The sequence below is a fragment of the Saccostrea echinata genome, unplaced genomic scaffold (assembly GCF_033153115.1).
Source record: "Saccostrea echinata isolate AGI-Se365-2 ecotype Australia unplaced genomic scaffold, CSIRO_AGI_Sech_v1 ptg000010l, whole genome shotgun sequence".
NCBI lineage: Eukaryota > Metazoa > Mollusca > Bivalvia > Ostreida > Ostreidae > Saccostrea > Saccostrea echinata.
In genome coordinates, this window is record NW_026889759.1 from 2,836,112 (window position 1) to 2,892,245 (window position 56,134).

Sequence of the window (56,134 nt, forward strand, 5' to 3'; positions counted from 1 at the left end):
AACTTTGGTGTTACTCTAACTAATATGCGTCGTATGCCTAATTTTTCAGCATTCTCAACCTCGGGAAAATGTAGTCAGAGTTTGTCAATACTTTCTAGCAAACATTCACATTTGCCAAAACCTCAGTAATTTTTTTATTTTTCTCTGATCGGAATGTGGGACAAACTAGAGGGTAGAGGGTCTGAAGGCGATCGAATGCCCGAGCTACTCTCGACCAACTAAAGGCTATCCTGTCGGAAGGGTTGAATAATATCCCTATGATAAAGATGAATGCACTGATGAAATCCATGCAGAGAAGAATCAATTTAAGGCTGTGGCAGATGCGCGAGAGAAATAATGATAATTTTTATTTTCACTTTTGGGGGGTACCGTCATATGATTTCAATAATTCAAGAATTATCAGTCAAAGTCAAAATCAAATGGGATTTTGGTAACTTGTTGATTAAAGATAAGTTTTAATCTTAGATAACAATACTGTAAAATACTTTCGAATTAATAGCATTAATTCACTTCAAAAGTTTATCCTGCGCTTTTTTTTCCCTTTCAGTATATGTTCACATTGCTTGATACTTTGAGATTGGCAGCTTTTTTTATTCAGGATATAAATATGGTTATGTATTGACAAATATTGTTTTTAAGATTCTTGTCTTTTACTCTAAAAAAAAGAATTATACAATAGATTTTTGGATAAAAGTTTTGTCATAATTATTTAAATTGTATCAATTTTCAGGCAAGCAAACCTTGGTGTAATTGGTCATGTCCTTAGGGACGGAGTTTTGACTTTGTATATAGAAAACAAATCTACCAATTGGAATTCACTATTAAAGGATATCAAAGACAATTTCGATGGCAAGATAGAGACAATTTTTATTGACAAAAGGTCTTTAAGATGTTATTCTAATGTTACGTCCGGTGAGGAAATTTTATCTCCAAAAGGAAGTGGAACACTCGGAATGTTTGGTCAATTGGATGGTTCTTCAGTTGCGGTAACTGGTGGGCACGTAATTGAGAAGGGCCAGCTCGCTCAGGTTCATATCAATGGCAAAGTTATTAGCTTTGGAACATGCATTTGGCCTGTTGTTACAGAATGCCAAACAAATATTCCAGATATTGCTATCATTAAAATGGATAGAAATATTTTGGATAGAATTTCCTACCGAATTGGAGATAACGTTACAATTTATACAAGAAGGCTTTTAGAATTGAAAAATCGAAAGGTTTTCAAATTTGGTGCAACAACTCATTTAACACATGGTTATGTAGATGATATTAACAGTATGTCTTTATTTGATTCGACCGATGTAGCCCTAGTAGCACACGAAGATGACCATGAAAATTTTGCCAGGGAAGGGGATAGCGGTGCCATTGTGCTTACAAAATTTAACGACCAATATTTCGCAGTTGGTGTTGTGTATACGGTGGAGACTTAGATCCATGGGATAGCTCCGAGAGAATTTCGCCAAAAACAACTGTTATTGTAAGCCTTAATCATGCAATTCAGCGTTTCGAAAACCACGAGGTTCTTAAGCTAGACTCCTTGTAATGAGCAATTTATTTTTGTCAAGGAATATATTTCTTAAACATTTCTATGCAAATTTGAGCAGAGCAAACACGGACCCCTGAAGCAGAACGTGGGATCAGGTGCCATGGAGGACTGAACATTCCTGTCGTCCAGTCGCACCTGTCGTGTGCCCTTGTCAGAAGTGGATAAACCGGCAAATTCGTAGACAATTAAGTGTGAAAATAATGACATAACAATCATACGATCTCCGTAATGATGCAAGATTATTATTCTACCCCAGGTGATTCCATGCAAAATAGATGGTCTTTTCAATTAATAGGATTTTTTAAATGTTATGATCACTATCTATCCACTAAAAGAAAGTAAAACATAAAAGCAGTCATCGTTTTCAGCAGCCATGATGACATGTTTCTCAAAATAAATCTATCAAGGTCAATAAACAAGGCGGCCAAATTCAAGTTTTGATGTTGACCTACACGAACCATAACCGAAATGTGGATGATTCATCCTTCGTTCTGATTATTTTATGTCTATGTATTATTCAGTAAGGATGCATATGGACGAATTTATACGATAACCCATACTTAAAAAAAGTTTATTCTTTTTTTTAAAATGCGCAGAAAAAGTAAATGTCTTTGTAATATATCAATATTTTGTCGTGTAACGATTTCTTTCTTTAACTTACCTACGGCAAAAAAAATCCTCCAACATGATGTCCAGGCAAGGAAAGTATTTTGCACATCTTGTATTAAGCAGTGGCGTAGCTTGGGGTCGATCAATGGAAGCATAAAACCGCAGGGGATTTGGGGCGTCAATCAGCATAAGGGTCCGATGGGACCGAGGCGAAGTCCTGGTGGGACTCAGGGTGCGAAGCCCCTGGAAGTAGTGCATTTTAGACAATTGACGATGGACAATTTCAAAACCCCTAATACATATTATCCTTAAATTTTAAATAGATTTATAACATTTAATATGAACCATTAAAAGTTAATTGCTATTCAGTATTTTTAAAATACTTTTTGTAGTTATTATTCGTAAGATATTGTCATCTTCGCTAGCCAAGGGTTTCTGATCCACTACTCTCCTAACAAATTGATCAATCAACTCCAATCACAACTCGAGAAAAAAAAACCCCAACTTTTTTAACACTGTAGCCCAAGGGTTTGTGAGGAGAGTAGCGGATCAGAAACCCTTGGCTAGCGAAGATGAAGATATTGTCAGAAATGCATTTTTAAGCGAGGACAAGAGGCCCAAGGCCCTAATGGTCACCTGAGTATAATACAACAATTTAGAGGATCCATAGAGTATAAAATAAACTGATAGATGAAGCTTTGTTGCCCAAAAGCAAGAGAAATAGGATGTTCAGGTTCAGTGAAATAATAAGTCTAGTTTTCAGTAACAACTCATACATTACATTCTAATCTATCCCCCATTTAGCACTATCACCACGCAGAATATAAACAAACTATTAGTTCTTCTGTACTACTTTTAACCCCATATTGTGACCTCTCACATTGGCCTCTCTTGGTCTTTGAGAAACATTTAATGTTATTGCTGTCTCACTTTCATTATTTATTATTTACAAGTCTACCTGATCATTAAAACTATGAAAGTACTTTTTGTATTATACAATAAATTTTTTTTGCATAATTCTCTATTCTATTAACTTTCAAATACATTATTTAGTGATTAATTTTCAAAAGTGAATGGCGAAGGGGAATAACTTCTCTCAATTGTTAACAAATTGATAGAGCCCTGGCTAGGATCAGAACACTTGACCAGATGGTCCTGATGTTCAAAAACCTGGTAAAAATACCCTTGCTTATTAAAACTTTTATTCTGTTTGCCTTCGATATGCCGAGGAGCAGAAAATATTTTCAAAGAAATAATGCATTTTCACTACAGATTCAACACAGCCCTACCCTAACACTAAAACCCATGTCCCAGGATTATGAAATTCAGATTTGGTAGAGGTACCCTCTTCATCATAACTATGCACTTAGATGAAGATTTTCAAAGAATTAACACATTTTCAATTTATTATCAATATAAAATATCAGAATAAACAGAACAGAGTAACATACCCCCGGCCCCGAGAAACAACAAAACCTGGGGACCACAAGTTTTAAAAATTTTGTAAGAAGCACAATAATATTGTTCATCATAACTATGTGTTTTATTCATCTGCTAAAAACTAAGGAACAGGATTATTTAACAGAATTAATGCACTATATAATGCGCTATATAATCAATAGAGCCCCGCCCTAACACCAGAACATCTGACTTAGGGGCCATGAAACTCACAATTCTGGAAGAAGCACTCTTGTTCATCATAACAATACACTTAGTTTCTTTGCTTAATAACCAAGAGCAGAAAAGAATATTTCCAAAGTAATTATGCTTTTTCACTATATAATCAATTATAGAGCCCCCCCCCCCCCCCAACCCTGGGGCCAGGAATTTCATAATATTGGAAAAAGCATCATAACCATGCACTTAGTTTGTTTAAATAATACTCAGGAGCAGAGGAGAAGATTTTCAAAGAATTAATGCATTTTCACTATATAATCAATAGAGCCATGCCCTTACACCAGAACCCCTGACCAAGGGTCATGAATTTCCCAATTTTGGAAAAAAAAAACATCCTTGTGCATCCTTACCATGCATTTAGTTTGTTTAAATAATACCCAGGAGAAGAGAAGAAGATTTTCAAAGAATTAATGCATTTTCACTATATAATCAATAAAGCCCTGCCCTTACACCAGAACCCCTGACCCAGGGGTCATGAATTTCCCAATTTTGGAAAAAAAACATCCTTGTGCATCCTTACCATGCATTTAGTTTGTTTAAATAATACCCAGGAGAAGAGAAGATTTTCAAAGAATTAATGCATTTTCACTATATAATCAATAGAGCCCCGCCCTAACACCAGAACCAATGACCCAGGGGCTATGAAATTCACAATTTTGGAAAAGGCATCAATGCTTATCATAACCATGCACTTATTTTTTTTTAAATAATACCCAGAAGAAGAGAAGAAGATTTTCAAAGAAATAATGCACTTTCACTATATGATCTATATAGCCCCACCCTAGCACCAGAACCCCTGACCCTGGGGCCATGAATTTCACAATTTTGGTAGAGGGCCCAATGCTTATTACAATCATGCCAACATTTTGACTGCTTGATGACCAGGAGTAAAGAAGAAGATTTTTACAGATTGCATCAATTTTGGTGGTTTTAGCCCCACTCCTGGAGCTCCAGGGGGACAGGGACCATGAAATTCACAGTTTTTGTTCCCCTTCACCCAAAGATGCTATATGCCAAAATTGGTTGAAATTGGTTAAGCGGTTCTAGAGAAGTTAAATTTGTTCAAAAGTTAACGCACGACGGACGACGCACGACGATGGACAAAAACGGATAGCAATAGGTCACCTGAGTGACTCAGGTGACCTGAAAAAATCTTACGAAACGATAGCAGCCTATCTCCAAGATGTCCTTATAGGCAATTTACAGAAAATACATATATGTACATGTATTATCTTTATAAAGTGCTTTAATCGGAAGTTTTAATTAATACATGTTTTCAGGAACTGGAGTCATTTATATATAGCAATAATATTCATAAATCAATTGAAATTAATAAATTAAAACATTAAATATTGCACAATTTTGCTACAATTCAGTACTTTCTTCGGAGGTGTTTTAAATTACTAGTAATATTCAAAGCATTTTAACTTTTTATGAATTCATTTTTTTATCCACCAAACAATGTGGAAGCACATGCTTTCCGTGCTTCAATGGACTACGCCTCTGAACTTTTACCCCTTTGTCTGAATTGTATCCAATGCTTTGCTTCTGAACGAAAATTTCCCACATTTTGCTTATATCAAATATTCCTCTTCATTAAAATATATACACATTTCAACCATAAAACACATTAAGTTCTTTTAACCTATTTAATTTTTGTTTACACAATACTGAATAGATCATGATAAAAACAAAATACATACATAATCATATTGTATAATAGTTTAACTCTGTACAGTTTTACAATATTGCATGTACTTGTACATATCGAAATAACTGAAAGCTCAACGATACATTTTAAAATCATCCATTCATTCACAACGCTAAACCTTAAGAAATTTGTTAAATTCAAGAAGTTGATTTTATGAAGCCCATTGTTACAGTTTTATAGTTTACTGCCCAACAACAGCATATGAAGATATATATCTAAGAAATACATAACTGTTTGGTAAATAGATTACTTTAAAGAGTAATTATCGCACAAACTCGTTCAGCGAGTAAAGTTCATGTAAATTAGCCATATATATAATGCTGATAGTCTGCAAAATGCTTTCAGGTAATTTTATTCACTTATACTGTAATTGAAACCATTCTCTTTACAATAGTCAGTTTTTTATTTACAAATTTATTCTGTCATGTGGTAATATATTGCACATTTTCTCGACTAGATTTGATGAGTTAAATACATTTTCTGTCAAAATATATCACAGATATTGAACGATGATACAAAGCTTTCATTAAAATACAGCAGTTACCAATGTAATGATATAATATCATGAACATTTTCTAATTTGTTCTAAGGATGAGAGATATGTAGTTCCTCACATTAAAAACTCCACTGTCGTTATTTCTCGATCCAACACAGAAGAGAAACACTTAAACAACATTCACTATGATTTTAATGATGAAGTATTCGCTATAAGTCACCAGACTCTTATTTTTAGAAAAATAGGAACCAAATTAGGTTGTTTTTCTTTGACACTTAGCACCATATATTCCGAGTATGCGACTCAGAAATCTTTAATTTCTTGGTAATGATGTCGCAAGCACCACTTTGTAAACTTTGACGCAGCAGAAATCTCCTTACGTCAGAAATGACGTCATGATGCTGATGATGACTGTAAGTATTCCATGGCCAACTCGTGACAAAATCGGTATTGTTCCTGCAAATCATTATTAAGAAAATGAAATATTTGAAATTTACAGTAAACAACCTAGCGGACTGGATAAAAACATTTGTTTGGTTGTTTTGTTGATATCGTCTAATTGGTTTTGTTTGGTTTATTTTTCTTTATAGGGATGATTTTTTTACATGTATTTACAGTCTTTACAGTCTTTATTCTCACCTAAATTGCATTCCATTACCCTTGACTTTGCATCAAGATTGTTAAATGTCTCAGGGTATTGACAATAGAAGACTAAAATTTAGTTTACTGTGATCGAGTGTAATATTAGGACATCTCTTGTAAAATCGGTTCTCCAACCTTGACCTTGGAGACTGACCTTCAAATAGGAGCACAACAAGACCTGTGACAAGCTAAGAAGCTTTGAACTCGTACCCTTCAAGCATATATCCAACTGGCTAGGATTCTAGCCATGATATTAGCATAACCATGGCCTTTTAAAGTTACCTTGCATGTGTCATTATCAGTTTATAATAATAAACAAGATGCTGCGATAAGAAAGCAATATGCACACTAAACGTGTTTGCCTCTAAATTCACCATCCTTCATAACTTGGTAATTAGTGAAGAAGCCACAACATTTATTCTATATTTACATAAATGTAAATGATAGCAAATTCAGTATAACAAAATGTTCAGGTGGGCATGTCGCCCATGAGCCTCTAATTCAATATCAGTGTGAAATTAAGGAATTTTAATGAAGAATAAATTATATTTTTAAGAGTTTTGAAATGGAGAGTTTTTGTAAAAAGAAAATGAAAGAAAAAAGAAATTTTCTCCTCAAATGGACCCCCCTAAGAAAATGAAAAGCATGGGGTCTTGATGTATATCTAATGGACATCATCAATCAAACTCCAAAAGATGGTTTGACTTCTGCATAAAATGCAATAACAGAGGTTCTAGGAACCGTGTTTTAATAGAAAACGTTGTTTTTGACCCCCAAAATGGGCCCCTTTGAATGTGAATTTGAACATTCCAAAATCTGATGCACATTAACAGAATATTACTAATCATAAATTAAATGATGATCTGGATACTGTGGGGATGAACACAGTTTTTGTAAGCAAAACGTCGTTTTTCGACACCCAAGGTTAAAAAGAATCTTCCAAAACCTTATTGCACACCTACAGGACACCATCAATCATACACCAAAAGACGATTTGGTTACTACTTAAAACGTAAGGGGAGTTTCGGGAAGAAGATAGTGTAAAAGAAAGACAGATGAAAAGACCGACCATGGCAGCAACAATACCTGAACCTTCTTTAGAAAGTGGTGCAAGTAACATAATTACCAAGTATTACTGAATGGTAAAAGAGAGATAACCATTACGGGAAATCGTTTCCCAAATCTGTTGGTGAGAAAGTATTCTCTATGTGTGACATTTACAATGCATTTACAGCTATATTTATAGAGTTAGAAAAAAAATTGTCCATTATTATACACGCACTTTCTGCAGAAAGTTAAGCCTTAGGTATATTGTTATCCTGGACTGTCTATTCATCTGCCTATTTTTCTTCCTCAAACTCTTCATATATTTTAAGCAGTTACCAACTCATCTGTTTAAATATGATTTGTGGTGTCCTGCAAATGTGCAATAAGGTTTAGGTGTTTTCATCTTCAACCTAGGGCCAACTCGGGTAAAAAAAAAAAGACGTTTTCCTACAAAAACATAGTTCCCAGAACTCCTCTTACAATTTTCGCCAAATCATCTTTTGGAATATGATTATGTTATTCTGTGGATGTGGAAAAAGTCTTAAAATTTTAAGGTTTAAAAACTTTTTTTACAAAAACTTTGTCCTAGAATTATCCGTACGTTTTACGCCAAATCATTTTTGGAATATGACTGGTGATGTCCAGTTTCAGAATTTTTTTCTCCCGGGTGACCAACTAGGGATTAAAAAAAACAACAGTTTTCTACAAAAACGATGTTCACAGAACTCCATTAACACTTTACGCAGTAGCCGAATCATCTTTTTAAATATGACTGGTTGTGTCCTGTAGAAGTGCAATAATGTTTTAAAAATTTCAACAAGGATTCAAATTGAGAGCAGAAAACTAAAACATCCTTATTTTTTCCAAAACTCCTAGTTAAAACAGAATTTACGCTTCATCAAATGCTTTCATTTCAAACTTGTATTGAATTAATTACATGAAATACTTATTCATGAGATCACATGACCCACAAGCTCACCTGAGAATTTTTATGTTCAATTTGACAAATGTGTATTTATGTTAATTACAGAATACAACTGTATCTTTTGAATCTTCACAATTTACCCAGATACACCGAATACGTTAGAGGCAAACATTCCTCTCTTGTGACAGCATCCAGTTAATTGACTGAAACTATGACGCTTACCATATTACAAATAAGTTGAGATCGATTTAGTCGCATCTGTTTGACAGACTGGAATACGTCCACCTCTCTGTCCGTTTTGATCCGCTCCACAATACAACTGGCCGCCACAAACAAGCCACTCCTGTCAACTCCATTCCTATTTATCCATATTTTACAGAAATATGTTTTAGCTGAATATATTATATTTGTTTCTATGAATAATTTAATTCTTACTATCAAAATTATATAACCAACGTAAAAAGAAATCTCAAATATTGGTAGAAGCTCATGTTTGCGCATTTCAAATGAGTTTTAAGAAGAGATTTAACATATAAACAAACTCTAACAATTATCTGATGAAAATAAAACACATTCTTTGATACTTGTTAAAATAACTACAATTAATGATGTAATATATATGTGGCATGTGAATACATGTACGGTACATCTATTTTTTTTATCGAAAAAACAGTAGAAAAGTTTACTTTCTGTAAACTGGAAATAACTGCTTAGGAAATCTTACATGCAATGGACAGTAACGGGGGTGTTTTTGAACTGTTTCTGCCACGTCTCCACGTTCTCTAGCAGATCCAGTAACGAAGCCTTGGTGTTAGGGACGGGGGAACCCTCAGGCCAGCGATGGAAGTGAAACTGACGGACCACACGTGGAACTTCCTGTGGCTAGTAAGAAAGGCAATGGTTAACTAGTGTTCAAGATTCTGTATCGATATTAAAGGATATCGTTGATGATAATCAAATGTCTCACAAGTTACTTTTCTTTCTTTTAATTTTTTTTCCATTAACATTTACAATAAAGGCATTTTCAAAATAATGTTTAAATTTAATAAATATTCATAATTTAAAAAATGTTAAATTTTCATGCAACATTTCCTTAGTTATTTTTATTTGTTCAAACATTTCAGAATCTGAAATCACAAATTTTCGTGGGTTTTAATTTTCGTTGTTTTCGTGGGGTGAAGAGACCAACGATTTCATGACCTCCACTTATTGTAAATTTTTAGCATATTTCATGGCCGTAGGAACCGGGGGAGGGGGCACGGGGGCTGTGCCCCCCCCTTAATTTTGCCGATATATAGATTACTATAGAAAACATAGCTACTATATGCTTGTGCCCCCTCAATAAAACAGACTGATGACTTTTTTTTTGCTTGTCAAGGAATTTTAGGTAGTTGATAGTGCCCCTCCCCCAAACTGAAATTGCTTCCTACAGGCCTGTATTTCACATCGTAGCACTTCTTCAACCGCAAAATCAGATCCCCCTTGAACCAACATTTTTTCATAAAACCACGAAAATTTGACCCCAGGAAAATATGTGATTTTACAATATTCATTTCTAGGTGTGCTGATAGAAAATCTAGAGATTTCCATACTATACTCAGTATATGCATTATTATCACTTTATCATGTAAATGTTGAATTTACTGGAAAGATGTAAATGCAAAATTTACAACATGTGTACATTTTGCAATAAGATCCAACAGTAAATTCAGAATTTTCATCATAGCTTACATTTAGAGTATTTGTGATGGTGAAATCTCTCACGGTAATGCTAGGATCAGATTTGATTTCGGCTGTCGTTTCCACAATGAAAGGTCCGAACTTTTCACCACAGGTTTCTAGAGTCCAATACTGTTGACACATCTAAGAAAGCATACATTTATAAACAACAAAAGAATTGACATTATAAGAAATACGGATTTGTGTCTTTATCCTAATCAATAATTTTTCAATTATTTAAGGCCCTTTCTTAGATCGAATGTGGGCTTAAAGTTTATATGTAATTAATTTATCATTCAAGAAAACCACATGATATTTAGTTCAATGCCTATACGCAGATGAAAAGAGTGTCATTTTCAGTTCATTCTTCATTATTTCCCCAAAAATTTCAAAGATCGACTGTATTGTTCCTAAAATTGATTCATAAAGGGCGAATTTAACTTCACCTTCATTTCTAGCAATGCATACGGCCACACACATTAAAAAGTCAGTCAATTGGCGAGTTCACTGGTAACATCTTAGAGGTGTATAAATGTAGGCTCAAAGCCAGCAGGCAATGCAATATAAAAGAATCTGACCAATTGTGATCACAGAACAACAAAAGAGACGGTCAGAAACATATAAAGCATCTCTGGCGGCCACTTATTTTAGGCAATGACATACAGATTGAATTTTGTTTTGGTTGAGTGTAAGGTACATAGAGTTAATTCGCTTTCTCTAAAGCTTGCATAACCATGTTTTGCTACATACACTGTATTATGTTGTGCGCCTTTCATACTCATTTGTGAAAATTGTATGCAAGATCAGGTATTTTCGAAAACCAAACGTTTTATGTGTATTGGGGTTGACAGGTCTTTGCTTTGGCAAAAAGGGTTACTTTAAATAGAATGTGCTAAGTTTGATATGCTTAAATTTTTTGTTCTTCATGTTCTATTCTAAGAAAGTAGACAAAACACGGAATGAAAGCGATTTGAGTTTGCTTTTCTTTTTCTCCATGCGCTTGTTTTCTTATCTTGTTTTTGTTTCTTCCTTCAATTGAACTTTTTGGGAAGTGTTTGAATTATCTTTGTTATTCTTCCTGCTCCGTAACTATTTATCATTTCTTAAAGCCAAGACGTACTTCATCGCTCTCCTCAATTTCATTCAACATGACGATACAGTAAGAATTCTGGTCGTAAATCATTCGCCAAAAATCCACGGCAGTGTTTGGCAAGGGCATCTGAGTTACAATGAAGGAATCCTTCCGGCGATAACTCTGAAGAAGAAAAAAAAGACAAACGAAAATTCATAACATTGTTATCTTGATCAGAGGTTCAGTACCGCGAGAATGAGAAAGAGCAACAGGTGCGCGCGACTTACGTTCAGGAAGACAGCATTAATGTAGTTATTGTAATCCTCCACCGGTGTAACTAGGTAGGGGCGACATCTGTTGGCTAATTCACAACAAAAACACAGTTATATCACTGCATAAAAACAATTGTTCTTCCATGAAAAATAAATCAAAAACTTAAAATACTTGAGCACTTTGCAGCAGCAATTATTTCATGAAATACAATACCTGGTACAACGTTTTTGTCCCTATTTTTGAATATATTTTCTGGTTTTAAGGCAGCAGATGTGTCTTCTTTCTCCATTGTAGATGATATCAGATTTAACACCTACCGAAATTCAGGGAGTTGTTACGCAACAGATTTTATCAGATTATGCCAATATTTTATCAACGTTACGATATATGATTTCTGAATCTGCATTTTTTGGTAAATACACAGCAAACCAAATACAATTTCTAATATGCCAGTATTTTAACAACATTTCAGTAATTGCTATGTATGATACCTGAACTGAGTCTTCGATAAACATGCGGCAAAACCAAAAACAATTTCTAAGAAAAGGTGCCAAAAGTTTTGAACCTCATATTGCTCCTCAAGTTTAGATTTGCCGATGCTTTGATCATATTCCAGCATTTCTGACAGGGCCTCTGGATAAGTGGCCGTGGAGATGGTCGTATCCCCACATATTAAGGCTTCCAGCAAAACGTCATACACAAAGATGTATTGTTCCTACAAAAAACGAAACATCCAAGTCACGGTTGAGCGAGAGATAAACGCGTTTATCATCTAAATGTCAGAAAAAAACAAGTGATTGGAACCAAAGCAATTAGCATTTCCCTGATAATTAAATAGTGCTAATTTTAGGGGTTTTTTTAAGTAATGCAATCTTTCACAAACGGAAAAATCTTATGGGAAAACTGAATGCCTGCTGAATTTTTTTTCCATAGATGTGACATTAACTGATAGCATGTTGGCAATTCTCATGCATTCTGCCAAATTCATGACATATCATATTCCGTTTGTTCCCCTAAGAACATCACGCTATCAAATGCTCCCCAGAATAAAGGTTACTTTTTCAGAACTCGGAGACAGTTTCAAAGTAAGTTATGCAATCACTGATAGCATATGAAAGTTTGGCACATTGCACATGGTCTGACATGGATCAACATGGTGAACTGATGACTAATAACAGAAAGCTTTCCTATTTTCCTTATTTTAAAACCATTGCCTTTCTTTATCAAATTTAATTAATTTTCTTTTCAGTGGGATTTTATTAAAGCTTACCAGTGTTTGAACCATGTTGACTCGTTGAGTTCTCATCAATTGCACAAAATTGTGAACGTCTATGATCCCCTCGTGTTTGGCTTCCTCCAGGTTCACGTCCACAGCAATATAGGTTCCTGTTCTCCCCACCCCCGCACTGGCAACACGGAAGTAAAATAGGTCAACACGGAAGTAAAATAGGTCAATCATATACCTGGTCCCTATAAATGGATGTATACTTATTTCTCAAATAAAAAAAAGTTTTACCTGCAGTGGACAATTGGTGGTCCATTATTCAATGGATCATACGCGCGGATCTTTTGTCTCATCAGCAGAAGGGAGTGCCCAAACCTCGGAACTCCATGATCTGGCCAAGTGGTATAATGGAACTGTTTAATGGTTCGATTTTCACCATCCTAGTAAAGCAAGATGATAAATGATGGTGTAACAGGGCTGAAAACTATCGCTTCAGATTTAAGTCTGTAAGGTAAACATATTCCTATTTCCTTGTAAAATCAAATATCTTTTAAGCAACAGAGTCTAGATAAAAAAACAACAACAATTAAAGCCTCTTCTTTCAAAATTTAAATTGACATATGAATATTTACGCACTCCTTTTAAGATAAACACCCATCATGTGCATAGTTGCGTATTCTAAGAGTATAAAAGGTGGTAACTGATTTATTGTGCTTAATTAATTTCATTAGTTTATTATATACTTACTTTTTGTATATGGAATGTTCTTATTGAGAAATCTGGTAGACTCTCGATTGAGACTTGTTTGACCTTAATACCGGCGTACTCTTTTGTCTCGCTAGCATCTGGCCAATATTGCTCACATTTTTTCTGTTGGCAAAATAAGCATTTAACTAAATTATACACAAAGTATCAAATCTGTGAAATGGAGATAAATCTTGGAGGAGAGAAAAAATTTGCATTGATAGAATACAGCAAACAAAAGCCTACCTTCCCCGTTTCCGTTGGGTTGGTCAACATAATAATTGTTTTTGACTTTTCTTCCCAAACCATTCTCCAAATATCATTCATTGTAGATTTTGTTGGCCCTTAAAATATCATGAAAGTATAAGCAATATCTATAAAGAGAAGATTGCTATAAAAAATAAATAGAAGAAATTGGAGAGGAGAACCTTACCCTGTGCTGCAATGTAAGCTTTCGGTTTTTTATAACCCTGAAATTCAAACAAAACGGTTTAAAATCAAAATTGATTTAACTCCCATTTAGACGATTTTAATTTTATACATACTAGTGTTTTAAAATAGGAGAGATTTATCATACTAGAAAGTTTGACTTTTTTAATTACCTCGATGAAATTGGCATTTGTATAATCGTCATGGATATCGCCATTTACAGGTCTCAGTATCACACGGGAATGGTCATCTGAAACATAGAGTTGAACGAATTTCAACGGAGTCTTGAATAAATTTCAACAGTGTAGAATGAATTTCAATTAATAATGGGATCACTTTCAGAAAGACCTTCAACAGAGATCTTAAAATAAACACGTTCCGTTATAGATTTTAAGGGTTAAATATGTACCACATACAAGCAATGATATTTCCATAACGATTTTTGTCCTTGTTCTCCGTTTTCTTGGCAATTTCACAGCTTGCCGTCAAACCAGCAGGAATCAGCTAAAATAAGAAACCGGAAACACTTTATTAATTTACTTCCGTAGAATCGAGACTGATTGTATTTGCAAAGGTCTTTCATCGACTACTCACTCTGTATTCGCGTTTGAGGCCCTCTGCTTCGTTAATCTTGTTGGCCTTGACATAATCCCAGAGATCTTCGACCTTGACCGGAACAATGGTACAGAGACCTACATTGCCATAAACTGGTTCTGAGTCCCCGTCCGTACCGGAACTGGGCTCAATTAATGGTTCTATCTCTATATCATCTGCAACATATGGGTAATATCAGATATGTTTCTGGTCAAATATATACTGTTCAACGAAAAGCATATCTTCCAAGATGCATGTAAGTACAAATGAATGAGAAAAGAAATAGTAATAAATGTATTACTTATGTAGCAACTTAACCTACATTCATGACTTTGTGTCAAGCAATCTATTCGAGAGCATTTTACATATAAGTCTGGGTGCATCATTCGCATACATTTTAAACTGAAATTCAAAGTAAACTATAAAAATATTTTCGTAATAATTAAAACTTTAATCTTCAGTATTAGTAGTACAATAAGATTCTACAAGAAACAAAGATGAAGTCATTCCAATACAAATTAATAAATCATTCATAAATACAATCTAATCTTTATTTCTTTAAAATAAAAACAAATTTCAATAATAATCAAACATTTTCTTTTAAAATGCCGTTCAAGCGTGCCAACACAACATCGATCTCGGGAAGTACACAATGGGATTTGTCCGTTAAAACTGATGAGCTATCTCCATGCTTTGTGATCGCAGGCGACATTGCTTGCCACTACTCCCGTGTGATCCCATTTATTTCTCCCTTGCCCGCTGCAAAACCACATGCAAAATAAACGGGAAATGTACACAGAACTGAACACCACGCATGCCTCTCATTTCTCAAACATTTGTTCGTTTTCTGTAGCTGATTTTCGTTTTTTGACCTTTGTTTTGTATATCTTGAACTCGTTATGCTCTCCGTGTTACGAAATGACACGAAGGAAATAGGAAATATGAAAGCAATTAGACGCTCATCAAAAACATACTGGTGCAAATTTTTTTTCTCGATATTTTTATGTTTATATAGTAAATTAATGATTCTTAATGCTAAATCATCATTTCTTTTTAAAAGGTTGCACAAGAGTCGGACTAAAAACTTTTTAACGATTAAATGTACGACCATGGTTGAAATGTAATCAGTCTTTTTTTTTCCTGGATTCACAGATGCCGAGTAATAGTTTTTCTCCCAGATAATTACTTAATGTTCTACAATAGGTGCATATAGATCGGAAGTTTCTTCTAAGCTTATTTTATCTGCATGGAAGTAGAAGTTCACGCTCTGTTTGTATTTCCCATTGTAACGATAAATTTTTTTTAATTAACTTGTATTTTATCAACATGCCCTAATTTTTTCTGAATAAATAAATGAATTAAACCTGAAAACATGTTTGCGACATTAAACAGCTTAAGACGAGAGCAAAAACAACATCCTTTAAAGTGAAAATACAACAACCTATTCCCTCACCTCAAGACATTTTTTTTTAAATCAGCATGCATTGAAAAAGAAAAGGAACATATGGGGCATTTTGTTTCATACAGGCATGATAGGATTTCCATAGGACAGAAACCATTTTATTGGGATATTGTTATACACCTTCACAAAAATATATATACTTACTTCTGTACCATTGTGCTAATTCTAAAATTCACAAACACTTTCTTACTTTTTTTTTCTTGAAGTCCCAGTTTGTAAATTAAAAGAAAAAAAGATCAACTTATGACATAATGTAAAAGTTCTCACCAACGGGCGTAGAGGGCGTTGAGGTGTCTGGCTCTGGAATGATGGTGGGACCAAAATTGGGCATCTCTGCCTTTTCTCTCTCGGATGCAATATGCCGTTTCCTTGAAATATTTTGTACATTAAATTACCTCAAAAATCAGGGATAGATGAAATTATATTTATTTTGAAGTTTTTTTTTTTTAAATGTTAAATTTATTTAATTTTACTACTACTTGTACCTTTTCTTTAACAGCCAAAAACAGAAAGGCAATTTTATATTGAGCCCTTGTTAGTCAACTTTTGTTTTTAAAATTGCTTTTTTTGTACTAAATTTTCTATTCGAATTTTTATTTAAAAAAGATAATTCATTATTTCTCTGATTAAAAGTTCTACCTCCACAAGAAAAGGAACAGAGCAAAGACGAGTATGAGTAAGATGAAAACAACGATGACCGCAACAATGACCGGGACGTGGTTGTTCTCAGGGGCCGTTGTGACTCGCCGTGCTGCAAAACACATTCAGGATCTCCGTCATTAGCATGTCCCGCATATTGAGAAAACAGAAGTAATAAATTGACTCAATTTTTATTCCCATTTTTCACCCTCTAAAGACCCTGTGTGCATTTCAAGAACAGCACTAGTCTTTAATGGAACCGATAAAATATTGGGCTTGTTATCGCACCCTGTGGGAAAATAGGATCAGGCCACGCACAGTTTAAGATGACTGGAGTAATTGCTTATTTGTCAAAAATAGCAAAGTTTAAATTTTCTTGCTTGTAGGGGGAAAATCTTTAATTGTTCTAATTTGGTATAACGAGTAGAGAGTAATAACGCTGAGAAAAAGTTGTACTCCAGGTTAAATTACTGTAGACTAAATTGCTTTGGGTCTTGGGACTTCTGATACGTTATATTGTATCTGAGCATTTTGACAGGAAACACCAAATACTTACCCTCTTCACCTAAGGCAAGCGAGAATGACTTTTTTTCCATCTGAAATAGGAAAAACAAAAATGAACAATCGAGTTTTCTTCACATTAGATGATGCTGAGACAACCATGCCAATAGTAATCCAAGCGCATATCGACTAATCCTTACAAATAAGAGCTTAAAGTCGGACAATTTTCACTTTGCATTTGAAAAAGATTTATACGCTGCCGATCCAATTTTTGTCATGGTTTCTGTAATTACACGAAAATTGCATTTGTACCGTCCGAAACATTCCCCAAACGATAATCAGATTTCATTTTATTGATACAACCTTTCCACTCATGGCTTATACATCAGTCTTGCAATCAACATGTCTTTTTAGTGATTTCTAGCAGACGGAAAATATCCATCAGGCGATTTATGTACCAGAACTAGTGACTTTTGTTTTCTGTTGCCAATACAAATCTAAAAGAAAATCTTACCCCATCTAATATGGTGTAGGCGCCATACCAAATGGAATATTCGCGACGAGGCTCCAATGGTGCATTGTAGTAGCCTTCATATGTGTTGTTGTCACCAACAACAAACAACTGGTAAGAATGATCACGTGGTAGTTGGGCAGCAATGTACGCTCTAACATCACGCTCTTTTGCACGTTTGAAATCCAATCTGACGTCACGGATGCCATCTGCAACGCCTCGTTTTGAAATTCGGTAGGATGATGATGCAGAGGATGTTTCTTCTACTATGATGCGGTAAAAACTGCGATATGAAAAAAAATATGTAGGAATATAAATTTATTGAAGTTTTCAAACAAAAAATTCATGTTATGGCTAGAGCAAATCAGACCTTATGTTTTCTTCGTTAAGAGGCTGAAGGGATATAGTCATTGTGGTAGGTGTTCGTTCCAAAATAACTGGAGCAGGTGGTTGAATGGGATCTGTAGATGAATAAATTACACATTATACATATATTGAAAAAAAAACTAAAAGGTCTTAGAAAGTGTTGTTGGAGAGAAAGAACCCATGAAATGACAAAATTACCTATACTCTTAGTCCACACAGTGATTGATTTGGAAGGTCCATTTCCTTGGTTGGTAGCGGCGCTGATGCTACAGTTATACGCAGTGCCACTCCTTAAGCCATTTATAGTAACACGGTTGGCGGTACTCGGGACTTGTTTCTGTTGAGGTTTAGAGTTTCCATATCCACAAGAAATCTGTGAAGAGTTAAAGAAGCAATGACATTGAATAATGAATTCTTAGTACATGGTAAATCAATATACTTTATGAGGTTTTGGCCTCAAAAACGTATATAATTCATCAAAGTTGATAAAATCCCATGATGAAATGATGGATTGCATAAACTTTTCAAACTCACCAAATAGAATTTGATTTTCCCATTACTAAGCCCTGGTTCCTTCCATACAAGAGATATGGAATTATCTGTCCGAGATTCATTTTTGAAGGAAGTAACTTCAGAGGGAACTAGAATGGAAACCAGACATACTAAATAATATCTGAAGCTTTTATGACTGACATCTTACATTTCTGCACAACAAAAAGTTAGCATTGAGGGAGAACATTCAACTGTTGCTTCTATTACCTCCTTCTTTAGTAGTCACGGAAAGAGTGGGGGTGGGATCACCTTCTCCAGCAGAATTAACGGCCATGACCTATGAACAGTGAAATTTTAAATACACTATAACAGCATTCATTTGGGCAGATTAAAAGTTTCGGGAAATATATATTTTTTTCTTTAACAACAAAGAAGTAAATGTACTCTTTTAAGTGTATCCTATCAACTTTTTAAAATTGAACCATACGAAGCTCGTTCCATGCATAGCATGATACCCCCTCCCAAGGAAAAAAATATTATTTCCATTTAAAAGTGACACAAATGCAGCAACATATTTTAAGAAGCGCACCTGTATATTGTATTGTGTGTTTGATTCCAGTTCGTCTATCGTATATTCCATTTTACTAGAGATGGGGCGGACCTCTATCCTCGTATTTTGGGCCATTTCTTTCCAGAATCCCTTCCACAGGACAATCATATAAGCCTTTATTCCTTTGGAACTCCTTAATGGGGCCTCCCAAGTGAATGTTATGGAGGTACTGGTTGGCTTCACTAACTTCAGGTGTCGGGGGGCAGCAGGTGCTATGTAAAAGAATGGCATGGTCACTGACATTGTGAAAGATAAGTTGGCATAACATGATATCCACAGGTGTGATTTTTTTTTAATATAATTTGTGGAATAACAAGTTTAAATGTCTATATTTTAGATAAAAGTGACATACGTTAGCTGCCTATACGCTTTATTGTGTCTAAATTTCTATCCGTTTCATGGCGTGAACATGAAAAAATCTGCAGCATGTCGTTTTTTTTATTTTATAAATAGATAATATTAACGAATTTGCAATTAAAGAATCTTTGCATAAAAAATCACAATGAATAAATAATACTAAAGTTAATTAAAATTTTTTAATCAATAAAAAGCTAGGAAAATGAAATTTTTTCATCTCAAAATTTACAGTGTTACCAATACTGAGAATATGTGTGAAAATAATGTTTTCATAACCGTTTAAAACAATTTAACCATTTCTGAATTCCAGTCCGTTCTGTTCAGCCCTTTTTATTTACTTCTTAATTTATCATAAATTTTGTTACATCTCCACTTTAGTTGAGAACGGAAAATTTTGATTTTTAAAGATTTTTTTATCATTTTCTTGGAGAAATTCAAAAATTCTTTGGCTAAATTTTCTCGCTATTAGAATTTCAAAATTTACAACTGCATATCAAAAACCGTGTAGGTCAAATAAAAATCATAATGACCTACTTGTTTGTAAAGTAACTAGACACTTTTCCTCGGATTTCGGGCTATACATCTCTTGACCGTTAGCAAAGCTCATTGTAACACAGTATGTTGTAGCAGGAATAAGGTCCGGTATGACGGCACTCTTAATGTTTTTGAAATCTCCCGGCGTATCCCCAGAAACCAGGATGGCGTTCCGTTGGCCATAGTCTGTAGATTTACTGTTCAGATGAATGAGGTAGGTGCTGATGTTGTTACAATTCCAGGTCTGTTTTGGAGGGTCCTTTGAAATAAATTGAAAAAAATACTTAAACTTACCATTTTACGATACACACTATGAATATCTTTTGATTTCTGAATGTGACTTAGCGATGACGTCATACACATTAGGCATATTTTTACGCGCTGAATTTATGAAATGTAATTTACTACTGAAGCCTAGAAAAAGACTTCATTTTCTCTACTATGTTTTTATTACACGATATCTCTGTACCAAGAATTCTTGTCAAAGATTATGGATTCTACGTTTTGGTATATTAAATTCTAATTTTCGATTCCTTTGACATATAAAATATGTAAGCAAAGGTTGTTTGTATAAGATATTGGTGAATCCTCAAGCTAAGCTTAGACATATCTTATCAAATATTTAAAATCTTCCTTTCAAATCTGTGAGATAGAAATGAAGAATATATCTGTATAAAGATTATTATCACTTCTTTCAAGTTTAATGAAAACATACCCTCCACATGACTATTAATTGTGTTTCCGGGAATGATGAATTGTATTCAAAGGTACTGGTAACTGATTCTATCAGCGGGGGCTCACTCGGCGCTATAAAACACACAGACAGTAATAGGAGAATTATTTAAACCGAGATAAATCTTCAAAAAGTTATACAAACGTTTGTACAGATATCATTGATAACTCGATATTACTCATCAAATTATCTAAAAAGAGTCAGAAAGTACCTCCACAAAGCGTCCTAAACCGCCTTAAGGGTCCCGGGGCGCCTTCACCTCCCTCTCCGTCCCTGCGTGTTGAAATTCTCACCGCGTACTCCGTATTTGGTTCTAATTCGTCTATGGTAAAGTTGCACTCTTTACCACAATTAAAGTGTGTCACTATACCAACTTTCTCCTCCCGACCCGTGCCGAGTTTTTGGAGCCAAATACTGTACCACATGATAGGCGGTTCTCCCACATCTCCGTTAGCCTTACTCCACGGGAGCCAAGTTATGACAACTTCTCTAACCCCAGGGCCTTCTTTTGCAATTTTGGGGGGTTGGGATAAAACAGGTAATTCTAAGAGGCAAAATAATAAAGTTAGTATTCTAAATGCTAGTTCGTAAAAAGTATTAAAAATTTGGAAAAAGGGGGGGGGGGAGTGAAACAATAGCGAAACAATTATGCTTAATGCTGCGATTTTGCGAACACAAGTTACTTGAAGAACAAAGATCAGCAAATGCATTCATTATACACAGCTAAATGTTAGCAATTTTTATCAGTTTAAGTAATGCTGAATTTGTTGGATCATAGCAAAGTTTGTAACGACATTATCTTAGCGAGTTCAGATAAAGGTTATAACAGATGTATACCATTCTGTGTCTGAACTCATACACTTATCGCGGTACCAGATCTAGAGAGACCTACATAAACTCTAATAAGATGAGGGGTGACGATAAGATACAGACTGTAAACATTGGCCTTGATGGTCAGGGACTTGCTCCCCGCTTTCCCTGACACGGCACAGGTGACCATCTGCTCCTCTTTCACGCTGTCCACCTTCCAGACGTTGAACCGGGTGTACAGATAGGGGTTAAGCTCTTTGGACTGCAAACGTTCCACTTTTCGGTCGGATGAAATCCCTTCTAATCTGATCTCGTCTTTCCCCGGGGTGGGGTAGGCGGTGACAGTGCAGTTAAAAATAGCTGGCTGTCCGGGATTGACCTTGTCGTTGTTAAAGTAAAGGATTTCAGGGGGTGTAACTGTATGAAATCAGATTTTTAAATTCAGAGATTTTCTGATAGTCTTACTGTAACAGATTTTCAAGGGGAATAATGGCATTAAAACTAGGGTTTACATTCCGATTTTAATGATAATGAAAACTTTTACATTAATAAGTTTTGGGTGGAATTCATTTATTCCTTGTTTTGATGTTTTTTAGTGAAGATGTAATCTTCCAATGAAATTTACATCATGTAATAAAGAATTAACGGCAAGGCCTACTACTGATTAAAGATTGATAATGAAATATGCCGGGTTTCAATTATTCATCCGCAAAATTGATAATGATGTCTGCATGAACAGTGGTTTTGTAACCAAACTCAAACTGAATATTTCCTCGTTGGAGGATGTGCTTCAGAATTTTACTGACGAAGTTCAAACAATCTGTTGCTATGTCAATATCGCCGCTATCCTATCTGCGCACAACATTGATAGTTCGCCCTGAACTCTTGCCAAGTATTTCAATTTTTTGTACAAAAAATAATTAAGAGAATTTGATAACGGAAAGCTCGAAGGGGGTTACCTGCTTGGCAGAAGCCATCCCCCTGGTGAAAGTAGCCTTCTTTGCATTCACATTTGTCTGTGGGTCCGGTATAACGATTGCAGTGGAGTGGATTTTTGCAATAGCAGGTTTTGGTGCAATCCCAGCCATACTTGTTAGTTGGACATGCCGTCGCTATAAAAATATCAAATCACAGCCAATTGCTAATAAGCTTCAGCCAATTTGCACACATTAAAATTCTTGTTCTAAAGATCCAAACCAGTTATCGTGAATTTGTTGCGTCTCAAGCAAGTTTCATTTAAACAATCATTAAAAATCTGTCTATTCGATAAATGCTGTTACTTGTATTTGAATTATTCCAAACAATGACAAATTAAACTTAGTAAAATGCAAAAAAGAAAAATCTACGAAATTAGCTCTTGAAGTACTGACTGAACAACAGCATCCAATGGATCAGGTTCTATTAGTTTTCTATTCAAAAGTAAAAAAAAAAGTAAATCTGCAGCAGCAAAGCTACAAATCAAAAAACAGAATTATCATTTTGCCACTTTTAATGCGATTCTTGCGTGCGGTGTGATAAATATGAGCGATATGATGTAATATTTTGATATAAACTTGCTAGATGAGCTTGCCATTTAATGCAATATTGATCTATCATTAAATGTGATGTAATTTATTGCAATGATAAAGATACTTCGAGTTCTTGTATATCTGCCTGCATATCACTCTTTTTTATCTGTCATTTGAAGTTAAAGTTATACTTCTCTAAACATAAAAGTTTCTTGTACTTTTTTTTTCTTTTAACTAGAAACCTTTGAGGAAGACCTATTTGTTGATGTTGTGAACCAATTTTAAGATCTATCATATGATGGATATCTTTCCCATTGTTTACTCACGGTGGTGGCCAAGTGATTCTTTATGCTAGATTCGTGTTGGGGGGTCTTGACCATACAGTTTCTTTCTCAGATAATACATTTGACATTTGTTGGCAAACTCTTTATATCTTTCAAAACAATATGCAAAAATGAGTACGGCTTCCTTGCCAAAAGTCTTGCCCGATTACGTTATGCAATAATAAAACAAATCACGATAAAATAGCATCTCTGATAAGTTTACGCAAAAATAGAATTTCTATAATAGATAAACGCTACAGTTTCCCATAGAAAATATTCTCCTCTTTTGAATATTTCAGAGAATACGTGCTTAACTCTTGCTTATGCAAGAGCGCTGTTGCCTTTAATGACAAGCATGTGGTTTTTGTATTCAAAATTTTCTCCTATCACATCATATTATTTCAGGAAGTTAAGTTCTAAGGAAAATGGCTAATGTTATTAAATTTGACAGACATGAAACTTCTAGACTGTAAGTTGAGTGATGCAGAGGTTACGAAAACGTCCGAAGACTTACGAGTTTGACAGTTATAACCTTCCCAGCCTTGTGCGCAGCCGCTGGAGCAGATACCAAGGATACTGTCACACGCTTCACTGATGTCTGCGCAGTGGCATTCCTTTTCACAGTTTGGTCCAAAGCGCCATGTTGGACAGTCTGAGGAAAAAAGAACAATTAATGGAGACATTGCAAAAAGGGTCTGCATATAGACGATATATTTTTAAAATAATACTCGAAAAGGAAAGAATAACAAAATGAAATACGGATCCATGTGTTTCTATTATTGCGTATAGATGCTATCAAGTACGATGTTAAAGAGTAGATGGGAAGGAACATTACATAGAAAAAATATGTTCGTTTAATTCAGGGATCATAAAATAAAACTATTAAATGCCAGTTATTTCTTTTTCTGAGATAGAAGGATTTTTTATGCCAGACATAAAGAAATGGTTACAGGCACGCATCAGACATGGTTCTAACTTGGTTCCGATGCTGATTATTTAAACTGCTGAAAGATGCCTCGTGACACGCAAGTGCCACCTCCATGTGTTTGTGTTTTTTCCCTGATATTTTTCACTCCTCATTCTTTTATCATTATACATAATCTAGATTTTTGGGGGGATCATTTTAATTATTCAAAATAAGAATCGAAAAGAATATTGCCCTGAAGATTTTTATCAGATATTCAGAATGAAGATTGAACAATCACATATACCTCTGGTTTGTTGCTTTCAAAAGTAATACTGAAATACTTTTTTTTCTTGGAGAGATTGACTATGTTGTATTTTACCAAAAACAATACCAATACATATGTACGTGTAAAATCAGAGTATAAAGAACGTTTAACCCGAAAGCGAAAAATTGCAGCATATTCTGTGCAATCTTAATTCTTTCTCTTCTGACTATATCTCTAGTTTGAAATGCAAATTAAATTACGTCGTTAATGATAAATAGGAAGTTAAAAGCCCTGGATCAAATTAAATGCACTTTGTTTCAACATTCTATAGTCCCCTGGGAAAGTACAATATTTTGGTTTTCATTAAATGGCACGAAACGGGGAGAAAGGGAGAGAGATCTTACACGCCTGTTTTGTTAAAAGAATATATTTCATCCAGCTTTTTAAAACTGTCAAAACACGTAAAAAGAACATATTAAACAATCTATTATAATAAACAATGAATAAATACAAATGCAATGCACCATTTAAAGAAGAAGAACCATCATTACATTCTGTTAGCATCTGCCTGCTTGGTAGCTTGGGGGTTTGAAATTTCATTTCAATCACGCTATGGTACTTAAAGCAAAATCAATCTAGATGATTTGATAAAAACGGAATCACACTATTTTCTATGAAGTGTGTATTAATTTTCACTTTTGAGGCCATATAGCACGACTACTCGCCTTTATGGGATACGAAGTGTCACATACGTCATCCATGTTTTTAAAGCTTAACATTGCCTATATTCCAGAGATCAAATGCTAATATGAAAAAGTACCAAAGTTGATATTGCACAGTTAACTACCAGTTGTTGATGTTTTTATTATACAATAATTGCTACAGTAGTTGTTGTTGTCTTACAAAAATTACTTGCACTGTTATAATCTGTGTACATTCACTTAATAAATGTTGTTGTAATGGTAGCTTTTGTGTTGAATAAGTAAAGTGTATTGCGGTTTTTAACTAACTTGCTTTCGATGTTGTTGTACAACAGTACAATACCTCATTTCAGTTGTGGAACATTGAGATTCTGTTGCATAGTGGTTCACAACACAAATGATGTTATATTTCCTGACAGTTGATGTTATTGTACAGTAATTTAAGGTACTTTTGTGCATATCTCACTACAGCTGATTACATTGTATCTCTCCATTCTCCTATGTTATTATTGTCTGTCATCATGCACTCTCTATAATTATCGATGTTGTTATAGCTTACTTTAGTTTTAACAATCATTTACAAGTTCAATTCATTACTATGCGTCAACACTGATAGACTTGTATTAATTTTGTAAATACTATATATAGTTGTTGTTAATTGTTGGTTGACAAGAATGTAATAACTATATTTAATTTGTTGATGTTGAACACTGGTATAAATCTAAATGTTATTACTATATTTAATTTTTGATGTTGAATACTGGAAGACCTGTATATAATATCTCTATTTAATTGTTGATTACTGTTAGACCTAAATGTATACCTCTTATATTTCATCGTTAATGCTTAATGCTGGTATGGAACTTAATGTTTACCTTCTATATTTCATTGTTTATTTTGAATGCTGGAATAGACCAAAATGTATTCCTACTATATTCAATTGCTGTTGTTGGATACTTGTTACTGAAGAGTACTGCATTTGTTGTTTGTATACAATCACTTAGTGCAGTTGTTTATGTTGTTGTTTCTATGTTGTTACTTACTACAGTTGTTTATATTGTTGTTTCTATGTTGTTACTTACTACAGTTGTTTATGGTGTTTGTTTATAATCACTTACTACAGTTGTTTATGTTGTTGTTTCTATGTTGTTACTTACTACAGTTGTTTATGGTGTTTGTTTATAATCACTTACTACAGTCGTTTATGTTGTCGTTTCTATGTTGTTACTTACTACAGTTGTTTATATTGTTGTTTCTATGTTGTTACTTACTACAGTTGTTTATGTTGTTTGTTTATAATCACTTACTACAGTTGTTTATATTGTTGTTTGTATGTTGTCACTTACTACAGTTGTTTTTGTTGTTGTTTGTATACAATCACTTACTACAGTTGTTAATGTTATTTTTTTCTATGTTGTCACTTACTACAGTTGTTTATGTTGTTGTTTCCATGTTGTCACTTACTATAGTTGTTTATGTTCTTGTTTCTAAGTTGTCACTTACTACAGTTGTTTTTGTTGTTGTTTGTATACAATCACTTACTACAGTTGTTTATGTTGTTGTTTGTATGTTTTTCACTTACTACAATTGCTTATGTTGTTGTTTATATACAATAACTTACTACAGTTGTTTATGTTGTTGTTTGTATACAATAACTTACTAGAGTTGTTTATGTTGTTGTTTGTATGTTGTCACTTAATAGAGTTGTTTATGTTGTTGTTTGTATGTTGTCACTTACTACAGTTGTTTATGTTGTTGTTTGTATACAATCACTTACTACAATTGTTTATGTTGTTGTTTGTATACAATCACTTACTACAGTTGTTTATGTTGTTGTTTGTATACAATAACTTACTAGAGTTGTTTATGTTGTTGTTTATATGTTGTCACTTACTAGAGTTGTTTATGTTCTTGTTTGTATGTTGTCACTTACTACAGTTGTTTATGTTGTTGTTTGTATACAATCACTTACTACAATTGTTTATGTTGTTGTTTGTATACAATCACTTACTACAGTTGTTTACGTTGTTGTTTGTATGTTATCACTTACTACAGTTGTTTATGTTGTTGTTTGTATGTTGTCATTTACTACAGTTGTTTATATTGTTGTTTCTATGTTGTTACTTACTACAGTTGTTTATGGTGTTTGTTTACAATCACTTACTACAGTTGTTTATATTGTTGTTGGTATATAATCACTTACTACAGTTGTTTATATTGTTGTTTGTATATAATCACTTACAACAGTTGTTTTTGTTGTTTTTTGTATACAATCACTTACTACAGTTGTTTATGTTGTTGTTTGTATATAATCACTTACTACAGTTGTTTATGTTGCAATGCTCCCATCGCTTGTTACTGTCTGTTGTGTAACACCAAGGTCTGGCAGCGTCCTTTGTTGTCCGGCAAAATTTGTCCGGAAGTCTGCGGTCCGGAAAATCGTTTCCATTATACGAGTGTCTGTGGGGCACCTGAGAATCCCAACGTTGGCACGTAAACAGGCTGTCTGTGACCGACTTAGTCCCCATGTAACTCCGTGCTCGACCATTGTAAAAGCAGTTGTTGTCTACAAGTTGAAAACAATCTGTTATTATTTGCAATTTAAAATTTCATCTTAATGTTGAATATTTTTTTCAAATAACTTCTAGTTTGGGTATTAAAGAGCAAGGTTCACTAAGAGCCTTTTTTTTTTGGCCATGTGCATTTCTGAAAAATCAAACTGTTCAGTTTTAGTTGACAATACATTAAATTTCACCTGGGCCCTTGTTAAGTTCATATCTATTAAAATTGACAATTTTCGCGCATGTTAATGAATTGCGTCATTATTCCTATATCTTGAAAATTCTTTCGAAAATGGCAAAATAATTCACTGTTGTTCAATATATTGCATAGAGCCCAACCTCTGATCTAAAATGTGCAATTATATAATGAAAGAACTGTTTCTGTAGATTGTTTTATTTTTGGATCGAGGGATGTGCTCATATTTTAATTCTTTGGTGAAGTTACTCAAACACACCTGTTTTCTGCAAAATTCAAGAACATTGCAATTTCACAAAGCTTGTTTTAATACCTGAACTCTCAGAGGAACTTTGTTATAGGGAGTGAAAGCACGAAGTCTCTACTTTATATGGGCCATAGGATCTTGACCAATTAAGATGTGGATAGGGCGATTTTATGCATAAAGTGAACCAGCTCTTTTTCACTCATGTTCATTAAAAACGTTTTTCCCTTAAATATTTCTTTGTTACCCATTTTCTACTTTATTTCTATATCACTGATGGTATATTGACTTTTTAAAATATATATATAATTTGCCTAAGATCATAAAATTCAATTCATCCAAATTTATGTCATTTTTCCAATTATTTACATAGATGGTCTTTTCATTAGAATTTCTTTTGCAATGTTTTATTCTTGTAAATTTGATTGCTAATTTTATTGGGATTTGTAAAATAACAGAATCGGACGAAGCATATACAATCAAGAAAATATCTTCTTTCTGTCACCCTTTGACACACGCCAAATCATGTACCGGGCACCCTTATGCTAAACATAATTCATGAAAAGATACATGATAGTTTTCAATCTAAGATATAAGACATTCCTGACATTGTATCGCAAAACTATATCTAAATTTTTTCATATTTTTTGTTGAGCATCTGGCATTCTTGAATGCATGATTTTTTTCTCTCTATTTTAAAGTAATTTCTATCACGATTCGAAGTCGTAACGAGAATGAGTACTATATTACCATTCATCAGTGTTAGGTGGTATCGGTATCACAGACAATTGGTGACGAGTTTCATGCCTACTCACAAGCCTAAAAATAGCTGGTCGTGTTTTCCCATGTTTACTTACTCTGTTGACAGTGGGATCTTTAGATACAATAAGTAAACAGAGAGGAAGCGAAATTTGTTCGAACACGAGGAGTGTCCTTTCTAACAGATTTATTTTGTCAAATAAATTCAAATAAACTAATATGACTTCTGACAATAAAATCTTTCAGAATGGACAAGATATTATTATTTGGAAATGAATATAATAAGGATTCATTTAATTGGTACAAAACCATTTTGCATATTGAAAATAATGCCATTAATTATTAAAATTTATATTTATCTATGAAAACTCAATATTTGTAAATTTTATTCGAAACTAAAAAAAATATTATGCGTTGATGTATACAGTACCTTTTTTGTGCAGAATTTTTTTGAAGGTTCAGCGATGTTTATTCTTATTATAAACTTAATTATAGCTATGGGCCTTTACCTGTATTTAGAATATTTAGTTTCTTAATTTACCTAACTGACAGCCCTGTCCCCAGAATCCATTGGCGCACTCATCACGTGGGCATCTTCCGGTCTCCTTGTCACATACTCGGTCTCTAAAGCAACGGCAGGTGAACAAACAGCGATATCCAAACGTTCCGTCTTTGCATTGTAATTGTAAAGCCTCTAAATCTACAAAACAAAAGTGTATTTTTGGTATTTACTGGTTAAAAATTAAACACACTCTAGAATTATTCCAAATTGATAACTGTTTACATTGTACGCACAACTCTAAATAAGTAATAATGTTCTTGTGCATTATTCATTCATTGTGCTTTCTACGTAAAGAGTGAAATTGCATTTTAATTATTTATTGAACACAGATAAAAATCTTGATAACATCAACTAACGTTGTAAGTAATAACTGGATTTTGCAGACAAACGACATATCATTTTTCGCTGCAATGCAAAATTCGGTATCGCTGTACCAATTATCGAGTGTTTCTTTTACATTTAACATTGACTTAATTTGTTTCAAGGGACAAAAACTTAATCAAAGAAAATACATCGTCTCCAAAATCCACGTATATCCGGTTAAAATCTCTGGCATAAGATATATAAAAAAAAATTATATGGGAAAAACTTCGCCGATTTAGAAAAAAAAGAAAAGATTTTCCACCTGTTCAACCGAAATTCCAATCAAGTGTCAAAAGCCAGGTGATTAAAATAAAACTGTGTAGGAATTTTCTGAATCGGGTTCTTTGTTAACGCACAGGTCTTCTGCCTTTTCTGTTTATCTTGGAATTTTTCTTATCTTTTTCATGAAGCCATTTCTCTTCGTCTTCGGTGCTCTATTTAAAGGACTTTCTCTTCATTTTTGCCAACGAGCTGTAACGTCCTCCCTTACATATGTTAGGCGGTGTTTTATCATTAGACTCTAATATCTGCATTTTACATATTTCAAGTGTGTGTATCTGTTAATTTCTGTCAATCTAATCATTGACAAACTGCTTTTGCGGCATATTTCTGTTGCGTTATGGCTGAAATGAATTTAAATCGTGCAATACCATCGCAATGATGCCACATAGTAGACTCGATGAGGACCGCTGCACTGGAGTTGCTCTGTGCAATTAATAAATCTTCAAAGTGCACGACTGTATGAAGTTTAAAAGAAACAGACCCAACACGGATTAATCACCAATTTATAGGGGGAAAACCCGAGTCCTGTGGTTCATTGGCGACTGAAGATTCTGCTTTGCCCTACATGTCAACGTTTTTATAAAGAGGAAGGGTAACATATTTGGAAAGTGTTCACAAGCAACTATTGTGAGCAAGTTGCAATAGTTCAGGTGAAAAGGTTATGGAGAGTAGGGAACAAAAGAAAGAATGTATTGCTCTTTCGTTTATGTTTCCTGGTATTTCTTACTCTTAAATTTCTAATTTTTTTTTAGTTTAAATTTCAACTAAAAGTTCATCAAACTATGTAACTCTCATATTCAATTACACTGCACTCGAAACGGTTAAGTGTGATTGCAAGTCCATATGTACTTAAGTTCGCAAAAACTGTTTAAAAAATATATATAACAGGTTCCCTGATGTCTAAAACACAAACATTTCAATTTACCTTTTTTATAGTACGTACACTTATTTTATCTAAAAGGTAAAATCAACGAAAAGTACGTTTGCCAAACGATGCGCAAAGTTCTTTTGGTACTCAAACATGTCTGGAGAAAAAAAAAGTTTGCTATATTTAACTGTCATGAACAGACATGAGCCTTTTTGTTCATAATGTGTATCAAATAGAGGACATTCTCTGGCACTGCGCTTTGGTTCAGAGATACATCAATGTCCTATCTGTCAATAATATGGTCTTAATTCATACTTCCGATCTGCTTCATTTGGCTGTTGACTAACGTCATTGGTCTAATATACTGAAATCGTCATGTTATCGACATATGTCCTGCAGGTTTCTCTCAAATGTGGGTATATTTTCTCTGCCATGGTCAGATGTCATACAAAGTTTATACCTTTGCACATGTTATGTTTCCTTTTTTAAAAGGATTTAATTATGAAAAAATTAAGACATGTACGTTTCGATATCAAACTTTTGTTAGCTATTAACTACTAAAATGATTTTTTTTTCAAAAATTAAAAACAAAGACAAACAAAGCATTAAATGTCCATAAATCAGGTTGAGATTTTAAAAAAATCGCCCATTAAAATTATTGATGCTGTTTTCATTCCGCTTAAATTACACTGTAACTCTTGGGCATATGTGACATTCATATTTGGAATTTACGAAAGTAACACTTGCGGGAAAATTCAGCGCAACCGTTTCATTTTCCGGATGTTCCCTAGACATTTTAAGATTTTATGATCATTAATGTGTTCAGGGAATGAGGTGTTTTTTTAATAGCTTATCTTAGTAAAAGTTCACTATAACCTTGTGTCTTAGTTCATAGACAAAAATATATTGACCTTCAACCATTTTTACAGCAATACCACTTTTTGCATGGTAGTACGTACATCAGGGAAATTATCCATTGTCTTGTCGCTTCATATTGAAAAAAAAACAATTGTTTATATACGCGCGACTTAAGTTACAAAATGTTATGAGGTTTAAATTGAATACATCTTACTGAATAGTGCACAAGGTTTTTTTGAGTTTGGATGAAGAGACTTAAATTACTGAGCACGTTAAGGTTCCAGTTTGTTTGCAGATCAAATGCAGATGCAATTACATTTCTCCTTCTGTTTTCGTGATCTGACAAAATGTCGTCTGAAGTTAATCGCTTCCATTAATTGGAACGTCAAAGATATTGGGTTTTTTCTGCGGCAAAGTGTCGCCACCTAGGGTTTGCAATGCATTTACAGGGAAAAAAAGACAACGTGACAACTTAAGAAAGACCCAATGCGACTGTTAAGGCCTGGCAGAAGCGCAATTAAAGCACGACATCTTGAATCAACACGTAAAGTCACAATTGAGCCGCTCAATCAAGCTGCTTCTACAGTATTATCAACTTAAGGATATGGTTCTCCCATGAGATTTCTGAACCAAACATGTGGCAAGGGGACAAGGCTTTTTGTCAAACCGTATTTGTTTGTTTTATTGACATTAATTGCTTCTTTTGCAAGGAAATGATAAATCTGTAGAGAGATTTTTTTTTATTTAGTATCTTGCGTAATTTGAAACATAGCCCGTAATCATGCGGTCATTTATGTCGTTACTGATTCATAGAAGCCTTAATAGTTTCTAGTGTTTGATCAGTAAATGGTTTCCAATCAGATATTGACAAAAAAATTCTGCTGATTTTCCACGGCAGAATTTCTCCGACTTTAAACGTCAGATATACAAGATTCTTCTCGCTTTATCGATGTCAAACTAAACAATATCGATTTTTAAATTATAGCTTATCATTTTTACTGTGGGTGAAATTACAGTAATACAACAAAAAATGATATGATTACCAAACTGTAACGTCAATAATGCAATGAAAGGGTTGTAACTTCCGGTAAACTCTGGTGTTTTGAAAGGTCAGATGTAACACACTGAGTCATATAGGGTAAAATCAAACCAAAATGACTGTTTCTAATAATTGAGTATTTATTCCACTCAAGAGACGATTTCTGGAAGCATGTTAAATATTTAGTTTCAATGAACATGTATCCGTTTCTCCGTAACAATAGAATACTTGAATATGAAATTTGAACTAGGGTAGAGTGGGGTAATTTCGACCACTTATGCTGATTTGTGGCTTTCAATCCACAAAACACGACTGTTTTCAAATGTACTAGTTTAAAAAAGATTCAAAGTGATTGAGATTGATTTTTTCTTCATATTTTTCTGCTTTAGGAGTTAAAAATGCATAAAGAATAATGAATTGGTTTAAAAACAAGTAAGCATATTGCGTGGGTTAAGTTCGACCGGCCTCGGGGTAATTTCGACCACAACAAACATCAAAAAGAAAGATAACTCTTGCAATGCAAGTAAACTTTACCTGTCGCACTTTATTCAAAATTTATGGTCCCGTCCGAGAAACTATATTGCCTTATTTAGAAAATACGTGTATCTATCTCTATCCCTCTCAATAAAAAGATTAAAATGGATAAGTACTAGTATCCATACAGTAAAGAAATGGGTTGGGTTACTTAAGCTTTTTAATGCTGTCTTATTGACGTCTTAATTCTTATTCCTTATTCTAAATTCTGCTTTTAATTCGCCAACTCTATATTTTAAAATTGTGATATATATAGTTATGCAAATAGATGAAATTTTCTCAGATTCCACAAATAATTTCTTTGATACGATTTTTAATATGTAAAACCCAAAAGTGATTTTATTTAATATCGTCTTTTCACAACACAATCATTCTGATTGTATATACATGTATAAGGTTTGAGCATAGCATTAGAATTGCGTATATTTTTCTTCATTAATTTTTACCATTTACACATTCAATTGAAAATCGTTGTATTACGTATTTTACGTGTTTTTTTAAATTCTGAAAAGAGATAAATCCTGAGAAATTCGATCAAGTCAATTAAATAAAGATTTACAAAAGCAAAGTCCTCTGAAATCCCCCCCCCCCCCCGAAAAAAACAAACAAACTCAAACAAATCATTAATAACGTGTAACATCATAGTGTTTTTTTTATTGTTTTGTTTTTTGTTTCTTTGTTTCAAGATACTTGTGGCTCTTTTGGGTGTTGTTCTGATATTTTGGGTACTATTTGGATTTCTGTACCTGGACTGTGTGATACGATCTTAATACGACTGGTTCGTTGGTTTTTCGATAGCCCCAGTCTTATCCGTCAAAGTTTAGGCATTCGTAATAATGAAAAAAAAATTACAAAAACCTAATTTTTTTTTTTTTACATACAATTAATATTGCCTGCATCCTCTATTTTGTTAATTTGACGGGTTTGGAAACTTTTGGATTGCTCTCGCCATGTGCTATTTCATAGCCAGTGCCGACTCCGTGTTCTCTCGCACGTCGATCAGTGATGCACCCTCGTGAACGGCCCGGACAATATACTAGTATATAGCTAGGTATGCAAATGTTAATTAATCTGACATATTTTTTTTAAATATAAAAGGTTATAGGTAGATAATATTGTACATATACAGTATAATCATTTTTTTTTTGAAGATCTAACTCTGCATTGCATTAAACAGCTGTTAACGACAACTTACACATATTTCTGATTAAGTGGTCGAATTTACCCCGCGTCCTTAAAATCAGTAGGGGTAATTTCGACCAAAATCAAATGGACGTTTCTTGTGCATTTTGAGAGAAATCCAAGATAAATTTGTACAATTCTGCAACTTAAAGATATTCCAAGAAAAAATAAAACAATTTTAATTTAATTCATGCTGTAGACTGTTGAACAAGGTTAAACTTAAAAAGAGGTTGTACGAGTTGTCTCTCTTGCATTTCCTTGATAAATCAAGCGCATTGAAGACGGGGACTTCGAACGTCAAACTGGAGACATAAATAATAGTAAAAATATTATTTATATCACTGATCAAGCCATATTTGCGATGAATAATTACACTAGGACACACAATTTGAAGAATAGTTTTCTATAATTCCGAATAAATTAAACATGTCTCAACATTTCCGTAGATCTTCGTGTAGTGTTGTGTTCCTGTGGTCGAAATTAAACGGTGGTCGAAATTACCCTGACTTACCCTACATGTATGTTTCATGTATATCGACCCGTCCTGTTTGACATTGGCAATGACAAAGCAACATTTACAAAGGTATCATACTACTGCGGTACATGTACACTTTGACCATATGGTCCAATTTCAAAACAAATGGTAACAGGTACATTTGAAAAGAAAAAAATATATCAATTCCTCAGAGATGTATTATGTTGTAAATAATAAATTTGCTTCAACCCAGCAAATTCAAAATTTACAAGATAAAATGAATTCTATAACGCTGATGTTCGCTTTTTTCAGTCGGTATGGTATAAATTATCTGGAGCGTTTTGGAGCTTTATGTAATGAAAACTCATCGACAAAGTGCATGTAAATGAGAAAACCATATTTATTTGCAGCATGCTAATACTTTGAGGGATTCCCTTCTCGATTATTTGGTCTAGGATCCAATTAATCAGAAAAACAAATCTATTAGGCATATTAATAAGAACCATCATTCCATCTTCACACACATTTATCGGATACATCTGAAATAACATGCATATAACATTTGGGGTTATAAGTAGCACGCATCGTAACGCCAAACAGTGCCCTATAATTTAGCGTATAATGGACGAAAACGTCTCGTTGAATCAGTATTGACAACCACTGTTGCATACGTTGCATTTGTGACTAAGCTTCTCTTTTTCTTCTTTATGAAAAACATCGAGACAGATGCATTGCCCCCTATATCATAACTGACGTCTAGAATCCTCCAATATGATATTACCCCCAAAGCCTCGGTCTGATGAAAAATTCATTTGTAACCATTTTCTTCTTTTTTTTCCTGGTTGGTAATAATACCATATTTTCAATTGTTCCGCTGAGAGCTGGTGAGGTCATTTTATAGAATTTGTTTCCGCAGTTAATAGTACCTGCCTTTGTACTCCTTGCTTTTCCATCGTCAAGCCATCATGCGATATCATGAGCGTCAGAATCAAAGAACTACTCACGCGGAAAGAAAAAAAACCTGGAATTGGACAGATAGGATATGGTCCCATAATGTATAGGTCCTATGATTCATCGTTGATTTTATCACGCCAATTAACGTCTAATTTCCCCATGTATTTATCGATACTCTGGTTTTACATCTTTAACACATTATTGATGCTTTCATGACAATCATATAGAGTTCATGACAGTCAAAAGATACAGAGCACAATTAATGCTCAGCGCTTCTTTGTATATATATGTCAACAGATGAATGCCAAGAATCATGGCAATCATGTTTTTCTGCGACACACAGAGATGAATGACAACCTGTCTCTTGTTAATCGAAAATTAATTGAATTTTTTTTAATGTACCAAATTCGTTTTTCCTTTTAAAAGTATGACTAATAGTGAATCAGTTATTAATAATCCTAGCAGCCTCTCTTTTTTTTTTTTAAATTCTTCTGTCTTCCTTCCCCCCAGCTTTAACCTCAAAGTCTTCAGGTAAATTCACAAAAACATGGCAGAGCAGTTAAGTTCAATTCTGGTATTAGAGGAATCTCTTTCTTATCATTGGAAGTCTGTATAAAAATGTAAATTTTATTAAGAGGGGGTGCATCATCGTTCTAGAATTCAGATTAGATTCGTTCTTCTTCACTTCTCAAACTGACAGGGTAGAACTTCGAGTTTTTTTTTAGACTTATCTAAGAATTCAACGAGTTCTCAACTACGTGATTTTATTTCCGAAGAAATTGCACCAGGTTATCTTGTTCCAAGGCAGCATGCCTATGGTACCTCTATAGTGAAACAGGAGATTTATCAAATATATCATGGAGAGTTCGGAAACCGGTGCAAATTCAAAACAGAAACTTGTATGGATGGTCCTCACTCCTGGTTACAAACATTATATCTTGAAAGTCATAGAAAAGATATTGTCATAAATCAATGACCGCTATTTGGCTTCCAATCATGCAGTACTATGAGACAGCACTCTAATAAAATAATTCTAAAGGAAACTTTTTTTACAGGTCTTTACATTTACTAGGTTGGTTGAAAATTTTTCATTTTTTTTAAATAACCGGCTAATTAGAAGGGAAAAAAAAAAACAGGTATCCTTAGTAAAGCACATTATAATGAAGAGTTGCAAATCTGTGCTTTTATTCTCTCTAATGATATTAAAATTGCAAACAGAATTTTTTTTCTGTTTGCTAATATTCAGAAAAAATATTTATTACAAGAACATTCTGAAATATCATTTATACTGCAAAATAAATCAGTGCACGTATACAAATATTTGCGATTTTTTATATTAAAAAATCACATGCAGAAGACCATAAACTCATCATTCCATATTTCTTTGTCTGGGGCGCCAATTTTCCAGTTTATTTCTTGTTAAGTGAATATTCAGTAGGGATTAGAAATTACCATAGCTAATCGGGAAAACATCATTTTATAACGCTATTGATTTCAACAATGAACCTGCCTTGGTCCCTTGTGCTAATTAAGTATGTAAACGAATTTTCGTTGTAACTCGATGCGCCGTCTTCCCAGATGTGTTTTGTATGGAAATTGGGCTAAATTGAGAGACAGAAAAAAGGACTTGGGATGTTCATTTACAGTATAATACTGATAATGCGCTATTTTTTCGATATATAAAAAGATATTGATCTGGGAAAATTTACGAAATACCCTCCGCCTTGTTTGCACTCACAAAAAAAAAGAGAAAACTGGTTTTGCTATGATCCATTGGTTCACAAGCCATACGACAAATCTTCGAAACAATGGAACGGACGTTTGGATGGTCGATTCCTCAATATCATCAATACCTGTTGTTTGATTCGGGCTCTTACAGAAACCTCCTAGAATCTCTAGGGTCCGAGGAACCACTGTCACGAGATTTGTGTTCTATTTGTATCCTTTCAAATTACACTTTATTTGCTTTTGTGGACGTAATTACAGAAGCAAATGACAACTGCAGTGTGTTTTAGCTGCTGATTAAAGAAAGGCTGTGAATCAATGGGACATGACGGCCATTAAATACATTGAGAGAGAAAAAAGGACGTACATGTACGAGAAGGAGTTGGGTGAACATAGCGTGCAGAAAGCCTATAGCTTCAGATATATAAAAATCATGTTCAATTTGTGAATTTAGCATTTAGAGTAAAGTTCTCATTATTTAAATCTATGAAATTATGAAAAAACTAAACTTTTCTGAGGAAAATTTTCGCGGCAAAATTTATTCTTTTATTTTAAAAAGTAATGTAGTATTTGTGGGGTTCAATCCCTTGCAATAAAAATCTTGAGTATCATATTCTTTCGAGACTAGCACGCTGACCAACTCAAGTCCTGATAAAGAGTGGCATTTAAATCATGTTTGTGATATGACCCTTGACTTAATGGACTTTCAAGTATTTCTTGAAAAGATGCGAATATTATGTCATAAAAGTATATTTTTAAGGTATAGTGAGTCTTTGCTCCATATTTTTTGGTAACCAAAAAATGTTTATTTGTGTGCAAACTTTGAGGATTAACTTTCAAAAAAGTGGAGAAGACCCACTCATATCGAAAAATAGTGTTATAGTATGAGGAAATGACTCTTTTTTGCCCCCTTTAGTTTGTTTATAATATTTCATAGGCAAATAATTTCCATATTTGAGGGATTTTTGCAAATTGTAGAGATTTTACATAAAGTATATTTTAATGTTAGATGAAATATCAAGGAAAATTTTGATATAATTGAAATTTAATTTTTCACCTTCATGTTTGTCAAACTATAGGCTTTTCGCTCGTCATGTTCATCCATGTTCTTTTAAAAAAAAAAAAAAAAAAAACTTTTCGTGAACGTCATTTAGAGCAAAGGTCTTTTCCTTTTTAAAGTTTTCATCATCAAAGTTTAAGAAAAAAATCTGTTCAGTGTTTTAATGGTCCAAGGGGTTAGGTACCAAAGCGAGAAATCATCCCCACAGATGTTTCACGATCTTAAAGATGCTGACAGTAATCATATTGTACTGAGAATGATACTCACTTTATTTTCTAAAGGCTTAATATTTGTGGGCCATTCTATACTAAAACAACTTTTTAAAACTGTCAGCCTTATGTTAAATAAATTGGATAAAATATATATTTGATTCTTCTGAAATTTTTTAAATTAGAGTGGTAAAACAAATATTCTTAATATTTTATTTCCTCTATGCAAAGGGGAAATTTTATTTTATTATATTTTTTTTAGATCTTAAATTCATTGAAACATATGATAAAGACTCCTCAACTAGTATCTGGGTATAATTTCGAGAATACTGAATTACTTAGTAAAATAAAAATTGCAAAAAAATTACACATACTAAATATTTGCACGTGAGTTGAACAGTTTTTTTAAAATGGAATATTTTTTGGGTTTTTTTTTTTCAAGAATAAAGCACTTACAAGTTCGTCATATTTTCCTTCAATATCTTAACTTTGTTTCAGCATGAATCAGCCCTACTCAAACTTGTTGTAACATAAACAATCAACAATATTATGATATAATTTCTTAAGAGATTTGTAAGGTGCTCACATGTAAGAGGCGGTAAGGATTGTTAGTCACAAAGCGTTGCATGCGAATAAATTTTCCCAGTAATAATATCGAAGGTTTCTTTATAAATGAAACACTCATACTTCAGTAATTTTACTCTCGTGTGGGAACGTCGGGGTGTTTTTCTACATAAAAAACAAAGGAATGAATATATATTACACATTTTCATTTGATATACCCCGATCATAGAAAATTATGAACTTTAAATAAAGGTTTGAAATAACATTTTTAGAAGCACTGACCAGCAAATCTAGATCTAATATCAACAATAAAATCATTTAAGTTAATGTATTTTAAATAGTTATGAAAACGAATTAATCTTTCCCGGCGGAAACGAGTCCATGTAACTAAATCTTCCCCCTGACGATACCCCGGCTAATACTGGCGATTTGTACATGTTATGATACTGTAACACGATAGCCTCTTTAATCTCCCTTATCTCCTGACGTGAGGGCTATGACAAGCCTCATCAAAATTCTGGGGCCCCCATCGTTTCAGCACCGACAAGAGTTTTTGTGTTAATGACCAGTGCAATCAGCGAGACCTAGTTGATCGGGTTCATGAGTCATAGGTATATTTTGTACCCGTTTTTATTCATTTTGATGCTGTATCACACGGTTCTGTTACCTGTCAGATGCACATGTTTCCAAAGTGTTTACTGGTCAATTATCGAGGGGGTAAATAAACCCAGACAACTGTTACAGTGAAGGAGATCCTTGTTGGTTGAGAACAGACAAAGAACAGAGTGCTGCACCGTTCGGCCACATGCTGACAGAACCCTTCAAGACAGCTTGTTTATAACTTGTATCAATATATAAATAGCCCTTCATTCCGAGTGTACACAATTAAACATTAACGGCGAAGACTTCATATCCCCCGAAAAGAGTGATTAATGGTGTTTTCATGTTTTTTTCACTAATGTGTCGCTGTACTTTCTTTAAAAAAGCGCACCTGTGTGATAACTTTTTGGAGTTTTGGTCAAGGTTTCATCTTCTTAGCTTTGGTATTTGTGTGGTATGAATGGACAGAGAAAAAATATTTGTCTAGTAAACAACCCGACATTTTAACAAATGTCCTTCAGTTGCTACGTCCTGGGGGCGCAGTACTTTGTCTACACCTTTAACTGGACCATGAAGATGCACGGAGCATAGGACCCCTCCGGACATGTCTTTAGAAGGTTTTTAGAGATTTATAGAATGTACTTAAGCACGTGGAAAACATTAAGTAAATCGTCATTCTAGCTGGGCGGTGTCACAAATGAACTAGCTGGAATATTCCCTGCTCAATTACACTATCATCTCCCCTGCTCATATCTATAATTTTACATTGTGCAATGCACATAACACATTATATACCAACAGCTGTATCGTATCGTAGTGGGTAACCTACTTAATTGCGCAGAACATTCTCTAATTCCATTCATTATATTGTTCATATAAAGATTGAATCTACTCGCGGCTATCGTAAAATCTTGAATATTTAATACCGTTCTAGTTGAAAGCTATGTATAAATGTCTTTATTTATAACTGTGGTGTTAGGCCCGGTATGTGCTTTGTTATGTTACAATGTTTCCATTTTCTCGTTCTCATGATTTACAAAGGGGATAAACAAATCAAACCACTTGGTGTTTGATTATTTCAACGTCCATGTATTGATGAAGTTTGCCCACCCCCCTTGAAAAGGTTTTTCAGATTCAGCTAGAGCGCCGATTTACATACATTACCATTAATTGATAAGTAAAATTTCTTACCAGAGATTTCAGTTGAAATAGGATTCACAAGAAACGTGAAAATTAATAATCCAGTAAGGAACATACTCAGGAATCGGAATAAGAAACTTGAAAATCCATCACAAAAAAATATTGAATTGTACTTGACTTCATGTACAAAAAACAACACCAAGGGATAGCCTGCCCTACATTGTAAATGTTATTCTAATTTCCTCAGTCTGACAGGATGAAAAAGATGCATGAAAATAATCAACGCGCGTGCGTCATGACCTTCCTCCCTCAGCATCCAAAACCAAAAGAGGAACTGGTTATCAGCAGACGACCGCTGAAGCGCGCGCTGTAGGTACCGGACACGCACCTTGTTCAGAGACAAGCATCTGTTGGATAAATCGATTGATTTTACAGGACCAACTTTGACAAATAATATTTGACTCGGATAACTAAAAAATGTAGTTGATAAAAATCAAAATGCTTCCGTCCCATTTGATCAGATATACTGAAATTTTTGTTTAATCCTCTTCACCTTGTTTCATTAAAATTTCCTCACACTGACTGTTTAAAAATATGTTTGCAATGTGACACTATACTACTAAGGTTATTTAATTTCTTTTCACCATTTAAAATCACGTCGAGTATTTAGGCACTGTATGCTCACGTTGAGGGGAAAAAAATCTTCGCTAGAGATTAAATCGTTAATTCGTTAATCGATGCTCCGCCTTCTTAAGTCACTGGTACTATTAAAATTTACTTTATTGATTAATATAGGGCTACAAATAAACGGGGCAATTATAGTAGCTAATGTTACACTTAACGTCGATTTTAAATACAGCCGATCATTAGAATAAAGATATATAGGATAAAACTTTATCACTTAAAGTTAATTATTTGAATTTCACCGATTTGTGTTTCTTTTTTTTTCACTGTGTGTAAGCTAGCTGATAGGAAAAAAAAAGGAAAGCAAATAAGTTATGCATGTTATAATCTACAGCATCAGCCCGGTCTCAATTTGAGATTTTCTATGAATTACATGTTAAGTGCATATTACGGTTTACTAAACATATAAAATAAATTATTGAAGTAAATTCATAATTCAAAATAATTTTTTTTAAATAAAGAAATGAAGATAATATCCAAGATGTTGCGACTAGGAAAGAGAGAAAGAAAATACGGTCAAGTTAAAGAGAGAGAGAGAGAAAATCCTGTCAAATTTTCTCCTTCATCTTTATTTACAGTTCCAACATGCCAGCGCAGGTTATCAATTTTTTTCTCCAAGACTCGGAAAATTCCTTTAGCCGTGACAAGTGACAGAGAATATAATGGCGTGTGCTTGATAAACAGTATCAAGCTGCGAGGTATCTTTTTACAAATATTGCAAGGACTATTAAATTTTTCGAGATAGCATCAACAAGTTTTAATCGATATACCAAATACTGCTAAAAAAAAAAAAAAACATAAAATAAAGCTAGACCCTTGTTCAGAAAAACAAGAGCAAATACATTGAGATAATCATTGATTTAGAGGATGCTTATAAATATATGGAACATATATATCTTTCATGGGAAATATATTTATAAAAATGTAAATAATGATAACATGACGATCCTGGTTTTTCAGGCGACAAAGTATTTCCTTGGGACCAAATAAAATCACGTGATAGCCCAGTTACGTTAGATGGCTTCCGAAAGGAGTATATAACTCAATTAGAAGCTGGATGTTTCAGCATTAAATCACCATTTCAGGACAGAAGGTGATGCTGGATTAGAAAGTAAATGTCTGTGAAAAAATTCCATTACTGATTTAATTCTGTCATCTCTTTAAAAGCTAGCTTTACGAAAGATTTACAAAAAATCGATTTTTGTCTTCTCTCTGTAAAACGATTGCTCAAAGAGCCGTTTACTATCTGTGATAAATGATAGATCGTTTTTATATTATTCCCTAAACCTCTATCTTTTTTTCATGTTGATTTTTTTTTTTTTTTTTTTTTTTTTTTTTTTTGCCAACTTCCTTCCAAAAACAGTAACTGCTGATCCTTATAAATGTCGATGTGTCCATGAAAATTAAAGCTGTATATGGCGTATCTGAGCTAAAACATAAAAATACGAGACCGATTTTGAACTTGAATAACTTCATGTTTCCATAGTAAATTGACTTTAAACTGTGTTATTCAAATGCGGAGTTGGTAAATAAATCGGTTATTGTTTTAAATTTCTAATATCTTTGAAACATGATTGATTTCAATATTGTGTAATTTACAGGAAAGTCCTATCATAAAACATATAGAAAGATCTTTTTAACATGATTTTAGTTAGTCTGAACTTATAAAAAAAAATACGCCATATATGACTTTAACAGTGTTTAATGGCAGCACATGCACTTGTAAAAATCTTATTAGTAGTAGTATTTTAAGTATACTATGTAATTTAATTAAATAGTGTATGCGACACGTTTTTACAAAGTTCTTCACTTTTAACCATAAGAACGATAACTCAAATTTGACCTTGAAACGATCGCTCTTTCGAGAAAGAGGTGAAAAGATATACAAACTTATTATGGACGCTTTTATGAATAATGAAGAAGTAACCGAGAGACAATAATATACGAATGCTGAAATGAATACGTGTTCCTCTTTTATTCATTTATTTGTTTTATTGTACAGCACAAACGCGGCTGCCTATAGTGGAGATGAAACTTCCCCTGCAGGAAACCACTGTGTCAACTACACTAGAAATCATGGTAGGCAAATGTCAAAATTCGAGACAATTGAAAAGTAAGCTTCATTTTTTAAAAATCTTAATTGAAGTGGATGTGCGTTACACTCAATAAAGGTAGATTTCTTTTCCTATATTAGAAAACCAAACTGAATGCACTTTGTGTTTCTTTCCACAAAACTGCTTGACCAACAACACTTGTAAAGAAGGGACCAAAGGGAATACATGTGAACAGTGCACCTCTAGTTCTGAAGGCTATGCTATAAGTATGTATAATTCATGAATTTTAAAGATACAATCTGTATTTAATACAAAACAATTTATTTTTTGAAAACTTTCTTAATTTCTGAACAACATAAAGATCAAACAGGAGGTAAATATTTGTAATGTAGGCTATTAACAAAATTCAACAAACATTGTTTCACTTTCAGACAGTTATAGAATAGGGAATACCTGTATTTCGTGTGAGGCTATGCCAGTGACCACTGTTGCATTTGGAATTTATGTCATACTTTTCATAATGGCAGTCATTACAAATGGATTCAGTGGCTCTCTCTGTACAAAGGTAATAATTCCTCACACATTTTGAAAACCCCAGACTTTTTCAATACACGATGTTTTCCTGAGAGAATGGTTTAAAAAGATAGATGACATATATGTTTATTTTATTTACAGCTCAAAGTTATATGCCATTTTCTCCAGATGCTGTATCTGACATTTCTCATCAAGATCCAATGGCCAGTGCTTATTCAGAAAACAGTGATGAGTCTGGCATTTGTTACCTTCAATTCCAATATTATCCCACTTAGTAAGAAATGTCAAACCTTTGTCTAAAGAAGTAATTTATGACTTTGTTTCCACTGATATACATAATGATGTTTTGACATAAACCAATCACAGTGGTAAAGAATAGTCATTACTTGGGACCACCAATAAAGTCAAATGAACATTTTCCTTTCTAATCAAAGCTCTTGACATTTTTTCTGTTGATAACATGTATACATAAAAATACAGTGGTTAAAATAGAGTAAAAGATGATTTTATCAAATTTAGAATGTGTCCTTTTGTAATGATTGGTGTCATGGTAGCATTTAATTGATAGAACTGGGGTGGGGTGGGGTGGGGGTGGGGCTTTCTATATCATTTTTCTACATAACAAAAAAAAAAATGTATGTTTATGAAATCAGTTGTATGATATAGAACACACAATCCATCCCAACGCCCTCATCCTGACACCAGAAAGTCAGCTATGGATCTAAGATTATTTTTGTTATTTACAGAATGTTTGATACCCTCTCTCTCTTTCCTAAGTATCCACTACCTAGAGTGGACCAGCTCCTTCCTGATTGTGATCATTATTATCCTCATTACATTTCTTGTGGACAGGAGTCTGGTGAGTCTGTTTATTAAGCCCCTCGGTCAAGGAACATTTATTGATCAATGATCATCATAACTTGACCAGATGTAAGAGATTTAGCTTGAGTGTGATGGTTGGACCAGAAGTTATTTATGACAAAGAGGGCACTATGAACTTGTTTGCAAATAATTACGTACATACTATAGTAAATCACAATAATAACTTTATATTACTAATATGAAAGGTATTCACTGACATTTTTAAATCTTCATAAGTACCTGTAGAAGTACAGTAATTTTATTTTATTGAATTTTGAACAATTTCTGACAAAATTTTATTAAGAGACTGTGAAATATGCCATTCAACCTTTCTGAAAAAGGGATCATATGTTCACCTTTTTTCAATTTACCAAGTGAATAAAAATTCTGCTATTTGATAAAATATTAGGATAATCAGAATCTATTTATTAATCATATCAAAGAGTTTTTCTTTAAGATAATTTTTTTTTAAATATCTGTAAATGAAAAAGAAAAGTTTAGACAAAAACAGGGAAATTAATATACTATTCTCTTTACATGTATTTATCTATGCATTCTGTAAATCAGATGCAAATTCATTTCAAAACGGGGGACCTAAAACTATAATGACAATCATTAATTTCTATTTCAGCAGGGTACTACTATTCAAAACAAAACTGGTAAGGTCAGAAAACAGAAGAAATGGCATTATCGTGTGACTTTCTTGAGGATGATGTTCTTTGTGACAGTAGCTATGTACATGCCCATTACTTTGTCCGTGGCCCATAGTTCACTCTGCTCTGGAATAATTCCTGCTGTAAGTGTAATTCTAAAAATTTAGAAGATAAAACGGCGGGGTGACCTGTCGACAAGGGATGCTTACTCCTCCATGGCACCTGATCCGACTTAGATGTTTTTAGAGGTCCATGTTTGCCCTGCTCCCATTTTGTATTGTTTCAATCAACTTTTGAGCTTGATTACTGTTTGTTATCACCATATTTCATTGCAAAGCTATCTGTCAATTGCAAATTTCACAAATGTCTATGCTCTAGTATTGATTCACTTTAATGAGTTAGAGGAAGTGGTTACAACATTTTTGGTCAGTGTATTGTACACTGCATGGGATTAAATTACACTACATGTATGTACCCAGTAACAAATTTCCTGCAGAAATTTGTCACAGCTAGTGTACTTTCAAGATTTTTAAGACATAACATGGGAATCCAAGAAATGGGCATAATTTTATGCCCACAGATTATACCGAAATTGGGATTCCGCAGAATCGTCTGACCTGTGGAAAAAGGTATATGTTTACAGTAATTAAAAGTGTGATCAGTGATGTGAGATAATGTAAATTTTTATTTATAAAAAATTCATATGCCTTTCGTATGAGGCCCAGAAAGCTACATTTATGCCCATGCAGTGCAACTGAATAAGGAGCGCTTAATACATAGAGCATCGTGGTTGAAATGCCTTTGAGTCAAATGTTACATTGAGAAAGTTAAAATGTTCAAAGAGTGTACCTGATTTGTCAAGAGATGAGGAATGAAAAGTTTAGCATATGGAACAATTATATTTTTTTGTCAAAGTTTTATTTTCTTTACCTAGAAAGTCACACTAAATGCAGAAGAAAATGTGTTTTTCTACCTCCAAGAAGAATCTTGTGACCAGATTATATTCCAGGTACTTGTCATTTAGATATCAAGTTGATTTAATAATGATTGGTTTGGTATTGTGAAAAAAATATAATTTTTTCTAAATATGTTTTTTTTGTAATAATTCTTGACATTTACCTAGAATGTTAAGCTGCTTATTTTATCAGCAATTATTTCAGTTAAATGTGTCAAGGAAACACTGATGTCATAAAAATGTCATGTTTCCCTAGGGACTATTCATTATAACAATTTAAATTGTAAATGACAACAACAAAAAAGAATATATGGACCATATGTGTCAATTAAAGGGTAACAAACATTCAAACAAAAAAAGTAAAAAAAAAAAAAATATCTGCACTTGATCTAGATAATTTGACATTACACAAAAGATTTGCATAACTGAAATTCTGTAATATGTCATGAAGAAAATTGATCATATGTCAAGGATGTATATTTTAAATTGGGGGGGGGGGGGGGGGGGGCTACTTTGATGAACTTTAATGCACAGATAATGTTTTATCATTTTATTGCAGAATATTCAGTTTATCGGCACCATTTTCCTGATATTTTATGTTCTTCTCTTTCCTGTTCTAATCGTCTTTATATCACTGAGGCAGAAGAAATGGAAATTATTGTCAAAAGTTAATCAGGTGAACAGGTAATTCTATGTCACATGCACTATTGTATCAGGGGCTCAGTTCCTCATTTTCCTCACAGCATGTTTCCAGGGATAACGGTATTCACAGCTTATATACTCCATGGAAGGGATAAAGCAGAGGTTTCATTGATTTTAGAAACCAAAAAAATAAAATATTTCCTGACTATAATTGAAAGCCATGAAGAAGAAACATACAATTCCCTCCTACAATTAATTTATAGAAGTATGGAAATGCAATACATTAGCCAGTAGTTAAAGCCCTAATATATATATATTTATATTTATTTATTTATATATATATATATATATATATATATATATATATATATATATATATATATATATATATATATATATATATATATTAATTATAGTTTTCCTCTCTCTCTCTATTGTTTTAAACTTTTTCTTTCATATTTTTATCATATAATGATGTATTTCACATCACTAAGAATGTTTTGACTGGTTAATTCCAGACCATTATACGAGTCATATCACCCTCGGTGCTGCTTTTGGGAAGCATTTCCAATGATCCGAAAATTAATCAGCATATCAGTCACAGATATTTATCCACTAAGGTAATGACAGACATGTCATAAGAATGTTGATGAAGGTTAAACGTAAAGTGTAAAATATTAATCTCATATTATTTTATTTGCTGGTACATCGCTTCTTTAGAACTTAAATAATCAAAAATTCTTGGTTAAGATGTTTCAGAACACTTTACATCTGCACAGATTTTTAGTTAAGGTTCTTTTAAATGTCAATATTTTTTCTTTCAATTTTTGGCCTTTTCACCTCTGAAAAAATATATTATGTATAAACATTTTATTTCCAAACAGTTTATTATTGATAAATAATGTTAAATTGGGGAATGTTAAGATAAATTAACCTTTACTTGCATCAGTTGTGTTTCAGTATCGTTTTAGATTTAGTCATGTACTGATAGGTTTTTGCAGTACAAGTTATATTTAACTGAAAAACTTCCTATGCATTCATGGAAAAGTGATAATAGAATATTTTTAATTGTTTAAAAGCAGAATTTTATGAAAATATTGACATTATAGTCAGACTCCTATCTATTGAGTGAAAATTTGTTTATTTCTGAAAAATTGAAATTAATTTTTTTTTTCGGATATTTTATTATGTTTTATTTCTAAATATAATTAAATTTGTTTTTTTTTTCAGTATTTTCATACAGTGCTTGATTCAATTGTCAACAACCAGTGTATATTTCATTCTCCTCATTCTACTGAGGCCATACAGGTAAACTAAAATGAGAATGTAGTCAATTTCAAGTTATTCAGAGTAAAAACACAGGGATTATCAGAACATGGGGGGGGGGATTTTAAAGCTGCTCTAAACTAATCTTGCAATGCCCCAAAGCACAATTAATCTCAGAAATTAAATTTCATTTAGAACTACGTACATTGTACATTATACACAATTGTGAAGTATTCAGACAATTTTCTTCCAAGTTCATAAATGATTTATAACCATAAGATTAGCTAAACTCTAAATTACACATAATACTAATATGAACTAAAGGAAAATACATATTTTGTGATGTGAGATGGAAATTATTCATAAATTTCACCAAGAAATCCATATTCAAAAAGCATTAATATCAGTTGTTTATATTGTTGTGGCACAGGGTAGTCTAAGATGAAATACCCTTCAGATGTTTAAAAAGATTTTGAAAACCTCCTCAGAAAAGAGGAGTGGGTTCATACAATGAAATTTATACTTAGTAATGATGTAAATGGCCCAATATCTCATCCTGATATGAAGATACATTGACATGAAGCATCAAAATCTGCAAGGCACAGGAACATGGTTTGGTTTAATTCATGTAAGGATTAAATATTTTCGGATGCACAACTTGTTTCAAAGCAAGCCGCTATACTTAAAAACATCAGTCAAACATTTTTTACTGCTAGAATGAAACTGTCTCGGCTTGTTGGGAGTAGGACCAGGTTCCTACCATGTTACATCTTTTTTATGCTCACATGTGAATAACTATTTATCTTTCTTTGATTTTTGCCAGGTCAGTTGTATGGGGTAGCAGAAAAACGGAGATCCACACATTTTTTGAGGTAAAATTTTTTAGGTAAAACTATTTATCATGATTCCTTTTGTTAGAAAAATTTGATGGAATATCTAGTTTCAACATCAGTTTGAGGCATAATGTACCAGCTACAATAAAGCTTCTTTTGATTTTCATATCCCTATAGTCGGAGATTTATAGGGGCATAGATTTTTTGGTATGTCCATCCGTTTGTCTTCAGCTTGTCTGTTAATCTGTTTGACCGTTTGTTCACAAAAACTTTAACCTTGCCCACAACTTTTGAATGGTTGGTGCTAGGGCTTTCATATTTCACAAGTGTATTTCTTGTGACAAGACCTTTCTTTGGGTACCAACATATTTGACCTCTTGACCTTGACCTTGGAGTTTGACCTACTTTTGCAAACTTTTACTAAACTTTAACCTTGGCCATAACTTTTGAACAATTGGTGCTAGGGCTTTTGAATTTCACATGTGTATTTCATGTGAACAGACCTTTCTTTGGGTTCCAACATTATTTACCTTTTAACCTTGACCTTGGAATTTGACCTACATTTGAAAAACCTTTGCCATAGCTTTTGAACGGTTGGTGCAAGGGCTTCCAAATATCACATGTGTACTTCTTGTGACTAGACCTTCCCTCGGATACCAACATTTTTGATTTCTTGACCTTGGCCTTTGAGTTTGACCTATATTTGTAAAAAATTTAACCTTGCCTATAACTTTTGAACAGTTGGTGCTAGGGCTTTCATATTTACAAGACCTCTCTTTGGGTAGCAACATTTTTGAGCTCTTGACCTTGACCTTGGAGTTTGACCTACATTTGAGAAACTTTACCTTCTCCATATTTTGTAAATGATTGGTGCTAGGGCTTTTATATTTCTTGTGACAAGACATTTCTATGTGTATCAACATTTTTTTAACTCTTGACCTTGGAGTTTGACCTACATTTGAAAAGTTTTAATCTTGGCCTTGTTCTTCCATATGGGGGCATCAGTGTTTCACAAACACATCTTGTTGAAACTGTTGATCACGAAATGTTCGCATCAGCTTATTTTTGCGAAAAAGTTATTTGGGATATATAAGCAAGAAAATGTTTTCATGAATGTTGGTTATTTTTGTATAGAATCTCCAGGTTAAAATATATGCAAGAATGAAATTTTCGCAATCAATCGGTCTTGTGAAATTTCTCTCGAATAAAAAGTGATTTACGGTACCAGAAAGTAAAATATATCTAAATTGAACAAGTCACAATATTGCAGATAAAAAATGAATACCTTTAACAAAAGTTGTTTGGTTTTCTATAAATAGATATTGTCAACTCTGACAGTAGGTTTGATGCAGTCTTTACCCCTCCTGATGACCCTGGGAACAAACACCCCCACCCTAGAGTATCTGATTCTCGGTTGTATTGGATTGACACTGTTAATAGGAGTGATCATGATTTTTTTGACTCCAGTGGAAAAAGAGGAAGGGGTAAATTCATCTTAAATTCATGTTTCTAATGCCTCACACTAGCTGTGTAATTAATATTTTAAAAAAACACAATGAAATAAGCCAGCTTTGAGTTTTCTTCACCTTTTGCATTAAAAATATGATTACATGTAGAAAAATTAGAAATTCAAGAATATGTCATTAAATGACCTTTTTTTTTTTAATTCTCTATGCATTATTATTATAATATCATTACTAGTTCAATACTATATATTCACCAAATTTTGACTCACATTTTTTTTCATCACCTTTTTTTTCATTTTAAAGATAACTCCATCAAATGGAAACCTAGGCTCTTCTAGTGAAAGTCTGCATTCTCGACACAACAAAGTGGCACCAGCCCCCATTACTTACGAAGAGGTCATTCAAGAGAGGAGGAGACATTTAGAATTTTAGAGGATTTACACTCATTTAGAATAAAATGTTTACACACAAAGGCATGTTATTCAGTACATGTATTTCCAAGACACTTGCTGAAAATAATGAACAACTGATTTATTTGTTGTGCTTATTTTTTTCTTCAATAAATTTCAAGTTTCTTCTTGTGTCAATCACATTTTAACTTGTCAGTTTTTGGTTTGGTGAACATGAGATTTTAACTTGTCAGTACATGTATATAGTCAGTATTTAGTTTGGTGAACATGAGATTTTAACTTGTCAGTATTTAGTTTGGTGAACATGAGATAATAGGGGTGTGCATGCTGCAGAAGTAATTTGATTTCTAGTATAAAAATAAACTTTTTTTCAGGACTTACATCCACATTTCTAAAGACCATATATTTACGTGCACATTCAGTTGCCATTAATTTTGGTAATTATTCTTCATTTTTCATAGTAAGGGCCATCTTTAAAAAAAATTGTTTGTATATATGCTCTCTCCCAACCAACTGGCTAAAAATGACATGACTCATTTTTTTTTTGAACTTCCAGGAAACAATAATCATCCTGTCAACAACTTTTTTAATTTTATTATTGCCTTCAATTTAAATAGATTTCAAAAATTTAGCATTGATGTTAAAAATTTCCCACCTACCTACTGACCCAATTTTTATACCCCACGCAACAAGTTGCGGGGGGTATAATGTTTTTGACCCATCCGTCAGTCAGTCATTCCGTCAGTCCTGTTTTTTTTTTTTTGTCAGTGCAACTCCTCATAAACCACTGCACAGAATTTCGTCAAACTTTACAGATATTTAGGACACAATGTGTAGATGTGCATATTACCAGGAAATTCCGATTCCTTTATTTTTCTGGGAATTTCGGCACTTTTCAACTTCGATTTTTGGCCATATCTTGAATATAGAGATGAACAGTTTGTCAGCGCAACTCCTCATAAACCGCTGCTCAGAATTTCGTCAAACTTTGCAGATATTTAGGACACAATGTGTAGATGTACATATTACCAGGAAATTCCAATTCCGTTATTTTTCTGAGAATTTTGGCACTTTTCAAGTTAGATTTTTGGCCATATCTTGAATATAGAGATGAACAGTTTGTCAGCGCAACTCCTCTTAAACTGCTGCACAGAATTTGGTCAAACTTTGCAGTTATTTAGTACACAGTGTGTAGATGTGCATATTATCAGGAAATTCCGATTCCATTATTTTTGCTCTAAGAGTTTTGCCTATTATTGAAGAAACTTTCCAGCTAGGTAATAAGGAAATCCACTGGAATCAGCTTTTGTAATGAAATTTTATGTGAAATATTTTATGACCTTAAAAGACCCCTATTTATTTGGAGATCAAAATATTAATGATTTAACACACACACACAAAATCTTCAGTTCTCAACACCCCCCCCCCCCCCCCCCATCAAATTAGTGCTTTACCTTAAATAATTTCATAAGTACAGTATATAAACAAATTCATATGACTACATCATTATTTTGTTTCCATCAATTATTTCAATGTGTAAATTGTCATGTGTTGGACATGGACTTGCATTCATTAACAAATCGAAATCACTGAGGAATTTAAATAACAGTTTGTCAGCATAACTCCTGCACTGAATTTCCTGAAACTTAGTAGGTATTTCAGACATAATGTATAGATTTGTATATTACCAAGAAATTTTGATTCCATTATTTATCTAGAAACTTCAGCCCAATTAAATTTGTAACATACAAAGATTTGAATGTCCTTATTTGCAAGAAGTTTTGATGTGATGATTTTTTGCAAGTAATGCCCCTTTTTGAATTATACTGTGTATTTAAAATGCACTGTGCCATTCATTACGTGTTGCTTTGTCAAGTTTTGGGGGAGCGTGGGGTATGTGAGCTTGCTCACTTTTTCTTTCATTTTATACTGAGTCGTAAGAGAGCAAACAAACATTATTTTAAAGATGTCCAAGTACACATAAAAATAAATGAATTGTGTATGAATCACTACAAACACACAAAGATGATGTTAAACATTCTGACAATAAAGTTATGAAATGTATGATAAAATTTAGAAGATATATATTTTAATAATAAGTCAAAATAATTTAAATTAAAAAATTCAAATGTTGCCAGTATTAAATACCTCTTTTACATTTGAAATTATGCAAGATATTCATTTTGAATCACTGAGAGAATGCGTGTGCAAAGATCATAACTCCCATAAACATGTTAACAAATACATTTCCTTAAAAATGTTTTTCTTGATAGATCTGACATTCTTGTTTAAGGTCGAAAAATATTTGTGGAGATAGATTCCTGGGACCCTGGCCACCAATATCAACATTTTAACCTTTTAGCACATTCATATGACATAACCAATCAATTTTCTCACCACTAGAAATGTAATGCAAGATCTAGTGATAAAAATATGACAGACAGACAGGAAAAGGCATCAGCAATGTATCCTTTAGAAAGTGTGGTATATATCTGGTCAGTTTGGATGTTCCCTGTCATCACTTCCAATATCTAACAAGATATGACTGTGGTTTAACTAACAGACAAAATGTATGATTGTAAGCAAATAGTTCAAAAGCAAAAAAAAAAAAACCAAATAAGTAACAAATACTCATTCAAGTATATTGCATAGAGATCGTAATATAATTTTCCAGTTGTTATGGCATCGAAAGCTAATTAAGTATTCATCCTTAAAAAGGGTGGTCAATGTACAACTTATATCCACTTGGAAAAAGGTCTGTGCAAAGATTTAGCTTTGATCATTCATTTCTTAAAAGGAAGTTAAATACTGCATGACCCAATTATGTTTAATTGAATCCATTCTTACTGGCATTATCCAAGCATCATTGAAAATGAATTCTAAATACATAATATATACATGTACTTGAAAATGAAGTACAACTACTCTAAAACCTAAACTATTTACTTCTGAAGATGTAGTGATCAGATTAAAAATCTTGTTGCAGGTTTACATATTTTCAAGGAGGCTATAATTCTTGCACTGATCAGACTTACATTATGAGGAGGATATTTTTTGCAGAAAATTCAGTCCAAAGTAACTTGATATGTGCTATCTTGACCAATATTGCACACTAGTTCCATCTAGAAATATATACTATCACTCAAACTAAACATCTATTAATTGAATCAAATTCTTAAAACCCATAGAGTTCTTATGATAAAGAATCACACCCTTCTTGGTCATTCTAAGGCTGGGGCAAAGATCAGATTCCATAATCTTATTGCATACTAAGTACCATTGTAGATTTTTTTCTTTGCTACCACTTAACATATAGTGGGTGTTTTTGGACATGTGTATAAACATCCCTGGTAATTCCTAGGAACCATAATTCAATATCCAGTTGGACTTCTTCAGGACCAGGCTTATCAAATGCAAGAAGAATTATTTAGACACCCTTGAAAATGGAGAAGCAATGACAAGACAGTGTGACAGATGCATATGGATGGACAATATGCCCAAAAGTGTAGGTGTAGTAAATGGCCTCTTCCCCCTGCACTGTATTGAAACATGTGTGGTGTTATGAAGTTGATCAGAAAATTTGTCATTTTGATATACATGTATTTCTCCCAAACTTCAGCTAAAACTATTTGAAATCTTTTCCAGAGTTGGCATTGTACAACTTTTTTGAAAAGGAACAATCCGAGTGACACTTTTTAAAGGAGAGAAATCCAATACTAGTAGTGCAAAGACAGCTTGATTTTTTTTTAGAAATGACAATGAAAATACATTTTGTTTAAATACCCTTAGTTGGGGTCACTTGTCAGTTTAAGGCACTTTCAGAACATGCATATGAATATTTTTCACATCTTTCAGAATAAATTCTTAACACCCCCCCCCCCCTTCCAAAAAAAAAAAATCCTTCTGAATCTCTTCATTATCCAAATTAAAAAAGAGAACAAAATGATTACAGCATCTCAATGATTTTTAATGGAGAAATTGTTTATAATAAACACATCCATTATAAATAATATTTCTGTTGAACAGAAAACATATGTAAATGTTAATGTATTGTTACATTTAATACATACATCTCTTTAAAACTCTGATATTGTTTTTGATACCTAATGGTAACATTTTCATTAATACATATATACTAAATTAAAACAAACGGATGATTAGTGTGTAGCTTCT

At 33.4% G+C, this 56,134-nt stretch overlaps 2 protein-coding genes and 1 pseudogene across 5 annotated transcripts; 2 read left to right on the plus strand and 1 right to left on the minus strand.

Annotated features, from left to right (window-relative positions):
• The first annotated feature begins 924 nt into the window (after nucleotides 1–924).
• Nucleotides 925–1,625, plus strand: LOC133184595 (uncharacterized; annotated as a pseudogene).
• A 3,842-nt stretch (nucleotides 1,626–5,467) lies between these two features.
• LOC133184147 (receptor-type tyrosine-protein phosphatase kappa-like) lies at nucleotides 5,468–41,904 on the minus strand. Of its 4 annotated transcripts, XM_061319029.1 has the most exons (35): nucleotides 41,655–41,904; nucleotides 29,730–29,888; nucleotides 27,749–27,994; nucleotides 24,070–24,207; nucleotides 22,684–22,836; nucleotides 21,848–22,141; nucleotides 21,126–21,458; nucleotides 20,897–20,988; nucleotides 20,182–20,440; nucleotides 19,270–19,502; nucleotides 18,948–19,017; nucleotides 18,723–18,829; nucleotides 18,387–18,561; nucleotides 18,193–18,283; nucleotides 17,826–18,105; nucleotides 17,367–17,406; nucleotides 16,811–16,922; nucleotides 16,439–16,539; nucleotides 16,316–16,336; nucleotides 14,710–14,885; nucleotides 14,532–14,619; nucleotides 14,289–14,365; nucleotides 14,120–14,156; nucleotides 13,933–14,030; nucleotides 13,690–13,812; nucleotides 13,234–13,382; nucleotides 12,988–13,123; nucleotides 12,283–12,432; nucleotides 11,931–12,030; nucleotides 11,732–11,805; nucleotides 11,493–11,627; nucleotides 10,385–10,516; nucleotides 9,378–9,535; nucleotides 8,876–9,011; nucleotides 5,468–6,495 (listed from the first exon to the last, which is right to left on the minus strand). In XM_061319029.1, the coding sequence occupies exons 1-35, from the start codon at nucleotides 41,716–41,718 to the stop codon at nucleotides 6,433–6,435; spliced, it is 4,800 nt and encodes a 1,599-aa protein (XP_061175013.1). In that variant the 5' UTR covers nucleotides 41,719–41,904; the 3' UTR covers nucleotides 5,468–6,432. The 4 variants fall into 4 exon arrangements, with proteins under 4 accessions (XP_061175013.1, XP_061175015.1, XP_061175014.1 ...); XM_061319031.1 differs by lacking the exon at nucleotides 22,684–22,836; XM_061319030.1 differs by lacking the exon at nucleotides 16,316–16,336.
• Nucleotides 41,905–44,205: 2,301 nt separating this feature from the next.
• Nucleotides 44,206–52,126, plus strand: LOC133184150 (uncharacterized). The gene is made up of 13 exons (XM_061319037.1): nucleotides 44,206–44,366; nucleotides 44,482–44,607; nucleotides 44,773–44,906; nucleotides 45,017–45,149; nucleotides 45,622–45,734; nucleotides 46,368–46,532; nucleotides 47,324–47,398; nucleotides 47,904–48,028; nucleotides 48,505–48,606; nucleotides 49,217–49,294; nucleotides 50,076–50,124; nucleotides 51,405–51,569; nucleotides 51,855–52,126. The coding sequence occupies exons 1-13, from the start codon at nucleotides 44,243–44,245 to the stop codon at nucleotides 51,981–51,983; spliced, it is 1,518 nt and encodes a 505-aa protein (XP_061175021.1). The 5' UTR covers nucleotides 44,206–44,242; the 3' UTR covers nucleotides 51,984–52,126.
• The last annotated feature ends 4,008 nt before the right edge of the window (nucleotides 52,127–56,134 follow it).

Bases quoted from the DNA above. Each gene is read 5' to 3' on its own strand.
- LOC133184147 (XM_061319029.1), bottom strand. From the start codon at position 41,718: ATGTTCCTTACTGGATTATTAATTTTCACGTTTCTTGTGAATCCTATT. The intron at 14,031-14,119 runs GTAAGGTTCTCC...TGATATTTTAAG, and splicing joins AGCTTACATTGCAGCACAGG to GGCCAACAAAATCTACAATG. The intron at 9,536-10,384 runs GTAAGCTATGAT...CTTTCTTACTAG, and splicing joins CCATCACAAATACTCTAAAT to CCACAGGAAGTTCCACGTGT.
- LOC133184150 (XM_061319037.1), top strand. From the start codon at position 44,243: ATGAATACGTGTTCCTCTTTTATTCATTTATTTGTTTTATTGTACAGC. The intron at 44,608-44,772 runs GTATGTATAATT...TTTCACTTTCAG, and splicing joins TTCTGAAGGCTATGCTATAA to ACAGTTATAGAATAGGGAAT. The intron at 45,150-45,621 runs GTAAGAAATGTC...TGTTATTTACAG, and splicing joins TTCCAATATTATCCCACTTA to AATGTTTGATACCCTCTCTC.